The sequence below is a fragment of the Triturus cristatus genome, chromosome 1_2, assembly GCF_964204655.1.
Source record: "Triturus cristatus chromosome 1_2, aTriCri1.1, whole genome shotgun sequence".
Taxonomy (NCBI): domain Eukaryota; kingdom Metazoa; phylum Chordata; class Amphibia; order Caudata; family Salamandridae; genus Triturus; species Triturus cristatus.
Genome location: NC_140580.1, coordinates 463,881,479 through 463,953,567, shown reverse-complemented (window position 1 = coordinate 463,953,567; position 72,089 = coordinate 463,881,479).

Genomic DNA, 72,089 nt, shown 5'->3' with positions numbered 1-72,089 from the left:
GGCACAGATTGTGGTGCAAAGAGCAGGGATCAAGGAGAGAACAGGGACTGAAGAAAAAACTGTTTCAGAAAATGCAAAGTGATTAGAATATATCAAGATCAAAGGAGGAGGAAGAGGAGACTTCATCTCTTAGAGTCTTCCAGGATATGGATAGCAGACTGTGCCTGCCATGGACCATATTTTAAACAGCTGTGCTCCAGAGGACGAGAGAGAGCTCAGGACATCCACCTGGGCAAGTACGTTTCCCTGAGAGACTTACCTGCCTGCATTACTCCATCCCTGAGCTTAAGTGTGCTCCTGATGACTGGAAATACAGTCTCATAGCCATTTCAAATCTACCATGTGTGGCACTCAATTTAGTAAGCAGAATACAATGAGTTCAATCCATCTCTGTAAACCGCAGAGCTGAAAGTGCAGAAGGTCATTGATCGGGTTATCAGTAGTATAACATCGGAGGGTAAAAACTGAGGGGCGGATTTATGAGCCCCTTGCGCCACTTTTGCGTCACTTTTAACATGGGAAAAGTGACGCAAAAGTGGAGCAAGGGGCTCATAAATCTGCCCCTGAATGTTTACCTTTGTAGGAAGACCTGATCTAGGCGGCATGACTGTCTGCACTGATATCACAGTGAGAGACGGGCATATCTGCTGCCCAGTGTATCTGCATCTGGGAGTCTGTTTTTGAGGTTGTGCAGGTGTTTAATAATAAGTGCAGGTGACATCCACAACAGTGTATTTAGAGTTGTGAGCTAAAGTTACTTTAAGGCACGAGTATTTTCTACATTTTTAAGTTTTCTTTTAATGTAAAATGTACACATTATTACCCAGTGGCAGCTGGTGAAAATTGGAAGTGGTGAGGCACTGAACTTGTTAACAAAGTTTGGCAAAACAGGGAGTTAGGGTGCAAGGGGATTTCTTCCTCCCAGGCATTACAAAAATTGGTGGAAAACGGTGCCTTATGCCCTACAATTTCTATTATAAATTGGCCTATTTACCTATTAACAGTTCGACATTGGTGCTAAATATGATGAAAGGTCCCATGACACTTTTCATAAATATTTAAAGGCCCCAGTCATCCCAGCACAAATCAGAGGTATGCCCATTGTGCCTAAGCTTGACTCACATTTAGGACCGCTCTGGGGTACACTGTTACTATTACTCAGGTTTAGTGATACTTGATTTCACAACTTCGGAAGGATGGAAGGCTGAGTTGCCCAGGAATTTATGAGGAGAAGGCGCCAACAGATATTAGCAGCCAGCGTTAACTCCATGAGCCCCTTCTCCAGCATTACAATAAGTTTTAGCTCACTTGGCCATGCTTAGACATTTCTATGGGGTCAAATAGCACCCCTGGGCCCCACCGCAGAGCACCTTCTTTTAACTGTACTTCCTTATTCAGATCCCCTTGCTGACTGACATTGTTTCACCTCTAACTCACCTTAGTACAGTAGCCAGAAAGATTTTTGAGGTCCGCCCAGTGCCTGTGTCCGCCTGCAGCATGTTCCCAAAGAAGGGCAGCGTGGTGGGTCTGGGTGAGTAACAGCTCCAACCAATACGGAACTCCTCGACACAAAAAGTAGCGCAAGGATGGCCAACAAAATGCCAGTGCCACCAGAAAGGTGCTTGAGGACAGGAGGCAATATTACGGTGCCAAGAACAGCCCAATGAAATGATTGGGGAGAAAATGTGGTGTAACAACTGACTTTGGAGTTCGAGTCTCAGTGTCCGCTCAATTCTGATTGTGGGCAAATCACTTAATCTAACAGTGCATACAAAAATAAATGTGTACATGTGTAATGTAACTCAAGGTCATGTAAAGTGGATCGAGTTCACGCTATTTAAAAACTGCAATAAAATGATTACTGATTCCTTCTGACTCGCTACCAAACATGTACAGGCTTCTCTCTCTGGTCCTCTTGTTTAGTGTGTTACCTACTCACAGAAGAGAAAGGCATCTCTAACGCTGCCCCTACAAGATCGTACAGACTTCAAAAACAATAGCTCTCCCTTGCAACAGGGCAGAAGGGCAAAGTGAAAGGTGCACACGGTGACAGAATGGTACCAAATAAAAAATGAAAGTTATTACAATAGAAACAGAAGTTCTTTAAAGCAGCCCTAACACCACACTGCACAGAAAAAGGCATAACCTAACCTGTATCAAGAGTGGTGAACCCCATTAAAATGTGTGCTTTCCACAGATAACGACTCCAGGAATCGTAATGCTTTGAGCCAAAATGTGCTGAATAGGTGACGTCAGGCCACACACCCACTTCTGCTTGTCCATAAACAGCCTCCTGCTTCTTTTTAACCAAACCCTTTCCCCACTGGTCACAGAAGGGGTAGGGTCCAAGATGCCTTGTGACCCCACCCCTCCCTAGGAAGACTTGAAAATGGGTGGTAGTGAGGCAGTGATACTTGGCACAGAGCTGGTTATCATGCTGCCCAGGCTGCTTCAAAATGTGACGCTTTTTGAACGTCATGTGGAAGTGAACCCCAATGATGCCATGAGGGAAGGCCAGGCTTGGAGTGAACTAAACCCATAGGCCTTCACGATCGGATGTCTGGTACATGCGCACTAGCGCCTGTGCCAGAATAAAGGGCCTGCCTGGCTGCCTGATCCTCGTGTGTGACACTGCATTTGCAAAATGTGTTAGCTCTGCATGTAAGATTCCCTGCTTTATGCACCATCTGCATTGATAATTAAATAATAATACACAGCATGTAATATGATTATTGAACTACCAATGTGGTGAATGGTACATATAGCAGGAAAATTTGAGGGGCGTGGCCCGACGCCCAAACACAAAACCGCCGCTGTTATTACCATGCCTAGCTATGAAGTCACCTTAACATTGATTTTTTAAGTGAATTGCTATGTTTTTTAAATGTAAAGCAAGATGCCCATCACTGTGCGCAGCATGGGGTTTGGTGCATGGGGGGGTTGGGAGCTGTTCTTGGCCAAAGACCACAACCCCAATCGATGGCCAAACCTTCACCGCTAATGACCTTCAGCCAGGGCTTATCCCCAACTCATGTGGGTGCTCAACCCTAACTTTTTTGTTTTGTTATGCCACAGAGTAGCTGATCCACCAAGGTTCGAGGTGGATCCAAAGAAATTCTCCCTGGACCCAGCACTAGGTCTCACATGGAACAGGGAATCAGGGTAACCTCACTTTGACCCTTTATATCTTATTTTATTTCATTTTTTAGGACTCTGGAACTGAATCTCCGAGTCCTAAGATGGTGACCACAGCTTTTGCGTTAGGTTGCAACCAGCCCATCACAATGCAAGCGAGAGCTTGCGGAACAGGGATCCACCAGGGTGGATCCACCCTGGAATCGCATTGTGAAATATACATATATTTTGAGCCTTAATTTACAGTATAAAACACTAGCACTGCACTTTTCTACCACACCATGCTCACATAGGGTTTTAGAATACCCGCCTTACCATTACTAAAAATATCCCTGAGCTCCTCCCTCGTAGAGAAGGGGGTTGTAGCCCGCTTAGAGACTAGGGGCCATATGTAGATAGCTAAATACCGGTCGGTAACGGCCGAAAATCGGTAATTTTCCCGTTACCGACCGGTATTTAGCCCTTTCCAATGTAGGAGGCAGGTTTTAAGGATTCGGTAATTTACCGAATCGGTATTTTAAGAAATCGGTAAAATACCGATTCGGTAAATTACCGAATCCTCAAATCCTATGTAGGGAGCACTCAAGTGAGTGCTTTTTTGTTTCAAGGATTCGTTATTTACCACCAACTACAGGTTGGTGGTAAATACTGAATACCTGTTAAAAAGCACTTTTGTGCTTTTCTAGATATGCCATGTGGCAGACATACATGCCCTTAGGACATGTATGTGCGCCACATGTGCATACATGCACGATTCAGGGGTGCAACAGGGTGTCAATGTGACACCCTGCCACCCTTGAATCTGCTCCCCCTATTACCGAATCGGTATTTACCGAATCGGTAATAGTCAATGGCTTCCCATTCATTCCTATGGGCCTCCAGGCCCATAGGAATGAATAGGAAGGTATTCCTTATTACCGATTCGGTTAATACCGAATCAGTAATACCGAATATTACCGAATCGGTAAAATTTACCGATTTTTTACCTACATTATATTTACCGATTCATAAATACCGAATCGGTAAAATTCGGTATTTAAGAATCAGTAAATATAAATTACCTACATATGGCCCTCGGTCTCTTATGCAAGAAGACACCCCTATGATGAATCATGACACCATTGGTGTGTGAGGGGAACCGTCCTAAAAAGGGTCTCCCCCATTTGTTGGGTTGAGTGGACGCTGCTAGAATTCTGACCTCCCTTTAGTTTCTCGGACCCGTGACTTTTTTGTGATATGCATGAAAATCTTATCTCAGTTTCCTTGAAACTCTTCCTTGAAAATCTTTCTCAACAATAACTGAAGACGCTGCTGCGCCAGCACATTGTGCATCCACAGTGAGGGAGGAGGAAGAAAGTGACATTAACATTTCAGAAAATGTCAGAAATGCCCTTACTCAAAAGCTAACTGACTACGGAGTCACAGCTTAGGGGTGGGACAGTAACTTTCGTGATTTAGGCTCACGAATCATACAGAACAGAAGTATTCCATTCATGGGTTAAATTCCCGAAGCAGATGCACAATCAAATACATTTCATTCCTACAGTGAAGATGAACCACCAAATGAATACAGTTTGTATGAGGACATTGAAATTCGGTCCACCTACTAGGATCATATACACTGGTTTACCAGCATCCTCCCCTCCCAAGAAATAAAGTAACACTAGGTCAGCTCGGAAAAGACGGGCCAATTGGCCTATTCTTGTGGCTTACGCACCGCATCCAGACATTGACACAATGCCTGTAGCAGACTTACGTACACTTAACAAATAAATAATAAAACTTCACAGAAACCTGACACAGTTCATGATGAGAACACACACACTTCAGCCAACAAGAGCTACACAAACAAATGAAGTTCAGAGTTCTACAAATAAAGTTACACCACAAACGCTATACGCAGTTATGAGTAGAATGCCCACTAAACGTGAACAAATGCCATACTGGCTCAAAAAATATCACAGCTAGAGGCAGTATTTCCATACACAAGCCCTCAAGAAAAAACACAGAATGCTAACAATCTGCTTGCCAATGGGGATAGCTCCCGAGATAGAGGGTTGTAGCACTTGAGGTACAGTTTTTGCTGCCATATATACCAGAACACATGGTATCCCGTCATTAGCAGTAATACCAGACGTATTAAGACAAATCCAAACTGAGTATGGAGCAGAACCTGCTCTGAACTTAGGGATGAAATTCTTAGGTAATTTTCCCTGGGTATAAGCTATAATATTAGCAAATATAAAATGGGAGGCAGCAGCAGTGCCAATACACCAAGGTCTGAGGGATTTCACTCCTTTACAACAGGAATGTGAATTACCTAAAATGATCACAGACACCTATGCTGAAATAGTTAGAGATAGTTTGTGAGCTAGAGCAACAAAACCTCAACTCGTGGGTGGTCCTGAAAAGGATAACACCAAGCAGGCACCTGATTCTTCAAAGAAGAAATGGGATAATAACGCTACAAACCAAAAGATTAGAGAAAAAAGATCACTATCTAGGAGTGGGTCTCCTCAGCAGGATAACTCCGAAAGGAGATCCAATCTCAGGAATAGAGATAACATTAAAAAACCTGACAGGTATCAGGATACTGATACACGTTCCTCTCATTCCTTTCAGGGTTCACAAAGAAACTCAGAGACAGAAGGACCGTTAGAACACAGACAAGATGAGCGTACAAAGTCCAGAGACATGCCACGCGCTTCAAGCTACCCTTCTAAAAAAGAAGACAAGCCACAATCTAAACCTCAATTTTAAAAGAAGAAAGTAGCAGGTCTCAAAGTTAGACATGCCTAGAATTCTGAGGACTCAACTACTGAACGGGGAATGGGCTCTGATGATGCTAGACAGCGCAGCAGAAGTAACAATAATTTGCCAGAACCTGATGGAATTTCTAGTGACAGTGGAGTTGAATGAGCACATCACGGTGGAAACTCCTGATACAAGGGTAAGTGTCCCACATACGTTACATGAGATAACACTCCAAATGGAGGGGTACCAACCTGGAAAAGTTAAAGGTCTCTTTTGGGAGAAATTGACTTATGGCTATTAACATACCTTTAGCTGAACGAGAGTGGCCGCCTGAAATTGTTATGGATTGCCCAAAGGGAGAAACAGTAATTTTACCATCCTTTTCCGACCACGTTCCAATTTACTTAAAACACACAAACGCACGGGAGTGGGTGGTAGCCCTCGCTCCAGCACTTTATCACAACCATGTTGGGTGTGATGCTGAGTCACCACACCGTATAATCCCAGTAAAAACTACTCCAACTTCACAGAGACAGTACCCAATAAAACAGGAAGCAAAACAACAGGGCAGGGAGATCTTAGATCTACTTGAATACCAGGGAGTAATAAAAACATGCACCTCTCCAATGAATTATCCTTTGTTTCCCGTAATGAAACCTGATAATTCATACCGTCTAGATTTAGACTACAGTAGTCTGAACATATGCACAAAATAATTTGCAGTACAGAGTGCACACAGTGCCGCATGAAAAATACAAAACAACTCTGGATATCTCAAATGGATTTTTCTGCCAAAATATAGTGCCTGAAAGTAGGTATTTAACAGCATTTTTAGTGCTAGGTACTCATTGTCAATTTTGCCGACTACCCCAAGGGTATCAGAATAGCCCCAGGTTGTTCAGCATTAGGGTAACAGAATTACTTCAGAATTTGGATGAAGATGCATTGTCCTATGTAGATGATATTTATCTGACTGATGATGATTTACAGGGTGAGCACCATTATTTTTGGGATTTGCTTCTGAGGGCTACACGCTCAACTTTGAAAAATCGAAAATAGCCAACCTCAATGTCTTTTTTTGGGGATACGAGCTATCAAGTGAAGGGAAAAGCCTGGCAGCTAACTTTTTAGAAAAGTGTGCGCTGCTCCAACCTCCTAAATCTTTTAAGAACTTACAATCCATATTGGAATTGTTAAATTTTGGCAGAATATACATTTTGGATTACGCAGAAACAGTAAAACCTTTCTACAACTTAATAAGACCTGACTTCTCAGTAAGGCATTGGACACAGGAACACACAGATACTGTTCGTTTACTTCAAGCTGACATGATATCTTCAAAACACTTGCAGACACGCGTACACGTACGCAGTCTAGTGATCCGCATTGTAATGGGTCAATCTGGATATACTTACTTAACCTTCAATGAAGGCAAAATGGTACCGATAGCATAAAAATCACATTTGTACACAAACACTGAAATGCGCTTTGCATCTACAGAAAAAATACTGACAGCAGTACAGACCGCTGTAGTACGAGAAAGAGCACTGGCTCAGGGGAAACAAATATTTTTTGTAACTCCAGTTCCAGCATTAGAGACTGCTACAAAGGCTAGCGTTCCTAATGCTAAAGCCTTACATCTAAGATGGATACAATGGGCTAATCCTCTCACTGCAACGGATGTAGATTACAGATATTACCCAGGGTTGCAAACACAAGCATTCCTGCATTATGAACAAGAATATCCTCTCCTTAATGAAATAACACTTCTAAATCAGTATGAATACATTATTTACACTGACGGACCTGCTCAGCCGGCCATAGGAAGTAAACAACAATACAGTGCCACTTGTGCAATTGTAAAAGGTCGTATGCAGGGTGGCAAGTTCCATCCCAGCAATACGAAGACACAGTCTCTAGAAGTTTGCACGGCTCAGCTAACAGAACTAAAAGCCCTATTGCTGGCACTAATAAACAGGGATCGAGAATTCCCCACACTTATGGCGTGCAATTCTTTTCACTGTGTCCAGTCATACAAAGAATATCTTCACTACTGGGGTCAGAATGGGTTCAGAGACTCTAAAGGCTGCACAATTAAGCATAAGTTGCTATTGGAACAGGTAGCTGAGTTGAAAAATGAAGTATTAAGAGCTCACTTGATACACGCTGAGTCATCAACATGATGGAGTTCACATTGAAGGATATTCATTGGCTGATGAAGCCACGAAGGGGGCAGTATGTACTGCTTCCATAGCTGCAATCACTCTTTCAAAAACGAGAATAGACTGACAGATAATAGTAACTGTCATTGCTTCATGCAAAAACAGCAAAGCCATACCGAAAGGTTTTCCACTCAAGTACTCCTACAAGTTAGATGCAAACAATATTCCGTACGCTCAGATTCCAGGAGTGGGGCATAGGGTAATATCAAACATGGATCGTAGATTGGGTTTAATATTAGCTGCACATGAGGGTCTAGGTTCTGCAATCGCAGGGATAACCGTGACGGTTTCATTATTAAAACAATGCTATTGCTGGCCTGGTTGAACAAAACAGACTAAGAATTTTGTCTTCAAATGTGACACCTGTCAACAGATGAAGAGTTCCACGGTAGCACGTTCAGCTCAGACACCTTTACTAATATCCGATAGACCATTGGCTTGCATCTGTCTGGTCCACTGTGGGCCCCTACACTCGGATGGGGCTTACAAGTGTATATTGGTGGCAGTGGATTAATGCTCATGATTCCTATGGGTATGGCCTTAATTTTTGGCTGATGCTCGAACTGTTATAAAAGATGTGCAAGTTTTCATAGGGACATACGCAGTTGGCACATTACATTCTGACCTTGGCCCCATGTTTAGTACTAGCACTTACAAGAAAGCCATGGAAGGCTTGGGTGTAGCATTGCGGTACTCCTCTCCGAACCATCCAGAGGGAAATTGTTGTGGAAAGGAAAAACCGGGACTTAAAGCAGTCTTTAGCAGCAAGAGTATTAGGTTTGGGTGGTGTTGTACTTGGCCCTTTTTGCAAGGTCATCCCTAAACGTTTTGCCTTCCTCCTGTATTTTTTCTGAACTGTTGTTGGCTGTTTTATGACTCTGGGCACTTTACCACTGCTGATCAGTGCTGAAGTGCATATGATCTCCCTATTGTTAAATTGATGTTTTGATTAGTGACTTCATGATTGGGTTATTTGATTTACTTGTTAGACCCTAGTACAGTGCACCATGTGTGCCCAGGGCTTATAAATCAAATGCTGCTAGTGGGCTTGCAGCACTGATTGTGCCACCCACAGAAGCAGCCTGTAATGTGTGTCTCAGGCATGCCATTGCAGAGCCTGTGTACAGTCTGTGACTGCCAAATCGACTTGGCAAGTGCACCCACTTGTAGGTCCCTAAACCTTCCCTTTTCTTCATATCAGACACCCCTATGGTAGACCCAAGGACAGGGTGCATTGTAAGTATAAGGTAGGACATGCCCTGGTGTGTGTGGCATGTCCTAATAGTGAATTACAACCATTTTCATTTTTCACTATTGCAGGGCTACCTGTTCCCCATAGGCCATAAAAGGCAGTTTGATTATTACATCTTATAATCCTAACTGACTCAGGGAACATGGTAGACATTCGAGTTTAGTATGCCTGAACTCAGAATGATAAAATACATCTTTTAGTGAAGTTGGTTTCTGTGTTTTAAAATACCACTTTTAGAAAGTAGGTATTTTCTTGCTTAACTGTCCAAGCCTGCCTCTGCTAGGTTGTGTATAGTGTGTCTGGTTTTGTGAGTGACAGGGGCTGGGGGATTCCAGGAGAGAGGGTGAGTCAGCACAGGGCTGAATAGGAAGATCTGCATGTAGATGGGTGGGAGGAGTTGCACCTGGGACCTGAATAGGGCTATGCCTTTCCTCCACAATGCTGGTTCCACCTCCTGTCGTGTGTCTGATGTCTCTGCCCTGCACTGTGATAGGAAAGAAGGAGTTTTTTCACCAAGTGCTCCAGGACTGACCAGAACTGGTTTGGACTAGGCAAATGCCTCTCTGCCTTCAGAGAACAAAGAGAAAAGTAGTATAAATATGGGGACCCAGTCCCCAAGACTTGAGATCACTTCTGGAACAACAAGATGAACCTCTGCCAAGGAGAAGAACCAAAGGAAGCTGTAGGAGTTGTACTGCCCCCCTGCCAGTGTGCTGTGTTGGCTTACAGTGGTGTCTTCAGTGCAAAGGAGAGGAGAAGGAACTTTGTATGTACTTCATCATCTTGCAGAATATGTCTCCAAGGTCTTGAACTTGTGCTTGCCTCCTGCTGAAGTCTCAGGGACAAAAGACATCACCACCAGCTCTCCTCTGAATTTCCTTGCTGGGAATTCTGTCTGCAGAAGCCTGCGTGTTGCTGGGAGCTGGAAGCGTGACACAACAAGAAGAAGCGTGTTGCCGCCGCAGCTGTAGTCGTTGCATCGCCGGAGAAGCGTGCCGCTACCGCATCTCCCCAGAAGCGTGTCGTTGTCACAGTTGTCTGCTGTCACATCCCGGAGAAGCGTGTCGCAGGGCCTGTCGTGGCTCCAAAGTACAAAGTCAACGCAAGGCTGCCAGGGCGTGTATGCATCGTCTTCACATCGTCGCATCAAGGGCGCCATCTTATCGCATTGCACCGGATTGTCGCATCGCATTGAGACACCATCTTGCCGCATCGCAACCGGGCTGCAGCACGAGAATCTACGCATCACCTCCTCTCCAGTAAGGATCAAGACGCATCCCCTACTCTGCGCAAGCATTGAGGCGCGACGCATCGTCTCCCCCGAAGCAAGGAACCGACACATCTCCAATGCGGCGAGCCTTTTGTTTATTTTGCGTTACGCATCCAGGTACTTTTGTGAGAACTGTGTCGCATTTACCATCAACTTGAACAAAGTTAATTCTACCATCTTTAAGTCAATTTTGAGTACAGTATTGTGGATTTTTGTCGTTTGTGGTCTTGTGTTAAGTCTATATAAAGAATACTTATTTTTATAAAACCTGTGTGGTGTCCATCTGTAGTGTTTTCACTGTATTACTGTATGTGTTCACAAATGCTTAACACACTCCCTCTAAGATAAGCCTGTATGCTCATGCCAAGCTGCCAAGGGGGTGAGCAGGGGTTATCCAGTAGTGTAATCCCCTTTCCCTGACTTAAAAGCAAGGGTCCCTATTTGGTCAAAGGTACCTACCTATGCCAACTAGAGACCCCCAGTTCTAACAGGTGGTAGTTGGGTCAATCACCTATATGGGATACAGCGTGCCCTCAATAACATACCAATAAGTTCTCTAGGGGGTGTCACTCCATATGGACAAGAATGTGGGTACCTGATTTCAATAATGAAAGCACAGTGACGTATGACAATTTGACATCAATAAACGCTTGGCTGTTTTACAGGATCTGAACAAATTCAGAGCACTACTAAGCAACATGCAAGTCAAGCGCACCACCACTTGGGAGGTCAAATCAGTCACAGCAAGACCTATCTGGATCCCAAAGGTCGGGGATCTGATCAGAGAAAAGATCAAGGACAAAAAATAATTTGGGCCATTATACACAAAGCCTGGTCCTGGCTGTCGGAGGAACAAGAACAGTACTTCTGCAGCCTCTTGCTTGCAAAAAAGAAAAGAGCTTTGTCTCCATTGATCTGATCAAACCACACTATGTGGCTGATACTGCCGGCTCCTGGGTAGCTGACGCTCTCCTCTCACTATTATAAAGAAAGTACAGACAGAAAGACTCATAACATTCGGGGAGTCACCAACTCTTAATGATGGAATTTCCAACAATGAAATGGAACTCATTTCTCTGGAAACAGAACTTCAAGAAAGAGATAAAAGACAAATATCAATTCGGCAAAACACTGACGTCTCCATCAATATGCCTTGACAAGAGACACCTGCCGGTTCAACACAACCTATGGAGCTACCAAAGATTGATCGAACTGCATCTGGCTGCTTCATCAATTTTCATACCTTCGTCTCTTGATCCCAGCAAACCTGAGACAATGCCAGCTCCAGTTTCCCGTAAGCAACGAATGCGCAAATTTCATATTTTTCTGAAAAAGACTTACTCATTCTCACCTTGGCTCCAGCTCTGGATAATATCTGCAATATTATTGTTTCTGTTCTGTATTGGCCTGGTAACTGTCTTTTGCTTACTTGCGAATGGAAAATATCTCCCAGAACGCTGTGTAGTATCTAATGTGAACTTGGTCCTGAAACTTCATACATCATATCATCGTGAACAAAGAGACTTGTTTTCTGTGAACATTACAGCAGTTCCAATTCCTTATGGTATAGTTTAGGACAAAGTTGATTATGATGTATATGGCCCTACTGAACTTTTGAAGATTCCACATTTATTTAAAATTTCTCCAAATTATATTATTACCTCCAGTACATTTTCTGACGATTGAGATTTTGAAACTGTAAATAATATGTTATTTGATTTAAAAAAATCTGCTGCATTTTCAAGCAGTGAGATATTAGAAGACACATGTCACTTTGATAGTATGTACCATCATTACGATCAACCCTTCTTTATTGTGCCCAACCTATAACCTTTGATGTACACTCAAGCCCACTTATTCTTCCTTAATTCTAACTCCAGCATTCATCAGTGTCTGAGAAGTTTCACTTTGAAAGGGTAATAACATGTTGGCATCCCTATTCACTAGTGTGTGATTGTTTTTGTTTTATATCTGAGGGTTTCTACAATGCAGAGTTTATAACATCTCAAATGGTAACACAAGTTATGACTATTCAGTTCTTAAACAATAAAAAAGAGCTACAAAGTTGATATCAATTCTGAAGGAATAGAAATGTTATGACTTTCACAAAGTTTTTTTAGCATCTTTTTTAGCATCTTACTCTGGTTTTTCACCCCGCTTCTGCTTCTTTCCAGCATATTTCTTTGGTTTTTCACCCTGCTACTGCCTCTTTGTTTGCATCTTTCTCCGTTTTCTCCCTGTTTCAGGTCTAAGAGTAAGGTAGGGGGTATAGTTCCTTTCTCGACCCTGTAATGTATTTGGTCTGCAGTAAGAGATTCTTTGAATGGTACAATCAAAACCCACACTAGGAATACAGAAAAACATTAGTGCTGATAAAACAATGTTGGTGAAAATGGTACTATGACAACTACATACAAATTAAATGACAGGGACATGAGTGGCATTGATGATTTCTTAGCCCATGATAGTAACAAAGCAGAGGAGCTTATAACGGAGTAAGTGGGAAATGAGAAAAGCAAGGCTGTGTTCTTGATTTTTCAAATGATCAACAAACAAGTTTCTACCACAAGTTTATAGGAAAGAAAAATTAACACTTATGCAACTAGTGTAGCGGGTCCAGACTTCAATCCAAATTCCAATTCTCCAGCAGACTCATCCATTCTGGGCAAAAGTAGTAATGATGAAAACACCCCAAGTGAAATAGCCTCCCCCGAAGTTCACTAGAGTAAAAGAGTCACAAACGTAGACAACACTGCTGTAGAGGTAGAGTAAAACAACAGGCACTATAGCAAAGAAATGCAACGAAAAATACTTGTCCTGAAGCAAGAGAGACACATACTATCTGTGGATTAACCCCAGATGCCATCCTCCATAGTCAAGAATGTCCCTTATGCCTGGAAATTAGATACCCAGATCAAGCTATCTGTGCAAACAAATCCCTGTCCTTACAACTTGTGGATATACTTGCGGATTACGAACCTAACCCTTTCCTAAACTGCTCTAAAATCCTTATGAGTTTAAACACCATTCCTGTACTAGCGAAAATCACTTCAAGTGATGTTACATTGGTGTCTCTCCTGTATGAACAAGAACAGACACCAAGCTGTCTAAGTATGAAGGTTCACTTCCACTGAAGGATAGTGGTTGACCAAGTGTTAAAGTTAACCCAATTGTTAAGACACACAAGTATGACCTATACAAGATGCAACAAAAAAAGAATAGGCAACAAAATCATGGAGTCGATTCTAATCCTCCAAGGAGTCAAGGGAATATCAAGGATGGAGATTCAATTGGCCGAAGTGCTCATTTATGTGTATCAAACATGCGAAGTGGGGAGAATGAGAACAAATTACAATAACAAAAGAAAATTCTGAGAGACAGATATTGACTGTGGCTTCAAGTAAGGAACACAAAGGCATAAAAGAATATAATTGGAACTGGTTTGCAATTAATATTAACACTGAGGGCCCAGTATTTAAAAAATATAAGGCAGAATGCACAAACATTAGGAATACTGCTTTCCTAAATTAGATTCTCTCTGAATTGCAATTAGGAAATCAGTATTCCTAATGTATGGAACTCATTGAGTTTCATTTAGGTATTCCTTGTGGGTAGAAAATGGACCTACCTCACAAATATTAATGAGGTAGTTCGCAGTTTGTGACCTATTAGGAATCATAGGCATCACAGGGATGGTGGTCTGCTGACCTCAGCAGACCACCATGTCTGTGACAGTTTTTTAGTAATCAATCATTTTTTTTAAATGCAGCCCGTTTCCTTAAAGGAAAATGGGATACGTTTAGATAAAAAAAAGCAAACCTTGATTTACTTAAGGCCACTGTCTGCTCTTAATAATATAATTTTTGTAACTTTTAAAGGGAAAGGGGTCCCTTGGAGACCCCTTCACCTTTGCAAATGGGTTACCACTAGTTTTAAAATGGTGGTAAAGTATTATTGATTTGCAAACAGAATTCAGTCGCAAAACAGTAATACATACCTATTCGATATTTGGAAGGGACACCCTAAAACGCCCATTCCAAATATCGAATCAGGAATGCAAAATGTGATTCCAGTTACCAAATGGCAATTTGCATTTTGTTCATTTGAAAAAGCATCTGGCCATTTACGACCAGAAAAATTAAAATTCTGGCCCCTAATTTTTTATCCAACCAACCAATCAGGATCCCACCTTTTTGTAGGCATTCATTTGGAAAATGTCACTATTCAAGCTAGCCTGGCTGATGAGGGGTGGTACCCCGAAACCAGTCCCAGGATGCTTGTCTCCAATCCAGGGAAGACCTGGCTTGGCAGTTCGGACTGGACTGTTCCCATGAGACACAGGGTCAAGACTGATTTGCATATGGCTGGGTCCAAACTGGAGTGGCGAAGTGAGCTAAAGAATGATGACAGATCCAACCCAGATCTGTGACTGGAGGTGAGTGTCTGAAAAGTTTCAGCACACCGTCCATCATCTCCTTGTGTTTGAAATGTCACTATTCACCTTCAATGCATCATTTTGAAACGCCTGTAATGTGATACAATATGTTGAAAAGTGTCTTTTTATACATCAATGAACTTTACACACTGAATATAGTTAACTGTAAAATCACAATCTTTTGTTTTACTATCACAATACTTTGTCAAGGAGGTTTAGGCTTAAAATTTCTCCGAAGGGAACCATTGATTTTTCTTCTCCATTCATCCGCCCAGGTTCCAAATGTTTTATGGTTGCCCCTTAATAGTTTGTTCAAGGTACACCTATGGCACATAAAGTTAAATGTCAATTATGGACTACAGCCCCTAGCATGAGTATGAACAGGCAAACATGACACTGGGCTTGTCACAGAATCCTGGCAGCTGCAGTATCAAAACTGCAACCCAGCCTGTAAAAAAAATCCCTCTTTGACAGGGGAAAACCTTCCTTCTACATATTAGTAAGTCATTCCTGTATTGGCTTTATTAGTATGGTATTTAAAAGTAGGATATCTAGAAATTTAAACGTAATACTTCCATACAGTGACCATGATCAAAATGCTAATTTCACTGTATTAAGTCTGGGTGTTCCATAGACTAACACAGGGATGCACAGTTACAATTAATAAGGCAATCTGTATTAAGAAAGCTCCTAGAAATGTCATTCTTGGACTCTTTGTAATATTTATTAAATGCCCAATTCACTTAAGTAAGGTTTTTAAAAGAAATTAAGGAACATCTACTTTTAGAAATGTATATTTTCTTTGCCTAAAGCATCTAGAGGCTATTTTGCATTAGCCTCTAGCTGCTGCCTTCTAAGTGTTCAAGCCCTGAATGAGGCGTGAAAATTACTCCTGGAGCAGAGACAAAGGCATATGTGTGGGGAACAGTTTCTGTTCCTCTAGCAGTATGACTATTTGGGCAGTGCCCAGGAACTTAATTAAATTTAAAGAGGCTTCTCTTGTCTCAGGTCGAAATCAGGTGACATAGGATCTGCATATGGGGAGGGACGGGTTTCACCATATTGGGCAGAGAGGGGCACTGAGAGATTGAATGCATTGGAGCAAATCTGTGGGAGGGATTACCACTGTAATTTTCTCTATTGATTAGGGAGGGGCCAGAAGTCAACCCCACCCACAAGCTAGTACCAAACATAAACGTGGCATCTCCTGACACTCTACTTAGAACACTTTGGAATAACAGAAGAAGGACTGCATCTGGTGTTTAATAACTATGAGAAGACCTAAAGGGATGTATTTGCTTCCCATTTTTGCTGCCACCATGAAGATCATCCACTCAGGGTCCCAATTGGAACCCTGCCCCCACCATGCCTACTTCCGAGGACTGAAAGCCATTAGTGTCATGCTCACATCCCATTTTGAATACCTCCATCTCTTCTGCGACCTTCTCTGATGCTTGGAAACACACAACTGTCTTCCCATTGCTGAAAAAATCATCTGTGGACCATTGAATGCTCACCAAATGCAGACCGATCTCCCTGCTACCATCCCTAGCCAAGGACTATCAGAAAATCAATGCCTCAATGACCACCAACTCCTTGACACCGCTTAGTCGGGTTTCGGACCACACCACAATATGGAAACTTCCCTAATCACTGCCATGGATGACAAATGCATGACTCTGGACAGAGAAGATATTGTAGCCCTCATCTTCCTGTGCCTTTCTGCAGCATTTGACAGTCTCCCACCACATCCTCATCCTATGTATATATGACATCAGAATCGAAGGACACGCACTCTGAAAGATATGCTCCTTCCTGACTGGAAGAACACAGTCAATCTGTCTGACACTGTACACTTTGGGTTCATGCAACTTCAACTGCAGAGTTCCGCAGGTTTTTGGCAAGCCTGACACACTTCAATGCACAAATGATCTCTCATCATCAGATCTTATAACATTAATGCCCTCTCTTACGCTATGAGCCACAACTCATTGTCTCCCTCACAAACAAGACGCCCAGTACCTGGATCAAGTTCAATGACTGCATGACTGAAATCACCCACTAGATGAAGACCAATTGTTTAAAGCTGAACACTGACAAGACCAAAATCACAAGTTTCGCACCGTTTCGAACTGACACATTTGCCTTGGACGCCAACAGATTCGGAGGCTCCACAGTGTTGACAGCGGCTGAACAACGAAGTAGCACCTTCACTGTAAGGGGTCCGATGGCTACGCTGGACCCAACTGCGAAGCTTGTTGACAACGCAATGTCTTCATCGAAGAGGTTCTATGACAACTCTGGATCTGAATGAGAGGCTCATTAATAATGCAGTGCTTTCATCGTACATGGGACTAGACGACGACGCTGGACCTGACTTCATGACTCTGAACAAATGCAGATGCTCCTCGACGTAGACACACCATCCAGAAAGGTACTGTTTTCAGCGGGTACTGTGTGGCTTCTGTTTCCAATCTGTGCTCCATCGTGGTCGGATTTACTTTTCAGATTTGACCCGGTCCAATGGGACCTCAAGTAACCCCTAAGCACTTTTGGCTTTAAAGCACTTACTTCAAGATACGTTTTAAAAATTCATAACTCCGGTTCTACTTATTGGACGTTGGTTGTTTTGGTCTTGTTTTATTCATTACATTGAGCTCTATTGTTCCAAAATCGTTTGGAATATTTTTGGGTGATATTTTTACTGTGTTACTGTAATTTAAGTGTTTCAAAAATACTTTTCACATTGCTGTTTAAGTTAAGCATGACTGCTCTGTGCCAAGCTACCATAGAGTAAGCACATGTTAATTTAGGAGTGTATCTGACCTATCTGACAAGAGCAGTTGTCCCTACTTGAACAGGGCCCATACCTCTGCCAACTAAATACCCTATTTCGAACACTTACTTACCCGCACAAGCGAGTGAAGTGCTATACAACCTCAAAATTGGATGAGACGACCAGGCCCATGCAACAGGGGTGTTGCGTGGAGAGGACGTTGTTCCTGCTTAGTGAAAAGTATGCTGCCTACACAGCACGTGCTCTCAGTGGGGACAGAAATTAGCACAAAGTACGATGTGGCTATATTCCAGAAGCCACCACCTTCATTTGACACAGTGATGAAACTAAATATCGCTGCCAGGTGGACTGTATGGATTGTAAACATTCAAAAACTTTATAGATGCGCTAGAAGAAGAAGACAATAAGAAAATCATTAAATATTTTTAAAATCCTTGTGGGTGATTGAGTGAAAGAAGTGCTAAAGAGAGTCTCACAAACTGATGCCACGTCTTACAGAAAGATCAAATAAGTGTTGGAAGCTAAGTTTAATCCAATGCCGAATGTTGATTATGAAAGGTACACTTTCAACCAAGCACACCAATAGGTTGGTGAACCAATGGATGACTTTGTTGAGAAACTTGACACACTTAAGTTCTGTGACTTCAATGATGAAGAAGCCATGCACCTCAGAGTCATTGATCATTGTCTTTCAGATTACTTCAGGAAATGCATGTTAAGGGAGACACTTGGGCATATTTACAAGCCCCTTGTGCTTCCTTACTTTTTTTGACGCAACGGTGGCGCAAACTATTCGGCCCATTTACAACGTGACACATCTAGGGAGATGCGTCATGTTGTAAAGCCCTGCGTCACATTAAACCTGCTCCAGGTATAATGTATGCAGGGTGGGTGCTCTCATGTAAAAAGCCATGTAGAACTGATGCAGTGAAATTTACAACATTTCACTGCATCACTCTACGCCTTCACAGCATCAAAATCCCTACACCTGCTCAGACCAGGCGTAAGGAATGACACAGGGATTTTTGTATGGGACTCACCTATCTGTTGTGGCAAATTGCTGGAGTTGCATCACTTCCATGAGCAACTCCAGCAATGAGTCACCTTTGTGCCAACGGATGTGTCAGTATTTCTGACGCATATGTTAATCCTTGGGCCATGGAGCACTGTATTGTAAATACAGCGCATCCATGATGGAGCAAGGACATTTGGTGCTGGCGCAAGAAAACTGACGCATCTATGCAGATGCATCAGTTCCTTGTAAATCTGCCCGACTCAGTTTAGAGAAAACACTTATGGCTGCAGGGGCAGAAGAAAGAGCAGATCAACAAGCTGCTGATATGCAATACGAAATAGTGCATAATGAATCAACGTTAATCGTAAAAAGCAAGGAAAAGCACAAAACAGATGCACATAAGTCTACGTCTCCAAAGAAGAAAACGTAATGCTACCGCTGTGGGTTTTCATTTCCCCATGCAGGTAAATGTCCAGCCATAGGACATATATGAAGAGGCTGTTGGAAAGAAAACCACTTAATAACATTAGGCAAAGCAAAAGAGAATCCAAGTGTGTCACAACTAGAAGAGAAAATGGACGCCAGAAGGTTCCAGAAGAATTTTCCCACGGCCACAAGGCCAAAAGGCAACATCAGTTACAACAAGTAGAAACCAAGCAAACTTGATCATCGTTAAGTTCGGTATATTAAGGCTCTTCAACATCATTATCAAGTGCCAGTGAAGAAGAATTATGTGTGCTGATAATATATACCAAGAAACAACATGCATATGTAGGTTTAGCTGCTTGCAAAGAAGATCAAAAGTCAAAAGAGAAGCACTAAACAGATCGACAAAATTCATTTGGACACTGTTTCAAAATCAGTGGCGGTCGCTCTCTTAGGGTGTTGTCTAACTGCCTGCCTCTGAGGTGCCACGTCCCATTAAGCTTGTCCAGTGTGCTCCCAGCATGCTCTCCATTGTGCCGGGCGGGTGTCTTGAAGAAGGGAGTAGCCAATCCAGTAATAGACTACTTGGTCCTTATCAAATATACTGCACATGTCAAGTTGGACAGGTGTCTTGTTCTGGCCATTCTGACATGCACACTTACAGGCTATCGAACTCACTCCATATTAGGGAGCCTGGGGAATACAAGCACAGCCTCCCATTCACTCATGGAGTGTTAGATTGACCTGTCTGCTCCAATCCTGTTGCTGCTGTCACGCTGTTTACCTTCATAAACAGTATGAGAGTGTTGCCTGAATTGGTTCTTCAGTTCACCTCACCCCTCCTCTCTCTCGCCCTCACTTTTCTCCTCTCACCATGTCTGCCCCATCCCCCTGGTTGCTGTGACAGGCCCTCGCCACAAAACTGGCAGCACTTGCTCCTCGTTTTCTCCCCAGTCTCTGGACCTTCATGTCCCGGCCCAGGCCACAGATTCTCATACAGGCCCTGGGGGCTACACGGAGGGAAAACCCACCCATTGCCACCTCCTTCTGTGGACGACCACAATGACAGACTGCCCTAAAGGCACAGACTGGTGCACCTGAAAGCCACAGGTAGGGCTTGGGCAAGGACAGTTTTGCAGATTAAATTGGGTACTCTAATTGTTATCCAAAAGCATGGTATGGAGAGGCAACACAAATCAACTCAACATTGCCAAGCCATGCCTTCCCTGGACCGGAAACAAGCTTCCTAGGACCGGTTTATGGCATTTCAGTCGTCTTCAGCCAGGCTTGCTTGAATCCAGTGGCAAAGTGAGCAAGGGACTCACGTCTGAGCATACCCTGCCAACTTATGGCGAACAAAGCGGCACAAAAGAGGGTGGTGATGGACGGCGCATCAGAACCAATCAAACACTCACACTAAGTCAACAGATCTGGCTTTGATCCATCACCGTTCTTTAGCCCACTCTGCCACCCTAGTTCAGACATGGACATATGCAAATCAGTCTGACTGGGTGTGAGTGTTTGATTGGTTCTGATGCTCCGTCCATCACCACCCCCTTTTGTACCGCTTTGTTTGCCATAAGTTGGCAGGGTACGCTCAGACGTGAGTCCCTTGCTCACTTTGCCACTGGATTCAAGCAAGCCTGGCTGAAGATGGCTGAAATGCCAGAAACCGGTCCTAGGAAGCTTGTTTCTGGTCCAGGGAAGGCATGGCTTGGCAGTTCGGGCTGGACTGTTCCCATGAGGCACAGGGTCAGACTGATTTGCATATGGCCATGTCTGAACTGGGGTGGCAGAGTGGGCTAAAGAACGGTGATGGATCAAACCCAGATCTGTTGACTGGGTGTGAGTGTTTGATTGGTTCTGATGCTCCGTACATCACCACCCCCTTTTGTACCGCTTTATTCGCCATAAGTTGGCAGGGTATGCTCAGACGTGAGTCCCTTGCTCACTTTGCCACTGGATTCAAGCAAGCCTGGCTGAAGACGGCTGAAATGCCAGAAACAGGTCCTAGGAAGCTTGTTTCCGGTGCAGGAAAGGCATGGCTTGGCAGTTCGGGCTGGACTGTTCCCATGAGGCACAGGGTCAGACTGATTTGCTTATGGCCATGTCTGAACTGGGGTGGCAGAATGGGCTAAAGAACGGTGATGGATCAAACCCAGATCTGTTGACTGGGTGTGAATGTTTGATTGGTTCTGATGCTCCGTCCATCACCACCCCCTTTTGTACCGCTATGTTTAATAAAGATCGGGACATTGTTATGTTTCAGGAGACCTGGGCCACTGAAGAGTTACACATTAATGGGTTCCACTGCTATAATATTGTAGCCCACAGTTCCAAATTTGTCCGCCCCTTGGGGGGGGTCTATTCATCGGGATTAATATCGCCGCCGGGAGCACCATCAAGGTTCTATCCACTAATAGGCGTAAATTCCAAGTTTTATTGTACAAAAGGAGAGTCTCATTTTTATTTGATTCATTTTTATAACAATGATTTTAACTCTATTCCCAATGGGAATTTAATTAAGCTCTTTGACTTCATCTCCCACCTTGATTTCCAGCAAGAATCAGCAAAAATTACTGGAATCCTTCTGGGGGGTGATTTCAATGCGAAATTAACAGATAGACCATATAGCTCAGGGTCTCATAATTCCAGCTCTTCCTGCCGTAGGGGCGTTGAGCTGACTACATTTTTGAGCGTGCACATTCTCACCAATGCGGGCGCAATACACGTAAATAATCACCCTGTGCCAACTTTTTGAGGAAGGGGTATTCTTCTACCATAGACTTCTTCTTTATATCCCCCTACTTGCTGATCAATTAATGGAAGTTGAAGTTATTGCCAAGAGTGAATGGGACCACAACCCCATTAGATTAGGGCTGAGCTTAGCCCCACGGCCCATGTTCACTTCTGAATGTGGGGCCAGGAATCTAACAACCTCCACTGACAACTTGAGATTAGTATGGAGGGGCATAGATAATAACGATCTGTTTCAGACAGTGGTAAAGGATAACATGCATCTTATAAATTCATGTTTATCAGACCATGACCCACTCCCTGAAGCTGTCCACGACTTTAGTAAACTTTGATCAGCTATAAAAACTCTCTTGTCAAAACCCACTTCCTGTTTGAAACATGACCCCAGATGGTTCGATCACGAGTGCTTTGAGGCAAATAAACATCTGCGCAGAGCCCTATCATCTGACCCAAGATGTAATCTTGAAGTGAGATTGGGCAGGCTGAGGTATGAAACTGCAATCTCCAAGCGGAAAGGGGAAATCTTAAAAAAACTATGGGAGGCTCTAGTGATAGTGGCTAACATCAAAAGGGGTGATTAATTTTGGTCAGCTGTGAGGGATTTGCACTCTATGGGGCTGCTTCTCGCCCCTATTAGCTGCACTATTGCGACTGAGTCATGGGAAAACCCCTTCAGAGAAATTTATGCTGCACCCTCACAAAAGGCAGATCACTTTCAGGCAATTAACCAGAATACAGATGACCCTATGCGAGGTGGAAGAAGCAATCCAGCAGAGTGTGGGAAGTAAAGCCCCTGGACCACATGGTCTATCCATTGACCTTATTAAATATAAGCCAGGATTTTGGGCGCCTCTACTTTTAAATGTTTTTAACAATCTAATGTACGCTCCGTTATCCAGCTCCTGGTCCACAAGCATTATTGTTCCTATTTTTAAAAAGGGGGATCATTCTCAACCTAACTGTTATAGGCCTATCTCCCTAATTGACAACACTTTAAAAAATGTAGGTAGAGTCTTATACAACAAGATTTTAGAGTGGTCTGAGGAAAATGGAATTTTAGACCCATGTCAACTGGGCTTTTGAAGCAGGGCGGGGACCAACGAACAATGCCTCAATCTTAATCTAATTATGGGCAAATACACCATTGCACGGGACTCTCCAATCTACCTGGCCTTTATGAATCTGACCTCTGTTTTTGACCTTGTTAACAGGTCAAAGCTTTGGTCTATCCTCCTGACCTATGGATTGGATGAGCCCCTGGTGTATTTTTTGGCACACCTTCATAAAGACCTTAAAGCACGGGTGAGGATTGGAAGCGGGGGTGAGGTCACCGAAGCCATTGATTTAGGTAGGGGGGTCAGACAGGGATGCGTTCTGGCCCCCCTCCTTTTTATTATCTACATTAATGGACTGAATAAAACATTAAAACATTAACTCAAAACGTCCCAATAATCAATGGAAAACCACTCCCCGTACTACTCTATGCGGATGATGTGGTCCTTATGGGCCACACTCCGAATTCCTAACGCACCCTAGTGCAGGGTTTTGCCAACCATATGGATAGTCTGGACCTACGCACTAATTTTAAAAAGTCTTTCATAATGTCGTGTGACCCAAAGAAACGTCAACTTAGTTCCATATCTGTGGGTACCCAGAAGCTGATGAGCACTTGCACTTTTCCTTATCTTGGGGTGGTCTTTGCTGCGAACGGCTCCTGGGCTGAGCACATGGCTCACTCCAGGAGCAAGTTCTCAAAGGCCTCCAACTCGATCCTTAGTCTGCCATGCCCAAAGAGAACAGGAGCCATTTTAGTCATTTTAAAAATCTTTCAGTCCCAATGCGTGCCAACAGCCACATATGGGGCCGAGGTTTGGGCTTTGCCAAGAGTACCTGCTTCCAACAGGAAAAGAACAGATTTTGCAGGAAGTTGTTAGGCTCCCCAATCTCTACACCCCAATATACCTGCCATAGGGAACTTAACTTAAATTTTATTGAAAATGTTATTTGGTCCCCCCTGCCCTTTTCTGGTTATCTATCGATTTGGAAAAACCCGGCCGCATCCCCAACGAGAGAGATTATCAGTGATTGTATAAGATGTGCAAAAGGGAAGGATATACCATGGTTTTCAGGGGTGCATCAGAGCCTATGCAGCGTCAACAAGGGAAGAATTTTTTCAGATCCTAGCACAGCAATGACTACAAATAAAAATGAGCTTAGGAGCGCGCTCTATTCGCTATACAGAGCAGAAAGGATTGAAGAGGAATCCAAAAAATTCCTTGTCCATACCTACATGGCCATTGAACACTCTGTAAACCTGCTGGCTAATTACATTATCCTGCCTATGAGCCATTGGGAGAGGGGCCTCTTGTTTCGCCTAAAGGCAGGCACGATCAAATGTGTATTATGTTTTCCTCTTGGCCACCACTCCGACCTTGATCGCTTACCTTGTCCGTGTGATAGTCAGAGCGGGCAATCTATTTTACATTTTTTGCTTTTTTGAAAATATTATTTTAAGCAGATTAAGTGGCACTAAACTCTGTATTTTTAAAATCATATGCCGACAGTTTGGAAAACGCCTATTTGAGACTACGTACCCTGGATGATGAAGAGCTGGTCTTCCACACAGGCACTTTTTTGAGAATTGCAGTTCGTTCACGCCAAATGATGTCTAATTCCTAAGCTCCTACATTATTTATTAATGAACTTTTACGAATTTAAAGATTATTGTATATTGTATGCTGCTAATAATTTTCTTATGATTCTCTATTTGTATATTTTTAACCTGCTTGCTGTTGTGTCTTTGTGCTTTTATGGATAAGATGTTATCCGAATAAAGTGTTTTCGAACCTTGAACCTTGAATAAATCAAGGTTACGTTTTGTAGGAAATAGGTTCAAAAATATGATCACACAATTTTATTTCTTATGTTAAAAACGAACTCATTTTTAGGCAAATTCTTTACACTAAAGAGAGTGGCTGAATACTGCATTACAACAGCTTAGGATGAGCTGATTTGACTGTATTTGTTCCTCGGTCATAGCCCTAGAAAATTATCTCAGACTTGCCACTGTAGTGTCTGCGCACTCAGTTTTAAACTGCCATGTCAACCTGGCAAGTGCACCCACTTGCCGGGCTCCAACCTTCCCTTTTCATACATGTAAGGCACCCCTCAGGTAGGCCAAAGGTACCCCCATGGGCAGGGTGCAGTCTATGTGAAAGGTAGGTAATGTACTGGTGTGTGTGTGACATGTCCTGATAGTGCTTTTTTCACTTTGGAAATGCAACCTGTCCCATAGGCTAACATGAGAGTTGTTTTTGTTCTTAAAGGTATAACTTTCCATTGGGACAAGATAGAGAAATTAAGTTTGGGCTCTCTGATCTCAGAAGTTAATAACACATCTTTCAGTGAAGATGGTTTTTAAATTGTGTGTTTGAACATTCCACTTTTAGAAAGTAGGCATTTTCTTGTTTAACCATTCTGTGTGCCTCTGCTGTTTTGAGTATTGACTGTCTGGTTTTAGAGTGAAATGAGCTTGAGATCTGCATTCAGTATAGACAGTCACACTAGGGGTTGAGGTGTGTCCTGCCTTTCCTGGGTGACACATAGCTGGGCTAAATAGACCTTGGTTGCATTTAGAGTGGTGGGAGGAGTTTCAATTGCACCTGAATAGGCTGTGTCTCATTTACACAATGCTGTCTCCAGCCCCTGTGGTCATGCAGCACAAGAGAGGACAGAAGGGGTTTGGACTGGGCTCAGAGACTGCTTTCCACAAAGAGAACAAAGAGAAAATGGGGTATAAGTATTGGACCTTAAACCCCAAAGAAGTAAATCACTTCTGCAATCAAAAGGAACCTCTGTCAAGGGGAAGAGCTGGAGAACTGTAAGGAGGAGTGCTGCCCGTTTGCTTTGGATGATTTGCTGGGTTGGCCTGCAGTTGCTGTTCTGCCAAAGAGAGGACAAAGACTAAAACTTTGCTGTGACCCTGCCTGAGGAAGAATTTCCAAGGGTCTGTGTGTGCTGGCCTCCTGTTCTGAACTCTCAGGGACACAAAGACTTCACCTGTAACCCACTGACCAGTACCTGAACTTCTCAGTGGACTCCTGCATTAAAAAAAAAAGTGCCAATTCCAGTATCTGTGCCCTAGGAATTGTGTGGCTGGTGTTGCAAAGCAAGAAAAACAACTCAGATGCCGTCAGTGATGCCGTGGCCTGCACCGAGGTCAGGGGGCACCGCTTGTGAAGTGCACGATGCACAGCCCTGCCTGCACCACAATTCCAATGCTTGCCGACACCTGCAGTTATCGGCCTTCCAGACACACGCGCTTGCACCAACACTGTCACCACCAGCGCCTGCATCCCATTATCGCAGAGCCGATAACCGACAAAGGTGACTTCACAAAATCTTCGTTGCATCGACTCACCAAAACCGATGCCTCATCCCTGACACCGACTAACTTCCTGTCATAGATACAATGCCTCGACTCCTCACAAACTCGATGCCTCATCTGACCCGTGGCAGAAAGGAACTTTGTATCCAAGGTACTGTTGAATGGGGATCCGTGTGACTGTTTTTAAAGTGAAATCTTGATACATGTATGTTGGATTTTTGCCGTTTTGGTCTTGTTTGGTTTAGATAAAGATACTTTATTTTTCTAAATTGGTTACAGTGGGTTTGTGTACAAATACTTTACACACCACTTTTGGGATAAGCCTGTATGCTCATGCCAAGCTACCAAGGGGGTGAGCAGGGGTTATCTAAAGTGTGTAATCACCTCATCCTGACTAGAAGCAAGGGTCCCCACTTGGACAAAGATGCATAATTCTGCTAGCTAGAGAGCCCCCCTTTTAGCAGCTCAAGATCTAAAAATGTAATATGATGCCTATCAAATTACAATGACAGTCCCACATTTTGTGCATAACTATTCGGGAAGCTATGGTGATCCTTGAGTTCATCAACAGAACCATTCCATATAAGAAAGATATTGTCCATATATCGATACAAAATGAGAACCTTCTGATATCCTGGGTGAAGATAAAGACATGCTTGTCCTCAAATACATTATTACGATACAATCTTGGAAAAAAGATGTTGACCCTTCGCTGATGATGTTGAATTCCAAAAATTCAAAAATTTACAGGTTGAGCTATCTGTCACTGTTAGAAGTGGGATTTCTGGTTGGGTAAGGTTTGCGCCAAAGCCAGGGAGAAACCACAATTCAAGACAGGCCAATGGAGTTACACGCTGAAGATAACCCCTGCTCACCCCCTTGGTAGCTTGGCATGAGCAGTCAGGCTTATTCCAGAGGCAATATGTAAAGCGTTTGCTCAACACACACATACACATCAGCAACAAACTGGGCACACCACAAAAGAAACTCCACACAAGGATATAAAAAAAATAGCCTTTGTATTATCATAAACACATTAGAAACCTAATCACACATTTACACGGTGCCAACTGGCACGGGCAATATTCACAGGGGATTATATACAGGACCAGGCCAATCGGGCCACGGTCAGAACCATCAGAACAGGTAAGTAAATGCAAAACACAACCAGTAACTACTGGTACCATAATGACCTAAGCATTATCACATTAGCATTAGACACTATCCTAAAATATCATAGCATGACATCAGGCATAACCACATTAGCGTTAGACACCCTCCTAAGCATAAACACATTGGGCATTAGGCCTCACCAGCATGAACACATTATACAATAACCTCATGAGCATAAACATCATTAGAGGCATAAATCAGGGTGCATAAATCACATCACGTAAATCACATTATGCCATAGGCATCACCTTAGGGCCTTGCGCCCTACCACATAAAACTGACCCCCAGGCCAACTGACCTTCTCTAGGGCTCCAATGCCCTATGTCCAGAAATGTCAGGGATTGGCTGTAAATGCAGCAACATCCAAGGGCGCACAATGCACAGGGGCAGGGCAGGAGTGTACCTCACTCCTTTCTCAGCAACTGAATCAAAATGCCCCCGCAAAGAAAAGAATGGCACTGGCACTCACTGTGCTTCCGGGGTCCCCACTGGGACTCTACACAAATGTGCCCAAACATTCCAGCTGCCTGCGCGTTCACAGGGCAGCTGTGGGAATGCACAAGCTGGCCTGGCACCACTGGGCCATTCCAGCCCCCACTGGGCTCTCTGAACAAACCTGCCCCCATCGTTGCAGTTGCCCGCTACAGCAGCGCAACTGAGTAAATACAGATGAAATGGAGGCACATACCCCACTGGCCCGCGGGACCCCCACTGGGGCCCTGAAACTATTGTGCCCATCGTTGGTGCAGCCCACAACGGCGGGACCACTCAGGCACAAACACTGTGCACATATTGAGTCCCCACTCACTGGGACTCACTGGTGCCGCTCTTCTCCTTGGCTCATCTGTGGATCTTCTCCAGCCTCCTGGGGCAGGGGAGAGGCACCGACAATGCGCCTTGGCAGTCCCCCCTGTCCCGGGGCTTCGCCTGGTTATCGAAGTGCACATCGGACCCACGCCGAATTCTAGCTGGGAGCCTTCGAGGCTCCGGTCTTCATCCAGCACACGCGGGGCTCTCCTCATCATAGCCCCGCCTACCGCCTGGCAGCAACTCTTCCTGTGTTCTGGTGGTCTCTCCACCGGATTGGCCGCATGCCATCCTCCACCAGCAGGCCCCGCCCTCAGTCAGGCAGCTTGCCTGGCTTCCGGGCCTCGGTGGTGAATCACTTTCCGATCTTGGCGACAATACTGGGTAGGCTCCCATTTGGAATAAGGACCATTGCGGGGCGGGCACCCGCTTATACCATTACAGCGCGGGGTGGGCACCCGCTGTTTAGATGCGCCACGAGCGGGGTGGGCACCTGTCAATAAAGCATAAATGCAGGGTGGGCACCCACCATGCTTTAGCACCAAAATGCGGGGTGGGCACCCGCTTGAAAGCACAAAACGCGGGTAGGCTCTTGCTAACTTCTAAAAGTGGCATTTCTAAAATAGTTATAATAAATCGGCGCACACCATTGCATAGCATTTATTATCACTATTCCAAACATACCAAACTTGACCACGCTGCGCCTCTCATATTAGGAATTACCACTGAAACACTTATCAGGGAATCCCCATTGCATTCCTATGAGAGGGCCGCCCCACATTCGTGTGAAACCAAAATGGCTGTTTGTCACTACCAGGACATGTCACACACTTAAGGTACATGTCCTATTTTTACCTACAATGCACCCTGCCCATAGGGCTAGCTAGGGCACACCTTAGGGGTGTCTGACATGTAGTAAAAGGGGGGTCACAGACATGGCACACACTTTAAGTGCCAAGTCACAGCGGCAGTAACACTGCGCACACAGGCCCTGAAATGGCAGAAGCCTAAGACATGTTTGAAAGGCTACTTTGGTGGGTGGCGCAATCAGCGCTGCAAGCCCACCAGTAGCATTTCATTTACCAGCCCTGGGTATATGAGATACCACTTTACAAGGGGCTGACAGTAAATTAAATAGGCCAAACAGGTGTAGACAAATCTTACCATATTTAACACAGAGAGCGCACGCACTTTACACTGGACAGCAGTGCTAAAGTTCCCAGAGTTCTAAAACCACCAGCACCATGTCAGAAAAAAGGGTAGAAGAAAGGCAAAATGTTTAGGGATGACCCTGCAAAAAGGGCCAAGTCCAACAGTCACCCAAGAAGATATAATATTGAGAGGCTTGAGAATCATCATACCTGTGAGCTTGAGACAGAATGTTATTGAGCTAGCTCATGAAAGATATTGTATCCACGAGGACCCTAAGACACCGAGTGTGGTTCCCTCATCTAGCTGAACCAGTTGAAAAAGAGCTAAAACCGTGTCAACTTTGTAACTGTTTATCCCCCAAAGTGACGAAGTATCCTTTGACAATGTCTGACCTTCCTGCACAGGCTTGGGAAAGAAAAGCAAGACTCTAGGGAATAGACATCACCTTATGGTAGCCATTGATGAATATCAGTGTTTTCCTTTGGTGGAAAACTTATCACCGACAACCCATGACAAAGTCATTGAGTGACTTGATGATATAGTTGCCTCGTGGAGCATCCCCTCTAATCTCAAATCTAATAATGGCCCGCCTTTCAATAGCAAAGAATTCAAGGAGTTTCTTGTCTGATTCAATTTCATGCATCAAAAGAGTACACCTCTCTTACCCCAAGCCCATGGTGTTGTGAAACAATTTATGTGCACCCTCAAGAGGGAAATTCAACTAGCATAGATGGAAAGAATCGGTCTAAACCAAGCCCTGTGTCAGTTCCTTCATGCCCATTAATCGACTCCTCACTCCACTACTGGTGTGAGTCCTGCCATCTTGCTCTTTGGGATAGCCATCAGAACCAAACTACCCCAATGGATGAATGCCGATAATGTTCTTCTCACAGACACTTCGCAAAAGGGCAGGATGAAAACATATGCTGATCAGTGCCAACGCGCCCAGAAAACAGTCTCCGACAAAGGGGACTGGTCAAACAGAAAAGGAAGCGGAAAATGGGCACTCCGTTTGTTGTGGACACTTTGAGAGTTATAATGTGCAAAGGACAAATGGTGACAGCCCATCATCCTGGAAAGTCCATCACACACAACATGTCACACTTTAAACACCTACCTCATTGTTCCTCAGTTCCTGATGTCATGAGTAAGGCAACCTAGCCTTAATGTCCAGATCAAGCACCTCAGCCTATGTCATTGGTGCACAATCAAGGTGCACATCAACTACCTCATACCACCCAATCTGGCAGACAGTGCAAGAGTCTTGATGACTCCTTGAGGAACTATGATGCCAATACTGTCTGTACTTTTTATTTAACAAAGAGCGAGATGTAGTGTTGTGATTTTATGTGCACTAGAACCCTTATGTTTCTGACCGGACTCTAAGCGGGAATTATGTAATTTGCTGGGAGGTGTTAAGGTGTGATTATAAAACGTTATGATGCAATGTGTGCAGTGTGGTTGTATGTCTCTTACAGAGCTCCATTGTGGTGTGTTCACTTGCATGCTCCCTTGCTGGGGGAAATGCTACAGGGAGGAAACCAAAGAGCAAAGGTTTTTCAGAAAGTGAGAAAATGTAAGTGACTCTCATCAGCAGCCAAAAGTGGTCTGGCTATTAATATATATCTTTGAAAAATAATTACATTGATGTAAATTTGCCTGATAGGACTGCATAAAGCTACACTTTATTACTTTTCATTTTGTGTTGCTTCGATGACCCCAGTCATTAGCCAGAAGCTGCTTGCATTATTTCAAATTAGATTTATTCTGAAAAAATGCAATCCTTTCGTAAATAGGTATGCTTGAATTAATTTAAATTAGGTTTTTTCTCAAGCAAATCCTGCCTACCCATAAACATAGACAACAACATCACAACACTAGTGTAAAATACCATAATTTACAATATATAAAACAACAATTATATCACAAGCATGGAAATTATTTACAAAGATTGAAGTCAAAAATCTGTTTGAGTAGATTTTCAAGTATGTACATGCCTATTTATGAGAGGCTTGCACTGCCGGACCCTCAATTTTTGGGACGCCCCTGTTGGTGCAAGCCTCTCAATCATATCTATGAGGCGCCCTGAAGCCACTCTGCGTGGCTTGCATGTCCTATACATATGAGTAAGAGGAAGCAGCGGAAGTCGCGGCCGTGCATCAAGAAGGTGTTCCATGGGCATTGTTTAGGGTTTTCCCACACAACACGCATGGATTTTGACGCAGCCCCAGATTTACTTAATCACGTAACCCTGGAGCAGTGGCAAAACCTTAGAGCAGGTGTAACAAGGAGAAATATTTGTATTTTTACTTGTTTTTTCCCTCTTTCCATGTGTGCTGCACCCTGCAGCACATATAGAAAGTGGAAAACATCACTCTGGATTGTTTTTGTGCAGGAAGGTGTTCCTTCCTGCACAAGAACAATCCTGCCTGCAACAGAGGCGCCCTTGCACCATGGTGCAAGTATGCTGCAAGGGTTCCTACGTTGGCGCTAGGCAGCAATTTGTGAGCCAGCACAGGGGGAAAGGACAGGAATGCACCATTTTTCATACATTTGGTGCATTCCTATCCTTTCACATTGGCGTAAGGCAGCGCAGCACAGCAAGAAGACTTGTGACGCTGCCCTATGCCAGTTCCTCATAAATGAGGCCCATAATTTATTTTGCTCTTTGTTTTGTAAATATCTATAAAGCAGTTAATCTTTGTTCTTCTCTAAGCGCATCTCTACCTTTTTGTTGTAAACATCACATACCACTTGTATGTCCTTATAAATCCTCAGGAACTCAAGTATCCTGGTGCACCATCTAGTACTCAGTTGTTTAAACGGTGAGAGCAGTTATTGTCTTCCGAAGACCTTTGTCTCAAGGATATACTGGCAAACAACTTCCAGGTTTCTTCTTACTTGCCGGTATAGACATCTGCATCTCATACCATACCAAAAAGAGTGAAAGTTGTGTCAGATTCAAATATTCCTTATACATTAGTTCCACTAAGATTCGTGTTCGGTATAGAGGCGGGAAGAGGGACATTATGTGGGCCTGGAAAAAAGTCATGGACTCGTAGATATGTAGTATTCTCATAGGGTTTGTAGTCCGTTATCTACCATGTTAAAAGCAGCAGAAGCAAATAATGTTTTGGGGTGGAAAACGGAATAAATCATCTCCATGTTTAATGAGGGTGCACTGGAAGGGACGTCTCACAGACAAAATATTTTTCCTTTTAAGAAAACAGCAAATTGTTCAAATACATGTTTCTGCATAACTATTCGTGCAGATTTTATACTCAGTGGAATTTTTCATAAGACCATTTGAACACTGGAAATGTACAACCATCACAAATTTCCAAGAATACTGCTGGGACTCTTTGTCAACCTCCAAGGAGCCACACTAAAGGCCTAATTTACAATGAATTGATGTAGGGAAACACTGGAAGTCTCTTTGCTGCTCTGCCCAATGTCAATTTGAAAGGACAGGAATGCCCCTTATTTACAAGCTACGGTGCAATTCTGTCCTTTCAGCCAGTGCCAGTGAACTATTTGGTGCGTAGCGCCCATGCAGGCACCCTTGCAGCATGGTGCAAGGTCATCTGTGTTGCTGGCATATTTGTTTTTGTGTAGGAAGGGACACATTCCTGGACAAAAACTATCTATGGAGGCTTTTTCCTATCTGTGTGTGTTGAAGGATACAGCGCACATAGAAAGAGGAAAAAATTCGAAATTATAACATTTCGCCTCGTTACGCCTGCTCTGGGGAGGATAAGGTTTTGACAATGCCCTAGGTTTACATGATTTTGTAAATCTGGGGCAGCATCATAATCCATGGGAGTTGCGTGGCAACACCCCAAAACGCCCATGGAACACCTCCCTGATGCAGAGTAAGGAAACACAGGGCTTTGCGCTGCCTTGCCTTACTCCATATCTATGGGGCCATGCACAGAAAAGAAGGGTGCTATTGCATCACCTCAGGGAGAAGTTGAGAGGCCTTTGCCACAAGAGCAAAAAGAAAAGTGACGCTCTGGTGGGGCAGGCCTCTTGTAAATAGCCCCTAATATTCCCAACATTGGAGACAATATTAAGGAACAGATTTCTGACAGTAGCCAGCACAGCTTTATAATCAACCCACATTTTAGTTAAACAACTTTTAAGCATGTCATAAATACAATTTCTCTTTTATTTTTTAATATAATGGCACACAAGCACCACTATACAACATTTTTGTGTCTGTCTTGAAATGGCAACTTCACAGGAAGTAGCTGGATGCTTCACAAAACCTTACTTCAGAAAGAAGGTGAACATTGTTGGCTATTGCCACATGCTGGAAAGACCCAATATATAAATCAAGCCTTAGTTGGAAGCAACAAGTAGGCAACGTTAATAAAGAAGCCAACATCACCAATCCCAACGTAAAGAAGATCGACTTCACTTTTGGGTCAGAAAAAAGAAAACAGCGGGCTTATTAACAAGCCCCTTGCACTGCCGGTGCGTCACTTTTAATATGGGAAAAAGTGATGCACTGGTGGCGCTAGGGGCTTGTAAATAAGCCCCAGTATGTGGAAGTACAGTAACAGGTGCAGTGAAAGGGAGGGCAGAGTCATCAAGCAAATCATCCTGTTGTCTAGTGCAACTGATGACTAGAGGCAATGAGGGGGTAGGTGGAGAATGAGCATCTTGGGGAGCCACATAGGGAGGAATGTCAGATGGTCATACCGTAGGTTTATAATTGAATGACTGGGATATGCCTGGTGAGAAGATTTGAGTACAGAAGCCAGCCAAGGGGTTCCTGGATTTCTCTTTCCTCATCCGCGACCTAGAAACATCAGATATATTTTAGCCCTTAAAGGGTGAAGAGTTATTTCACTGGAAATAGGCTTATGCCCATGCGTGATAACGGATGTGTGAGCACCATGGTACGAAGGTGTGGTTGAGGGACTGTGGCCGCCTGGTTTTGGTCCATGAAGGCAGATAATAACCTACCTTCCTAACATACTTCTCACCTTCTCCTTCTCTGCTGGTTGTCTGGCATGTCCACAATTTCCCTTGCAATAACAGAGTCACAGCAGATGTGCAAGCCCAGGCTATGACTTTGAAAGCTGCCACTAAAGTACAATAATTTGAAGTGTCTGCAAACAGCTGGTGAGATTGATGCTAAGGTTTAGGGTCATGTTGAGAGATAAAGGAGCGGACGACTTTGTAAAAGCACTGCTTCCACACCTAGCCTGCACCACCCTAGGTTTCAGCATTGTTCACTCACCAGGAACAGTGTACATTCTTTTGACAATGATTTTCCGAGTTCCCTGAATTGTTTAGTATCAGTTCCCATGCTTGCATTACAACGCACATGCCCTCAAATGTTCTTTAAATTTCTTATAAAGTAGCTTTGTAAAAGTACTACACATTTTTTACAACATACCCTATAATATCTCATTCCAAAGCCAACAACTGGCATCTCAGAGACTTTTTAATATGTCTTCTTCTTAAACTGTCCATATTCTATTTTGACGTTGTGCCATTCAAAATTAAAGTAAAGGTTATTTGAAATCCTGTTGACTCCCAAATCAGCTTTCCTTTGACATTCATTGGACTAAATATATTTTTAGTGGTGTCATACAGCAAGCTGTTTTTCTGCTTTTTGTAAGTAACTAACAAAGATGGTAAAATGATGATGCAAACTTTCAAATTAGAAAATGGACAGCAGAACACAAGGCCAAAGCATACACAGAAGTGAGAGCTGGTGGTTTTGCAGTAAATGTTCATGTATCAGAAACATTTTTTGGTCAAAAGTGTTACTGTGCTCATAATGTTTCTCTTGTAACACATTTGTGACTTTTTCAAGTTTATGTGTAAGTATAACTGTTCCTCCAAGCCTTATGGTCATAAATCAAACATCTTGCTGGAGCAGCAACCAGGAATTAGGGGTGTAGATTTGGTACGAGTAGTGGCAATATGCTAGTGGTTGCAGAGATACCTCTTTCTACGTGCACACCTACTGTTGCAGTTTACACAGATATCAAAAATGTGACGAGACACTCATTTCATGGCACATTTTCCTGACTTGTCAGTCCCAAACGTACACTTCCGACAAACACTGACACAATTAATTATTGCTACTGGCACTTGAAGATGCCCCTCAGTGAAAATCATTGTTCCTGCTGGTCTCCAAATAACCCCTCCCTTGTCTGGTTGGCGTTGCTAATGACCACATTGAAATTATCAATTTTCCATGTAATTCAGTATTGCACCCTCACTACGGACAGAATCATTGAAAGCAATACTGTTTTAGTAGGTTGCACGACAGGCCAGAACTATTTACATTTTTTAACCTCTGGCTACCCTTGTACTCAATTGGTCCTCTGATGGATCTTGTACTGTGCTGAAAGGGACTCGAGATTTAGAGGATGAGCAATTATCAAATGAAGACCAGAAATAAGACAGTTGCTATATTCAGACGTTGCTTCTTAATTTTTGGGAAAATCAAGGCAAAGACTTTCAAATATATCAATCTAATAATTTACCCATGCATAAATAATGAGTCAATCAGCAGAGTTTATTTTAAATCTCAACATGTTAGTATTTAATTTAAGGGTAAAGAACATTTAATAAATGGCATATGATCCTAAATTAAACTAAAAATAGGTTTAATAAAGCAATATCAGACTCTGCGAGATCCAAGGGATTAGGGAAAAATCTTCCTCAGCTGAGGGAGATTTTGGATAACTATAGCATATGGATTAATGGGAAATCAGTTGAGCCTGATACAAACACTTAGGGAAGTTCAGAATGTTCCAAGTGACCAGTTCCAGTTCATTAAAGACAGGAATCTGTCTTAGTCCATCACTGCAACATCAAAGTCAAAGCAGCATGACGCAAATCTTTCAGCCGAAAAAGTTCCACTACACTAGCTTACCAGCTGGCAGCAGATCGTATTATTACATCACAGTTCACGTTAGTCCTCAGATGTCTAGGCCATCAGTCTCAGCTGATCACACCTCATGCTCTCTTTTTGCAGTTCCAGGATCTGAACAATTATACTCTAAAGATTTCCGGGGTAACACCCCTTGAAATCATCATGAATGTCTGACCAATCTGTCCCGTTGGTTGTCTTCGATAGGATGAGGATGATGTAGTAGGTAAAAAGTAACTTAAACAAGAGAGGAGGGACTGGGGCTTTATAAAGGTCTAGCACACGGGCCCCTACAGTGGTGAAAACACAGTGTGCTGTTCCTGGATGAGAAGCTAGGTCTGAGTGGTGGAGGGGTGTGCTCCTTTGGGGAGCATGGGCCCTCACACACTCCTAGAGGTGTCATGCTTCATCATCAGGCAGCTCCTCGTTGGGCCAGTGCTGCAATGCCCAACTGGCCCCTTGGGGGGGCTTTTTGATGCAGATCTTCTCTTTTTAGCCGATGTATGTTGCATTGATAGGTGGTGAAGTGTGAGTAGAATGGTTAAAAGAAAGGTGCATTAAAATAGACTAAAGGGATCCAGACAGGAAGTATAATTTTAATTCAAGGGTTCCTTTTTCAAGGATAAAAACGTGATGTGAGCGTTGAATAGATGTAATGATCTATTTAGCTACAAAGGTGATGGGTAGAGCGGTCTACATGTTTCATGCCTATTACAGTCCATAGTGGATCATGGCATTTCATCAGGACCACGAAGATCTAATTCTACTCTTCACAGGGATGAGGAAAATGGAATATATGTGAACAAAGCCCTGTGAATAATATGCAAAAAAGGGAGACAATAATTTATATGTCCTGTATACTTTACATGAACATGAAGAACGTCTTGTGGGGGCAGAGACCTGTGAAAAGTCAGGGGCAGCCACAGTCAGACCAGGTAAGCGGGACACTGCGTGGTGGAATTACACTACGCAGCAGAGCTCAGTGCGGCAAACGTCCTACCCGTGGCCCTGGACGGTGCCGATGATGAAGCATGACACCTCTCTGATGCAATGGCCCTTGCTCCTAAAAGGAGCACTCCCCTTTACCAACCAGACCTAGCTTCCCTCCTAGGAACAGAACACTCTGGTGCCGATCACGATCCGGTAAAAAAATGGCCCGTACGACTCGTATCCGGTCTTTTAACCGTACGAATCGTACAAGTGCCGTACAAACTGCCAATTACGATTCGCATGGGAAAAAGACCATACGAATTGCATTGGGAATAATTCCCCACACGTCCTTGGGTCGGAAAACGTGTCCGACACGTCCCCGGACGATTTACCGTACAAATGTGAAAAGTGAAGTCCGACCGCGGAATCACGATCCATCCCGTGCGTCCGATGTTACAACCGGATGGAAAAAACACCGTCCGCACCGAACTCCCATAGCAACCATGGAGACATGTGCCCGCATACGCGCCCAACACCCCCCCAGCCCCCGTACATTTGAGTCGTACCCCCACCCGTGTATGTACACCCGTGTACGTTCGAGTTGTACCCCCACCCATGTATGTACACCCGTGTACGTGTCGTACCCCCACCCGTGTATGTACACCCCTGTACGTGTCGAACCCCCCGTGTATGTACACCCATGTACGTGTCATACCCCCACCCGTGTATGTACACCCGTGTACGTGTCGTATCCCCGTGTATGTACACCCGTGTACGTGTCGAACTCCCCGTGTATGTACACCCGTGTACGTGTCGAACCCCCGTGTATGTACACCCGTGTACGTGTCGTACCCCCACCCGTGTATGTACACCCGTGTACGTATCGTACCCCTCGTGTATGTACACCCGTGTACGTGTCGAACCCCCGTGTATGTACACCCGTGTAGGTGTCGTACCCCCCGTGTATGTACACCCGTGTACGTTCGAGTCAAACCCCCACCCGTGTATGTACACCCCTGTACGTGTCGAACCCACCGTGTATGTACACCCCTGTACGTGTCGTACCCCCACCCGTGTATGTACACCCGTGTACGTGTCGTACCCCCGTGTATGTACACCCGTGTACGTGTCGTACCCCCGTGTATGTACACCCGTGTACGTTCGAGTCGTACCCCCACCTGTGTATGTACACCCCTGTACGTGTCGAACCCCCGTGTATGTACACCCCTGTACGTGTCGAACCCCCCCGTGTATGTACACCTGTGTACGTGTCGTACCCCCACCCGTGTATGTACACCCGTGTACGTGTCGTACCCCCCGTGTATGTACACCCGTGTACGTGTCGAACCCCCCGTGTATGTACACCCGTGTACGTGTCGTACCCCCGTGTATGTACACCCGTGTACGTTCGAGTCATATCCCCACCCGTGTATGTACACCCCTGTACGTGTCGAACCCCCCGTGTATGTACACCCCTGTACGTGTCGTACCCCCACCCGTGTATGTACACCCGTGTACGTGTCGTACCCCCCCGTGTATGTACACCCGTGTACGTGTCGAACCCCCCTGTGTATGTACACCCGTGTACATGTCGTACCCCCACCCGTGTATGTACACCCATGTACGTGTCGTACCCCCGTGTATGTACACCTGTGTACGTTCGAGTCGTACCCCCACCCGTGTATGTACACCCCTGTACATGTCGAACCCCCTGTGTATGTACACCCCTGTACGTGTCGTACCCCCACCCGTGTATGTACACCCGTGTACGTGTCGTACCCCCGTGTATGTACACCCGTGTACGTGTCGAACCCCCCGTGTATGTACACCCGTGTACGTGTCGTACCCCCACCCGTGTATGTACACCCGTGTACGTGTCGTACCCCCCGTGTATGTACTCCCGTGTACGTTTGAGTCGTACCCCCCCGTGTATGTACACCCATGTACGTTCGAGTCGTACCCCCCCGTGTATGTACACCCGTGTACGTTAGAGTCGTACCCCCACCTGTGTATGTACACCCGTGTACGTGTCGTACCCCCCGTGTATGTACACCCGTGTACGTGTCGAACCCCCGTGTATGTACACCCGTGTACGTGTCGAACCCCCCGTGTATGTACACCCGTGTACGTGTCGTACCCCCGTGTATGTACGAACCGTACCCTCACCCGCAGACGTATGGAGCGTACCCCAGGCCCCAACACCAGCACCTTCACACAACATCGCGCATGTACGAGTCGTACCAAGCCAGACACAAGGACAGCACTGTACAACAAAATGGCCGAAGTACACACCGTACACACGTTAAAAACGCACGTACACAACCAGGACAAAGCAAAACAACACAAGAATACACCATTCGAATGGCACAAAGCCACTAAACATGTCCAACAAGCTCAAAAACAAAACAATCACTGACCTGCAACTGCCAAAATCCAAAACAGAGGCCCAAAACACAACCACTCCTTATAACACACCCACCCAAACTTCAAACACTGCCACACCCACCAATGGACCATTAAAAAGGGCCCACACACACAAACCATGAGCCTTTGCAACAGACTCACTACTGCCAGACCCCACAGACAACCTACAGCACCATACTAGAAGCTTCACCACACCTTACATTTGCACACCTTCACACACACACCTTCACAAACACCCCCACATCACATTCACACACACCCCCAAACAACCACACCCACACACCCACAACCATCCACCCCCCCCCACCATCCACACCCACACCCCTCACCATGCCCACTAACAAGAATCCAAAGTTCACTAGCCGAGAGTTGGAGGTCCTTGTCGATGAAATCCTCAGAGTTGAGCCACACCTCTTTGGAACATTGGTCAGACAGACCAGCATTTCAGAAAAAACATCCATGTGGCAGACCATCGTCGATGCTGTGAATGCTGTTGCGGACACCAGAAGGACCAGGCATGAATGCCAAGCCAGGTGGTACGATCTGCAGAGGAGGGTCCGAGCCAAAATGACGGACGAACACAACCAGGCCAACGTCACTGGAGGAGGGCCGCCCCGCAGACGCGTAGAATACCATCCCTGGGAGGAGAGGGTGATGGCCATACTGCCGGTGGTGGCAGTGGACGGATTAGAAGGACTCCGAGACCCGGGTGACTACACAAACAACTCACCTCACATGGGGGAACGTCATCCACAACCAAACTCACAAACAGGCACGCAACCACCCCAAGCTATCGCATGACTCAACCACACTCCATGAACACGCACATGCCACTGGCGCCACCATGCCCCATGCACCCAGCTGGACAATGTCAAGTCACAGGCCACAGAAAACACCAACACATGACACGGTAAGCCAGATGGCGGGAGTGTGGGCCCCAAAAATCACATAGTGCAAATCAGAAGCAGACAACAATGCCCTCTGCCCATATGGCCTAGGTCACAGCCAGACAAACAGTGTGTCCCCACACAGGAAAGACTCGCCAGCAAATGGCGGACGCCTTGCATCAACACATGGGGGTGAGGGCACGTTCTTGCACATGACAGCAGCTAATGAACAGCCAACACTGTGAAAGAGTGGCAGCACACACCACCACAGCAGCAGTGCAGACACACACACTACACCCAATGGGTGCCTGGAGATCAGAAACAAACTCACATCAACAATCCAAGGGCCATTCAAAGATCTGCTAACAGTGTGTGCCCAGGAAGCTGGGCTGAGGTGACAGAGGGTGACACACAGAGGGAGTGAGAGGGGGACAGAGGGAGGGAGAAAGGGAGACAGAGGGAGACGGACAGAGGGAGGAGGTTGACAGAGGGAGGGAGAAAGGGAGACAGAGGGAGACGGACAGAGGGAGGAGGCTGACACACGGAGGGAGGGAGAGGGGGACAGAGAGGGAGGGAGACACAGGGAGACGGACAGAGGGAGGAGGCTGACACACGGAGGGAGTGAGAGGGGGACAGAGAGGGAGGGAGACACAGGGAGACGGACAGAGGGAGGAGGCTGACACACGGAGGGAGGGAGAGGGGGACAGAGAGGGAGCGAGAAAGAGACACACAGGGAGAGCAAATCAGCCTTGTGGGGTGTGGGGATGTCTGCTCCTCAGCAGGTGGACTGCGTGCATGTAGACAAGGGTGGCCAGTGCCAGAACCCCCCCTCTTCTCCATGGCAAAACACAGGGCCATGTCACAACCTGTGCACGAGCACAAAGACAGCTACCTGCATCATATAAGTGTGTTGAACCACTCCATGTGCACACGTACAGTGCTACACGGAAGGCTCCAATGCATGGCTCGCCACACCTGCCCACTCCACTGCTGACTGCTGTCACAATTGACGCAGCAAGTAAGACTGTGCCACACATAGGTAAAGTCGCAAAAGCTGTGGCCAAGGGACATACCCATGCACAAGTGCACTGTGAGTGGAATGCAAGACATATCCAAATTCCCCAAGGAAATGTGCCAACTTTGAAAACAATGAAACATGGATGTTGCATGGAACAAAATTAACATTGTCTCTCTCACACACAGGTCAATGTCGTGGATCACCCCCCAACACTGGGGGGGAAGACTCACAGGACCCGGCTCGGCGGGATGACGGAGTCACCGGCAGCGACGACTCTCACCACTCTGTGGATGACCCCGCCCCCGACCAACCTGGCCCCTCTGGTGTCCAACGACCTGCAGCACCTGTGTCAGGTACAACTGGGCCAACCACCACCCCCACTCCTGCCACATCCCAGGAGACACCCAGGATCCCTGCCCCACTACCACAATGCAGCCAGGCTGGCCAGGAGGGACACGGTGTCCCGGGCACCCAGGAGGAGGCAGGCGGCAATGCAAATGCCACCCCTCAGGGGTCCCGGAGACCCGATGTGCCCACAACGGCAGGCCAGGTGCAAGTGGGCAGGGGTGGTGGGAGTGGAGGACGGCGGAGGCGCCAGCCTGACCAGTTGGCTGGGGAACCGGTATATTCCCATGTCCGAAACATCCTGGACACATACCGGCAGGACACCACGGGCATGGCCCAGGTTGTGTCCATCCTCGAGGGGATCAAGACCCAGCAGGTCCAGCAACATGCGGAGCAACATGCCTGTCTACTGCAACACCAACGGAGGATGGAGGACAGACAGGCTGAGCTCGTGACGGTGTTCACGGGAATTCACAGTACACTCCGTCGGATGGCCGACAACATGGGCAACCCTCCCTGTGCCAGCAGGCGTAGAACATCACCACCCACAGGGAGGGATGAGGAGAAGACATCCGACGGAGCATCCCAAACATTGTCACGGCCTGCTTCTGAGGGTTCCCGCAGGAGGGCGGGTCGTCCACGGAAAAGACCGTGAGGGTCGGCGCAACAGCACCATCTCCCAGGACACCTGGCCTGGCACCTGGCCCACTGGAGCAACAGCAGCACAGCAGCAAAGGACATTCTCTGCCACATGGACTTGCTGGTCACTGTCTGACCAATGTTGACAAAGACTGTGGCATGGACTCTGAGGATTTCAAATGGCAAGGACACCAACTCCCCTAGTGAACTTTAGATTCCACACACCCGGAAAGCCCCTCATGTCATTTCCCCCCCCCCTACCCCAACCAAAATAAAAAGTCACACCATAAATAGAAGATGCCTACTGATTGCATTATTACCTTACATGTGTCTTGTAAAGTCTAACTATGCCTGAGTTCTCATTTGACTTCAACCATCCACACCCTGGGGCCTGAGTCTGGCACAGGACACACATGGGTCACATTGTATTAGGCAAGACAGACATGGAGCACCATACACACCCGTGATGGGCCCAACCAGCTGAGGGGGTGGCCGCACAACCGTGCCGACAGACATATTGAGTACACACACAGCCTTAGTCACAGCCTTAGTCTTCTCGGCTGAGAGTCAAGGCTGGATAAGCAAAAAAGAAGCCTCTTTTTTGGTCAAAAAGAATCCATGTACCCCCTACTTCTATACCCTACCTAAAACCCACAAGGGTATTTCACCCGTTGCTGGTAGGCCAATTGTATCAGGCATTGACTCTGTTCTGGAACCCTTGTCTCAATTTTGCGACTATTTCCTCCAACCACTTGTTAAAAAGACTGCATCATACATACAAGACACCTCAGATCTGTTAAGACTCCTGACTGAGCTACCCCCTTCAGACGAGATCACACTCTTGGTGACCCTAGATGTACAGGCCCTATACACCAACATACCCCAAAGGGCTACTCTTGATGTGGTAGAAAATGTCCTTAATCAAGAACTCTGGGAACATAACACCCCCATTAGCTTTGTCATGGAGTGTGCAACTTTAGTCCTTACAGAAAACTTCTTTGAATTTAAAGGCCAGATCTATCAACAAACACAAGGAACTTGTATGGGCAGTACAGTTGCGCCAAGTCTAGCGTGCCTGTACATGTCTGATTTTGAGACTCGTCATATTTTCCATGACTCTAATCCATTTAATACAGGCATATACCTCTGGAAGAGGTTTATTGATGACATCTTAATTCTATGGAAAGGAGATATGTCAACTTGCATTGAGTTTTGTAATTGGATCAACACCCATGACCCACATCTCAAGTTTTCCCATTCGGTGTCTGAAAGTAATATCCCTTTTCTAGATCTCAACATCCACCTGCACAGAGGTACACTGTCAACCACATTGTACAAAAAACCAACGGACCGCAACAGCCTGTTACTCTACACAAGCCATCATCCCCGTAGTCTGAGGGACAACTTACCTATAGGACAATTTCTCAGGGTGAGACGCAACTGCAGCAACCTATAAGATTACAGGGCAGAAGCGAGAAAATTGGCTAGCAACCTCAGGGCACGTGATTATCCAGCCCAACATATAGCTTTAGCCAATAAGAGAGCTCGCAATAACCATCGCGAAGCTTTGTTGGAACCGAAAATACTAGCTCCAACAGATACTCTTACTTGTGTTACTTCATTTACCCCAGTGTTGAATCAGATCACCAAAATAATTAAGAAACATTGGAATATCTTGAACACAGGCACGATGAATCTTGAAGTCCCGAGATTCTCATTCAAACGGACAAAAAACTTGAAGGACACCTTGATACATACTCGTCCTCGCCTACAGGGGCAACCGATCCAAAGACAACTATGGAATCTTCCACCCGTGACCGGCCATTACCCGTGTGGCTCCTGCATTGTATGCCCCCTCACTGCAATCCATAAATTTGTCATATTTAGTAACAACTTTAAATGGGAACTACGCCGTCACACCAACTGCAATACAGCCAATTGCGTGTATTTGATTACATGCCCATGCAAATTACAATACATCGGCATGACAACACGTTCAGTCAAAAAACGCATGACTGAACACCGTAGTAATTTTCGCTGCAAAAAAATCAACACAAGAATGTGTACACACTTTCTAGAAAAGGGACACCCCGCAGAATCGTTCAGCTGGTTAGTTTTGGAATCATTTTCCAACATTACCAAAGAAGCTTTGCTTGCTAAAGAACGAAGATGGGTGTACAGATTGGGCACTCTTTTAACTGGATTAAATGATGCCATTCCCTGGTCCTCTATTAAACCTCCATGAGTAAGAGCATCATCGTGTTATGCCTCCATTCGATTAAACCAACTTTCCAATGTTGTAAAATAAGCCCCATTTGAACTATGATAGGTTTATCTATTTTTGTTACTAGACATGATCTCCGGTTCCTTGTTAAACAACCTTGAGAAAGAATAAAATATACTGGCCCTTAGGCTAGACAACTCTCGAGTGATCTTCGCCCGGACTGTTATGCTTACACTCCTAAGCATATAAAACATAGATAACCTCCCTCCTTGTTGATTACATCGCTCACCACTTTTGAGCATTAAATACATCATTACTCACATGAGGCTCACTGACATAATGACGCCAAGACGGGGCTTTAGGGTGCACGATCCGACCAAACAATAAATCCCTCCAGAGTGAAAATGCATACTCTTTGGCGTGCTTTTCATTAAGCATTCAAAACATTTAGACGATTCATCGGCTAATGATCTATAAATATATACATTCACAACACTTCATCCCTTTAGACGGCTCCTCACCCAAGATGGCGACCAGACAATACCGCCAGTACAACTCATTACGTACGAGTACTTTCACCACCCCAACTTCCGGATTCGAGCTTCACAAACGCTCACTTTATGTTTCCATGCGAGACTCGGCACATCGCCACCCAGTCCTGGTAGAACGGGGTAGGTGTACGGGACACACGGACTCGGCGTGTCAGTAAGTACTCGAACAACATTCTCTATTAGCGTATTTGTTTCTTAACTGTGAGCACGCACGGCGCTGTTGGGGGGTTACCTAGATGAAGTTTGCTAATATAGTAACTCTCATGAGAAGAAGGGAACCTTAACAACACAGACTGTCGAGCTTTTTTAGCCATTTGTTTCACCATGCGATTGACATAATCGCGATGCAGAGAGCTATGCTTGTTTAAGCGGTCGAGTCTGTACCTTCCTTATGTTTCATACATAACCTTCATCTGTGGGGTGTCCCCTCAAATCACATTAGAAGGGCACAGAATCTTTTCTAAACAAGTCAAAACCCTATTTTACCGCGAACAAATATGACCATATGTCATTGTGACATAGGGTTGTTGCTTCATCGGGAATGTGATAAACAAACTACAGTACCCACATGATGGTTGACACCAATAATTTGGATTTAAATATTATGTCTGCTTAACATACAATTTGTTTTTGGAAGTAAGAGATTAGGGACTATACCATGTTTGACCTAAGTAACTCTTGATTCAATCCTTACTTTTCCATGTGCTTTCCATAACATAACATGATTGCATAATTGTTTGACTTTATAAATAAGAGAAGGGGTTGAGATAACCCTGGAGTTTTGTGGGCTTAATCATTTCCGATTCTCTAGTTCTCTTCCTATATAATTACAGAACGCGAGGAACTCCTTGCGTTATCTACCAGGAACTGCAGTGTACTATCTAGGGAATTCTTAGGGTAAGTCCACTAATAAATTTCACTTTCAATTTTATCACCTGTAGGAGTGATCACTTCACATGGCTCAGGTTCACTTTGTATATTTTCATTCTATTAAATACCACATATAGAGTGCACCATCACTATAGCTGCACTCTGTTGTTCACGAGATACACCTTGTAAATGTACAGTGACTGTTTTATGCATTCTATAACCACCGTGGCCTTCCTCTTCCTCTACAGGTAGACCGAGCTGCAGGTAAAACAACAACTGTGATTGAGAATGCTCACTGTTATCTAGGATACATAGATAGGCTCCATATGTAGATAGAAAATAACTTTTGGTCCTGAAGAATCGCCAGAGTATTCCTCTATCAGAGCGAGAAACATGTCGACCCTAATGAGGCAGTGTATATAACTTAGTCCATCACTCTAAGCTACTAACACTCAACCTCACAGTTTTAATTAGGGGAGGAGGCTTCCTAATAAATTGGTTGAGAAAGCACTCCGACCCCTATTTTTAATAACTATCGTCTTTCATCTACATTATAAAAAAGAGCCCCACACACCCATTCACCCATCGGCTGCATTGGATAAAAAGATCTCCACAAGAGTGCTCCTTAAACAAGAGCCCGTCGGGTATTGCACCAGCCGACTCGACGTAGGAGCAGCCCGATGATGACACGATACATCGTAAGGGGTACGTGAATCACGATACCCTGCAGGTTGTGTGAGGGCTTCAATATCCAAGTTTAACCTATCCGTGAATACTACATGGTCTATCTCACCCCTTTTCAGGAACAGCTGTGTTACTTTTCTTGTACATATTGAGTACAGCGACAGCCATGCGCATAGGTCAGGGATCATGTGAAGTGTCCTGGGGGGCACCCAGGTATGTGTGGACAGGTGGCAGAACCATGTCCTGCAAGCTTGAGTCAGGTGGATGCAATGAATGGTGGCCTGGCCAACGTTGGATGCATGGGGATGGCACATGTCACAATACCCACACAGTCATTGACTACATGCACAATACACAGTCTAATCCCACACAAACAGCTTGCATCTTGCTACTGTACACATAGACACATAGCCACTATCACGGAAAACCATGCCAGACATGCCGTATGCACCGTGGCAACACACCAGCATTGACTGAGAAGAGGCACCTTGGAGGCATTGGGACACCTTTATTAGTCATGTATTCGGGATTGCAGAGGCAACTCGGAGTACACATGAACGGGTCATGTGGAGTAACATGTGGGTCCAACACTGGAACCCCCCTTCTGCAGCCCAAATGTGTGATAGCCATGGAACTGGCACACAAGTGTCGGCTAACAGCTAAACACCCCCTGCTGCTCACGGAGAGACTGCCATACACCATTGATCCGCTGATGTGGAAGTCCCACAGCATGTCAAGCCAAGGCAAACCGTATGTGTCCGAGGGCAGTGTAACACACATTGATGCCATCATCACATTCCACAATCCCATCACTGATGACTGTCAACAAGTCTGACCATCTATTCAGGTGTACCCAGCTGCATGTAATGTGTTCCATGGTGATGTGACATGTCTGCAGAGGAACCAAACATCGACAGGGGCAGTGTGCATACATCGTGAATAACTGCCACACCCAATACACCCCTGATGCATCCCTTACCCTAAGGAGACGTCCAAACTTGTCCAAGCGTGTAACGCTGAGTCAGCACACGATGACGTGTCCATGAGGAATAGCAGTGCCACAACAATGCAACCAGCAGACGGCATGCGCAAGTACCTGGGGATGAGAGACACACAAGAAGTCAGCCACAAAAAGCACAGCCACTTGCATGTGCTCGACACATGTAAGGATGACAACATGCCAGGTCACAATTATGACTGGGGAAATACACATCACTGCCACCATCACTACAGTGACACATCCACACACACCTCTGACTCACGTGGCATACATGCAGATGGACACACACATCGCAACACATGCCACACGGGGACCAATGCGTGCACACACAGACACTGGTACTCACCACTAAGCAAAGAAGTCGCGTATGAGCCGAGTCCGGATGTCCTCTTGCGGAACCACGTCCTCCACATCACTAGCCCCATTGCCAAGCCCTTCGTCCTCCACGGGTGGATGGTCCTGATCATCTTGATCCAGGATGAGTGGCACAGCTTTCTCAACTGCCATGTTGTGCAGCATGTAGAAGACCATGAAGATTTTGCAGACCTTCGCCGGGGCATATGGGAGCGCGCCACCGGTCTTGTGGAGGCATCGGAATCGGCTCTTCAGGAGGCCAAACGTCCTCTCTATCACTCGCCTTGTCCGGCCATGGGCGGTGTTGTAGCGGAGCTGGGCCGGTGTGATGGGGTTGCGGAGAGGTGTGATCAGCCATGGCATGTTGGGATAGCCAGCGTCCCCTACATGGAAACCACATGGACATAAGTAGGACAGGAGAAGCGGTCGTGCTGGAAGTCTACGCAAAATACAGGACAGACAGACTGTACCCACCAACAACACATGCTCGTTCGTTGCGCAGCTGCGTCATCATTTCAGGCATCCTGCTACGCCTCATGATGTAGGCATCGTGTGCTGATCCTGGAAAATGAGCACAGACATGTGAAATCACCATGTTGGACAGACACACCACAAGGGCATTGATGGAGTGGTAGTGCTTGCGATTCCTGTACGCTACCTCCTGTGCCTGTGGTGGTACCAAAGCCACATGTGTCCCATCTATGGACCCAATGACATGGGGCATCCCTCCCAGGGCATAGAATCCACGCTTGACCCCAGTCAACATTGCAGGGGTTGGGAAATGGATGAAGTCATCCAGGTGAATCAACATGGCCTCTAAGAAATCATGCAGCACACGGCAGAACATGCTCTGGGACATGCCACCAACATGAGCTGTGGTATTTTGAAAGGTACCCGTGGCAAGAAAATGTAGGGCTGCCATTACCTTCAGCTTGGGTGTCAGTGCCCTAGGATACCTGTGCAGCGGTTGCAGGTGTGGTGCCAGTCTCGCCGTCAACTCCAGAATCAACGGTTGGGGGAAGCGGTAGCACCGGATACAGTCATTCTCCCGCATGTCAGCCAAGTCCGGAATTGGTCGGGGAAGAGGCGGCGCTCTGCAGTAATTTGGAAGTGACAAGGAAGAGTGAGTGCACCACAAAAACTATTTATTTGTACTGAGCACATGTTAAGCTGTCAATACACATATGCTACATACGGAGTCAGGTATGTGCCACATGCCCTGGACACATATGGCTGCCAGGTGACACCCCTACCAAGACCCAGCTACACATGGATATTGTGAACCTCCACATGCCATGGCATGGGATTAGCTGTGTCCCAGTGTAAGTGAACAGCCAGACGCAAGACAGGAGTGACATACATCCACACATCAGCAGACGTAAGATGTCGATTGCAGAGACTGGTAGCGGAACACTAGAGCCACAGGTCACATGACATTACACTAGGACAGCCCACACACCTTGCCATGAAGGTGTACATGTGATGACTCACCACACATTCATAGAGAGGATGCAGACATGTCCTTGTTACGCTACTCCGTGTCCCATGCATACATACCCACCTCACATCCAATACCACATGTGGCATGGTGTGCGGAACAGTGTGCCATGTCAATCTACACACAGACACATGTTGGTTGCTGCAACAGCTGCTGCTTCTGAGGGAGCTCCAACATCAACCGAATGGGAACCCCCCACACATACATGACATAGTCACATCGTGCACCGTGGGTAGTGACATGTCAGGTGTGGTAACCCCTGTACCGGGCCTCAGGGGACACTTGCGTGTGTTGTTGTCCGTGCCATGCCAGTGACGCTCATCCCAAGTGTGCAGTACGACATGCACACATGTCAAAGGAGTCAAGGGCATGCCTGGCACACATTGCACCGTCACACATTACATGTGTACACATCTCATCATACATCTGGTGCCTTCTCGACTCAGGAGTAATGTGCCACATCACAGCCTTTCACGCCTGTGCCCCACACATGTAGTACTGCCCAGACAATGCCTTGATGTCCATCCATGGACAAGTATGTCAGCCCTATTCCTTCCTGTGTGCTGCCTCTCACCACATTGTGATGTGTGAAAAGCACCGTACTTTCGCAAAAAGGGCCTGTGTACGTTCCCGTATCACTATGGGAGTGCTGCCGTATGTGTACCCCTAGGGATAGTGAGCGTACGCACGCGTGTACGCTCGTCACTATGGGTGTTCTCGCGTATGCGTACTCATAGTGATAGTGAGCGTACAGGCATGTGTACGGTCCGTACCACCATGAGTATGCATACGCGAGAACACCCATAGTGAGACGGGCCGTACACGCGTGTGTACGCTCCGTACCACTATGGGTGTTCTCGTGTATGCTTTCTCATGGTGGTACGGAGCGTACACACGCCTGTACGCTCACTATCACTATGAGTACGCATACGCGAGAACACCCATAGTGGTACGGAGCGTACACACGCCTGTACGCTCACTATCACTATGAGTACACATACGCGAGAACACCCATAGTGGTACGGAGCGTACACACGCGTGTACGGCCCGTCTCACTATGGGTGTTCTCGCGTATGCGTACTCATGGTGGTACGGAGCGTACACACGCCTGTACGCTCACTATCACTATGAGTACGCATACACGAGAACACCCATAGTGGTCCGGAGCGTACACACGCCTGTACGGGCCGTTGCTATGCATTTGGGGTGCCCTAGGGCCCCGGAACGCACCGTACCTGTGTGTGAAGCTCCAAATTACATAGGGGACACATGAGGGACAAGTATAAAGGCCTACATGCATGCTGGTTGTCATGGAGACCAAGTTTAAAGTTTTAATTTTTTCCGGAAGGTGCACAGCAGAAGTCAGTTGGAATGAATCTACTTTGTTGCAATGTGTTTGTGGAGTTGACATCATGCTCAAGAAAAAAACACAATAAGAACCCACTGACTGCTAGGTTTGAAGGGATTGGAGGAAACATAGGATGCAAATGTGAGTGACCAATCACTCTGTACTCCTGTGCATGAAACAGGCCAGCAAGGCAGATATAAGGCAGCCAGGTCCCATGAGGGAGCACTTGCCTACACATCTCTGTATTCCACGACCCAGCTGCCGCTACTGATTCCCTGGAACCATGTCAAGGGCTGTGGAGAGGTCACAGCCATTCACCCTGGAGGAGAACCTGGCTTTGCTGGATTTGATCCTCCCACAGTACCCCCTGCTGTATGGGCGAGCAGGTTATCAGGTGAGTGCAGAGTCCACTAGCACAGACTGTGTCCCTTTTTTGAGACTGTGACTTCTGCCATTGTGTCCAGGTGTGACACACATGCTATGTACTGTAGGGGGGGTCCCAGAGGGGGGAATGCCTGATGTCTCACAGCCAGAGCAGGCTGTGGTGCATGTCTGCCTTTCTCACTAGCATGGTGTTTACTGTGACAATCACTGCATGGTGCATGCCACATTCTGCCTGTCTTGTCCTCCTGGGAATGTAGCCTCTACAGTCCTCATGTGATTCTGTGGTCAGCCCAGTGTGACAGGTGACTGTACCCACAGATGTGTGTTAGTTCTGTGTACCTGTGCTGAGAGTGTCCACATGATGTGTTCGTACCCTGGACATCGGTGTGTGTGTAAGTCCCCTGTGGGTGGGTGCATATGTGGAGTGTAACACCCCAGCTGCATGAGGGATGGATATACCCTGGCCATGTGATGTGAGCAGGGAGCAGTGCTGTGTGTCTGACGTGCAGAGCCAGCCCCACACCTGTGAGCCCCCCCGTCTAGTGGCACATGTGCAGAGTGAGGTATGTCGCTGCATTTGGCAATGGCAGGTGAATGTCCTGTGCCTGTGTGTGTCTGTGTACTCTGCTGCGGTGGCGTCAGTGGGCTGTGGCATGTGACTGCTTAGAGGTGCTGCACATTATCCTGGTGTAGCTTGTGATGCACAGTGTGAGCCAGGATCATTGATTGTGTAGTTGCCCTCATTCCACCTGTGTACTTTCAATGGCACATACTGCTTTTGCCCTTCCCCAGAGGATCATGTCCCTATGACAAAGGTGCAATGCGTTGGATGCATACTATGCCTTGTTGTAAATAGCAAATGTGTTCTAATATGTGTCTCTGTGACATGTGCCAGGTGTATTGATGTAGTGTCACTTGTTCATCCTCACAGGTAGGTGCCTCTGCCAAGGAGCAGATGTGGCTGACCGCCGTCAGCGCCATGAGGAGTGCGGATGGTCGGAAGCGGCGCCTGTCCCAGGTGAGGAAACGCTGGCAGGATATCCGGTGCTGGACGCGGAGGATCGCACGGGTCCTGCTGGGGGACTCACCTGAGACCCATAAGAACCGCGGGCGCCGCCGACTGACCCACATCCACAAGCGTGTGCTGCTGGTGGTATTTCCAGACTTGGAGAGGCACTTACAGGAGAAGCAGCAGCAGGAAGGGGGTAGGTACATGTGTGTTTGTTGTGTTTCACCAGCATTTGTAAGTGCACAGTTGCATGGATACACTGCCAGGGTTTAAAGTTAAAGGTGCTGTGCAGATCCTGTTAGCCACAGTATAGCTGTGCTCTCCTGCCTCCCTTCCCCTCCTTGCAATGTGTTCCCTGGTCTGTGTGTAGTCACTCCTTCACAAGGTAATGTAGGCTGGCGCTTTCTCCACGTGAACTATGCCTGTAGCATCATGTGTGGGGGTGGTGTGTAACAGGTTTGGGGACCTTGGCTGTGCCCTGTCCAGTTCAGTACATGTGGGTTCCATGTCAGTTGGCACTGATGCAGAGTCCAGACATGGGAGTTAGTCTCACAAGTGTCATGCCTTACAGCGCGCATGTCCTATGTTGTGGCCTGTGACATGATGTGCATGAGTGTGCGATACGCATAGTGCAGGGATGTTGGGGTGTGTTGCAGTCATTCCCATTCAGGACCATGGAGTTGTGTGGCCACTACTGTCCCCTGGGGCATATTTTCCTAGGTGTCATGTGTGTCATCACAAAACGTGGACACTCTCAGTGTCTACAGCATAGGTTGTGCTCTGTGCCATTGTCCCCTGGCACCATGTATATTGACGTGAAATGTAGTACAAGTGTCCACTGTACAGCCTGACCTGATTTTCCTTGTTCATAGTCACAGTGGCCAGTGCCTGTGTGTCTTGTTACAATCATCTGATGATGGCCATTTTTACATGATTATTTGGACAGGCGCACCTTGGGTATTTGGCGTCCAATCTTGCATTTCTGCAGCCCCTGTGTATTTCACCCAGACTAAGAGATGTAAGTGCCACCTGTGTCTCAACAAATTGTCTCATGTAGGGGGTGGTTGGTGCGGGCCAAGCCTACATGTCAAAACCTGATATCTCTTTGCTAGGTTTGGCCAGTGTGTGATGTTTGTCTGGACATACACTCAAGGTGCAGTGAGCCAGTCATGGTGGGCATGTTTTCAGTATTACCTATGCAGCATGTGCCTCAAGTTCATGGATATGGTCCCTGCTCATCCCTATTTTCGGCAACGCTGTGTGGTGCAGATGCAGTGCTGGATTGTCCCCAGGGCCTGGCTCCTATGTCAAACTCCATTACATGTCAGTTGCTATTGTGTCTTGCTCTCCATGGGTTTTCATTGGCATGGTGGGTCAACCAACTGTGTGTTGCATGCCCTACATCTGTACCTTGTTTTGTAGATGTTACTGATCTTTCTTTGCAGGCTATGCACTGTAACCTATGTAGATTGGACTCATGTGACATATGTATACAGGTGTGTGATTAATTGCTGTCTCTTCACCTTGCCCACAGCATCGTCGGGGGACACAGAGGGAGACATGAGCACAGACGGTGCGGAGGGACCGAGCACCTGTGCCAGCGTTGACATCGTGGCTGGCACATTAAGTGGTACTGAGGCGGAGGAGAGTGAGGCCGAGGACCTGTCCACTGGCACCACTGAATATGAAGTGGACGGGTCCGAGGATGATCTCTCCGAGTGGGTGGAGGCTGCACCAGCAGCTGACAGCGGCACGACATCTGTCCCCGCCCCCTCCATTGCCATCAGCCGCCTCCCACTTGCTCGTGTCCCTTCCCAACGTGCCCGGTCACTACATGTCTCCTTCCTGCCAGGCACCGCACCCCCTGCCCCTGTCTCCACTGCTGCCGCCAATGCCGAGTCTGTGGACATCCAGCGGCAGTTGCAGATTGGTCAGGCTGCGATCCTTAATGTCCTCCATGGCCACAGCCAGGTCCTCAACAACATGGAGGCATACTTGGAGGGCATTCACTCATCGCAGGCTGACCAACGCAGCTTGCTGAGGTCGATAGACTCGACACTGACTGCAGCAGTGGGTCTCCTGCAGTGCTTCATCCAACCCCCTACCCCTGCCCCATCCACACTTCCCACTCCCATGCCTGTCCCACGTACACCCAGACATCAGCATGCACCCACCACGACGGACACAGGCACCACACCAGCAGGGAAGGTCACCCGCACACCTCCTGGCACGCACACACAGGGTGAAGTAGGCACACCCACTGGGTCGGGGGGCAAACGTAAGACACGCAGCCAGAGTGGGAGTCCGCATTCCACCCAATCCACTCCCTCCAAATCCCCTCCCCTCAGCTCTCCTGGCCACATATCACACAAAGACTCCTTCATGGCCGCTCTGTCCCTGAGCCCCACAGTGACACCACCCCGCAAGCGGCCAAGGGAGTCCCCGGTCAGGGTGGTTGAGTCCCCCCCCCTGTCTACACCCTCCCCCAGTGGCGCTGCGACCCATCCCTCTGACCCCCCCCCCCTCCTTGGGGCCTGTGGTTCCTTCGGGTGCAGGGGATTCCCTGGAGGACCTTGCTAAGGTGTGCAGCGAGATCCTGGCCTCCACCTTTGGCCCTGCCCCACCCCCTTTGGTGGAGTCCTCCATCCCTGCACCCACGACGCCTACCCTTCGCCCTCATGTCCCTGCGGTGCCTAGTCCTTCCCCCCCACATGATGCCCTCACCCCTGTGGAAGACGACGGAATCTAACTCTGCAGGCAAGCTAGGGGACAGGCATCCCACTGTGTCCCCCATCCAGCTGTGACTTCTGGACTGCCCTATGGGCTTTGTAAATATTGAACTTCCTACAAACAAGATTTTTTGGATCATGCTGAATAAAGCAATTTATTTTTTTCCCTTGGAACACTACTGCTTTGCTGGTATTGCTGTTGGTGGGGCTGCTACATGGTTTTGGGTGGTGTTCATGTGTTGGGTGTGTGGGAAATGTAGTAGTGTGCTGCTCATAGGGGGACCCTGGGATCTGTGTGCCATCACACGGTGTTAGCTCGGTTTCTCTGTTCATGTAAGCAGTTGCTGCATGGTGAAATTGTCCCAAGGTGTATTCCTTCCTCTGTCTTCCCTGCAGGATGTTCCCAATATTTAGCGCTGAGCTGTGTGTACATTAGCTGGGTGTGTGACGTACTCCTTCAACTTTGCACATGCATGCTGAGCGATGTCTCCACCTGCATCATTCGTAGCATCCTTGGTAGTCATTGTACTTGTGTATGTGGACTATTGACATGACTTCATGTGGACATGTTTTCTTTTCGGCGCTATGCATGCGTATACTCCCAGCCTCGCACAAATGTGATACATGTACTGCAGGGTCTTTGTGCACCTGACTGACATTTGTGGGCATGGTATCTGTGGCTACTCCACCCTTTGCGTTCCATGGGCACTGCTGGGAGTGTTAGGCACCCACCCCTCCTGTCTCTGGGCACTGCTGGGAGGACTCTGCATACACCCCTCCTGTCTCTGGGCACTGCTGGGAGGACTCTGCACACACCCCTCCTGTCTCTGGGCACTGCTGGGAGTGTTAGGCACCCACCCCTCCTGTCTCTGGGCACTGCTGGGAGTGTTAGGCACCCACCCCTCCTGTCACTGGGCACTGCTGAGAGTGTTAGGCACCCACCCTTCCTGTCTCTGGGCACTGCTGGGAGGACTCTGCACACACCCCTCCTGTCTCTGGGCACTGCTGGGAGGACTCTGCACACACCCCTCCTGTCTCTGGGCACTGCTGGGAGGACTCTGCACACACCCCTCCTGTCTCTGGGCACTGCTGGGAGTGTTAGGCACCCACCCCTCCTGTCTCTGGGCACTGCTGGGAGTGTTAGGCACCCACCCCTCCTGTCTCTGGGCACTGCTGGGAGGACTCTGCACACACACCTCCTGTCTCTGGGCACTGCTGGGAGGACTCTTCACACACCCCTCCTGTCTCTGGGCACTGCTGGGAGGACTCTGCACACACCCCTCCTGTCTCTGGGCACTGCTGGGAGTGTTAGGCACACACCCCTCCTGTCTCTGGGCACTGCTGGGAGTGTTAGGCACCCACCCCTCCTGTGTCTGAGCACTGCTGGGAGTGTTAGGCACCCACCCCTCCTGTCTCTGGGCACTGCTGGGAGGACTCTGCACACACCCCTCCTGTCTCTGGGCACTGCTGGGAGGATTCTGCACACACCCCTCCTGTCTCTGGGCACTGCTGGGAGGACTCTGCACACACCCCTCCTGTCTCTGGGCACTGCTGGGAGTGTTAGGCACACACCCCTCCTGTCTCTGGGCACTGCTCGGAGTGTTAGGCACCCACCCCTCCTGTGTCTGGGCACTGCTGGGAGGACTCTGCACACACCCCTCCTGTCTCTGGGCACTGCTGGGAGGACTCAGCACACACCCCTCCTGTCTCTGGGCACTGCTGGCAGGACTCTGCACACACCCCTCCTGTCTCTGGGCACTGCTGGGAGTGTTAGGAACACACCCCTCCTGTCTCTGGGCACTGCTGGGAGTGTTAGGCACCCACCCCTCCTGTCTCTGGGCACTGCTGGGAGTGTTAGGCACCCACCCCTCCTGTCTCTGGGCACTGCTAGCAGGACTCTGCACACACCCCTCCTATTTCACAATATGTACGCTTAGAACATACACGTGTATGGGTTCGCTCCATGCATACGAGGTGGTGGTACGTGTCGTACATACACGGTTGGGGTGGGGGTACGCTCCATGCATACGGGGTGGGTGTACGGGTCGTACTTACACTGTTGGGGTGGGGGTACGCTCCATGCATACGCGGGTGGGGTTACGGTCCGTACGTACACTGTTGGCATGGGGGGTACGCTCCATGCATACGCGGGTGAGGGTACGGGTCGTACTTACACTGTTGGGGTGGGGGGTACGCTCCATACGTACGCGGGTGGGGGTACGGGTCATACTTACACTGTTGGGGTGGGGGTACGCTCCATGCATAGGCGGGTGGGGTTACGGTCCGTACATACACTGTTGACATGGGGGTACGCTCCATGCATACGCGGGTGAGGGTACGGGTCGTACTTACACTGTTGGGGTGGGGGGTACGCTCCATACGTACGCGGGTGAGGGTACGGGTCGTACTTACACTGTTGGGGTGGGGGGTATGCTCCATGCATACGCGGGTGGGGGTACGGTCCGTACATATCCGTACCCACGCTGTGGAATGCATGTGCGGGCCGTACCCAGGCCTTTGCCACGTGGGTACGAGCCGTCCCGCCATTGTTGGGGTGACGTAGGTGTGGGCGTGGTACGACTCGTACCCACGCTCTTAAGGCGTGGGTACGGGACGTACCTGTATTGTTGTGTTGCCGGTTCGCATCGTCAAGAACTTCCGTTGTGGCGGTCGCTGGCTTAGCTGGACACGCCCCCACCCCCTCGTAGTGACCAGGCCTGAGGGTCAGGTATGTCCAGGGCATGTGTGCTGTGTGACTTTGGTGGGGGTTTTGTGGCCTGCCCCTGGTCCTGCCACCCCCCCCCATTTCCCCCCTCCCTTTGTTGTTCTGACCTTCTGCGGCGTCTGCGTCCGAACCTGTAGAGGAGGTCGACTGCTATGAGGGCCGGGATGACACGTAGGTTCGGGTCCATGTCTGTCCGTCGCGTACAGGTACTCCTTGTTCGCGTCGTCCTGTCTGTCCGTCGCGTACAGGTACTCCTTGTTCGCGTCGTCCTGATTTCCCGGCAGTTTTTGGCAGACGGAAAATATTCACCGTGCGGGATGACGTCGGTGCGAATCGTGATTCCTGTTTCGTGAATGGCAGGCTGAGTGCGTCCCGACGTCACGTCGGCGCTTTCCCGGATCTCATTTGTACGTTTCTTTTCGTCGGTCGGGGTTTTGTACGAATCGTACGGAAAAGGTGTTTCCGTGCGAATCGTAATTCCATATTTTGATGACCTGGTACGCGTAGGACGGAGAATATGCTCCGTCCCACGGTTCGTACCAGGTTTTTACAGGATCGTAATTGGCACCTCTGTAGGTAAAAAGTATACACTCCGGAAGAATTCACTAATTCAAACTACATAGTTTCCTTACATAATTGTGAGCTCAGTCATATGAACAATGAGATATTTCAGAGTGTGAGCAAAGACATGCTCTTGAATTGTCCACAGTCCTTTCTCAAGCATCTATTCTAATATGTAACATATTTTGTTGCAAATACAGTTAAGCTGTGCTGAAAATGTCAAAGGAAAGGATTGAGAGTTAGAATACAAGTGGCAACTTTGCTAAAAGTTTCCACATACTTCAGACTATTCAATTCATGACTTCATGTTTGGAAAAGGAAGCAAGATTTGAGGCCTACATGGAATTCAGCTCATTATGGATGGATTAAGCTAAAATATGAATCTTGCATTGAATAGCATAGGAGTTTTAGTCTCTCAAATAATTGTGTTAATAAACATTTCAATCAAATCATAATCGTTTCATGTAAGTATAGGGTACTCATAACATTTTTCAAAACATCACCTGTTGTACGTGCATAGGAAAGGTACATATAAATCTTCTTTGCATTTATATTATTACGACACACATAATTGTAAGTACGTTGGATGAAAGGTTCACGGAAACAACTTTAACTATCACCTGTGAAGCTTCTACTTTTTTGTCATTTTCAGTGCCCCTGTTACAAAATGAAAAACGATTTCCTTCTGAACCCCTGAAACGTTAATTTTACATGTGAAATGTTTGGTTTTTTAATATCACATTTTCAAAACATAGGCTCAATGTCATTAAAAGTGTTAATACTTCACATTTATTAAGTAAATATGATACAAGCTCATTCTAGCATTCTGCATGTTTTTAAGCTGCAGTTTCTAAATCAGAGTTGCATTTTGTCATTTTCCAGTAACGTGAAACCTAACACGCGTTTCTCATCACCTATATAGAGTATTGTCACGATCGTTTCTTTCTTATTTGTCACAATATCTGGGGGGAAAACCTCTGCTTTATCACTGTACTAAATACATTGAGTGGGCGTTGGAACCTCCCTGAGTTCATGATTGAATGGCCTTTTTGTCTGTTTCTGCTCCGTAATTCAATGGCGTTCCTCCCTGATCTTTAGATTGTCCCCACACAGAGGAGACTTTGGATGGTCACATTTTTAATTTTCTGGCATCTAGGGACAAGTGTTTCGATTGCAGGTTCGTTCAGCATTTGATGATTATCATACACAAGGACTGAATTTCTTGTTCTCTCTCAGTATCTCGTCTCCTCATTTTCTCAGCTTTTTCTTACTTTCTTTGCTATAAAGCTCCCCCTCACCTTTCAAGGAATTGTAGTGATGATTCAATGTAGTTAAAAAAACACTCAATTCCAGATCACTGCGGTTTTTAGAAGGGCAAACTGGACTGGAATGAGGATTTTCTGATGACAACCAATAAATGTATTCTGTCACCTCCACACCTTTCCACTAAAGCCATGTCAGAAAATAGTCTTTGAATTATACATATCATCGCCCTCTATGGACATGTTATGATAGTTAAACACAGGAGTACTCAGCCAACTAACACAACAGTACTGTGTTGGTCCTAGCAATTTCTGCAGGGGCATCCTCAAACTTTTTGCCATCCTCCTACTTTTGCTGAATTCCTTTTTGCTGGCCTTGGGACTCCATGCACCTTACCAGTGCTAAAGTGCTTGTGCTCTCTCCTTGAATCATGGTAAAATTTCCTTATACCCACTTGACATATTTAATTTACTTAAAGTCCCCAGTAAAGTGAAACTGCATGTGTCTGTGCTACTAGTGGGCCTGCAGCACTGACGTGTCACCTACTTCAGTAGCCCTTTAAATATGTCTCAGGCCTGACATTGCAGAGCCTTTGTATGCACTATAAACTGTTATTTCGACCTGGCAAAACAAACCTTTTGCCAGGCCCAAACCTTTCTTTTTATACATAGAAGTCACAGGCAGGGTGAACCATGGACAGTCCAAAGGGCAGGGTGCAGTGTATTTAAAAAGTTGGACATGTACTTTTAAGTTTTACATGTCCCAGTAGTGAAAACCCTTAAACTAATTTTTCACTACTGCAAGGCCTAGCGCTCCAATAGGATAACATTGGAGTTGCTGCATTACATTTTGTAAGTGCAATTTCCGAAGGGAAAAAGGTATTTGGTTCACATTTGATGTCTCTGGAATCCTAATTTAAAATCCTAACTTTTGGTGAAGTCAAATTTTCTAAGTACAACTCTGAAGAAGCCCCTTTTGGAAGGATGGAATTTTCTTGCCTTAGCCATTTTGTGCCTGTAGCATGTCTTTGGTCACATGACTGGTGTAGTTGACAGTTAGACTTTGTGAATTCCACCCAGACAGTCGCAGATTAGAGGGATTGTGTGGGCCATCTGCTGGCAGGATGGGAGGGTGGAGATGTGCCAAGACTCACTTGAGACTCACATGAATAGACTGTGCCCTGTACCCACACAAAGGGCTGCATATCCACTGGAGTTAGTCTGGGGCCAGGGCAGGGATGGTAGGGCATCTTGCACTTCAAAAGTATGCCTTCAGAAGCTTCTCCCCACTTCAAATGCACAACTGTGCATACAAGAAGGACCTCAGACACCACCACTTCAGTACACTTCTGAACCTGTGGATACTATGCCAGGAACAAAGACTGCTGTGCTGCTTAAGGAATGCCACTTTGCTAGACTATACCCTGCTGGACTCCTCCTTTGCAGTGCTGACCTGCTGCCCTCTTGTCTGGATGAGGAGGACTGGACCTTTCTTTCTTGAACCCAGTACACAAAATGACTCCAAGGGCTAGTTGACTGGCATCTTGGTCTGATGCCTCAGAGACATAACAGGCTTCCAACAACCTTGCATGTGCACCTGGACTCTGCCACCTGTGAATCTACCCTGCCAAAATTCTAATTGTGTCATTAATCAAGATGATTTTAATTATGTGGTATGAGAAATATGAACGGTGTTTTGTTTTTCTTTCAGCCCTAATGACGTCCTATGGTGGACGAAACACGTTAGATGAATTTATTAGGAACTTCTGTTGATGAACTGCTACAAACTTGTCAATTAATATTGATGAACTGTCATAATCGTTGTAGAAACACTATCCTAAAGTAACGTACAATAAATTGTGTATCTGTGGACACAAGGAAATCTGTCTTTTTGATTGAAACAGTTGTGAACGAATTTGCATTTGAAAATACTGATTACTGAACACGACGCTCCCTTCATTGTGGTATTTTTCATTGGAGGTGGTCCTGCAGCGGTGGGCTACAGAAGGTTGAGCGTGATTGATTGGATTAATAACATTGAATTGATAAAGAAATAATCCTGTCCTGTGCACACCGGTTGGAAGCCCTCACCGCTAGGTTTTATTATTGAACGTAACACACTCCCTGAGCTATAGAAGGCAATTCTGGTAGAAAGATAGTAAGGTCCAGACAGGTGGAGGGTAATAGGCATTAGAAGAGAGTATTTAAACAGAACACATTTTTCAATTGGGAGCTAATGGAGATCGTACAAATGTCTGGAGATATATTCACATCTATGGAGACTGGAGACCAGCAAGGCACCACTGCAAAACAGCCAATGACTGTGTACAGTGTGTTCTGATATATACTGCCCTAAGCAGTGCAGCCTTCCACCAGGGGAGCATCCCCATTAGCAAGCATATTGTGAGAATTGTGTGTTTTACTTGCAGTCCCATATGGGGAAACACTGATTTAAGCTGATTTTATTTGTGCAATACAGAACGGAATCTCCTGTCTGATGGGAACCTTTCCCATGACTGCACTGATGGTCGCTGGACTAATTCCAGGCATAGCCTATTGTGGTTGTGCAGCTTGAGCAGCCCTTGTGGGATTTACTGTCATTGTCCGCATCACATATTGTGCCAAACATCTGTATATTCTAACCAGACTTGTGTACAGTGTACATAGCTCTACTGCTACAAGATTTTCTATGTCTGGGAATGGTGTATAACCGGATAAGGCTGGCCATGTTACTCCCTCATTTCTGAAGTGACCTAGTCTAACATCGTTTGTTATGTGTGATAGGGTTCCTTCAAACAAATGTTAATGGAATTTCTAATGCTTCATAAGCTTTTTAGTTATTATGAGCTGCAGCTAGATTGTAAGGATGAAAATGTCTTGATTCACTGCCAGGAATGTAACCCATGAATAAACTACCTCTGTCCTGTATGCTTCATGGGCCTCACCACAGAGGTCACATCTCCTCCTGTAAGGGGGGAGCCCATGCTGTTGTAACATCTGTGTGACTATGGGCCTGATTTGATCTTGATGGATGGGTCACTCCATCATAACAGCCACCAAAATATAAATCCCATTATATCCTATTGGATTTTTATTTCGGCCAACGCAATATCCGTCACCATTGTGACAGAGTAGCCCGTCCGCCAAGATTTAAATCAGGCCTTATATGTCTGCAATTCACTGGTATAATAATTTGTGCTCCATTATTCATTTAAATGTATGTAATTTAGAGAGGGTGCCATTGTGGGATGATACTCTGAACGGTTAAAGCTTGGACAACCTACAGCCAATGCATGGGGGTTTCCTACTCAGCTGAGGAGGATTTTTCTTAACACCACGAAAGTCTCCAGTTGATAGGTGAGTAGGGGTCTTTGAGTACACAAAAGAAACTACTTAGGCAATCTATTAAATAAGAACCCAAGCTAGGTCATTGGCAACATCATGTCAGACAGCTTAAACTTTCTTAGTAAAACTGTGCATTTGTTAGACAACATAAACATCGAAACTGTGCAAGATTGATCCTACGCACACCATCAGGATATGTTGGCCTTAGTCCTGCTAGCTCACTGTGCACCACCTGTACCCCTAGCCTTACAAGGTGATAGATACACTGTGCAACCTTAGAACATGACAACACTGAGTCCCCAAGGAAATCGTGGTCACAGATCTAGAACTCTTTTGTTTTTTTAACTCATGCATAGCAGAAGAGATACACAAGAAATACACAGCACTGCGTTACAATATTTATTGAAGCATTATGATTCTTGTGTAAAATAAACGCCCTGCAATAATCAATAGGAGGAAACAGATTAGCATGAGCAGCATTACGAGACTGGTGAAAAAGATAAACAATTCAACCATTGTGCTGATACAGACAATATATGCTTGCATATCAGAACTGTTATGCTGTGCTCTGCTGCTTAGAGCTACCTATCCTAGTGTACCTAGGGTGGGTGAATCTGTCAGAATCCCTGTAAGGTGATCTAACTTTCCCCATTACCCGTGGGTAAGTGTCATCAGGGAGCCAGTCCTGGTGGAGAGCTGAGGTTCATCCCTCGCTGGAGGTAAACAGGAAACAGCTGGGCTGGAATTCCGGCATGGGGCTACCTCACAGTGCCAGTAAAATGCCCCTCTAACTATACAAAGAAGTTATGTTGTTTATATAATAAACATCACCCATGTTGCCATGCCATAGTTCCAGTCAGGCTGCCATTGTTGATTCTACTCTTACAAGGCTGTCACCAAGCAAACAATAATAAAAAACATCACTTTGTGCCGTGAATTTTAGCTGTGTTCTAGGGTCAAATAATGTGCCTATGAAGATGAGTAAATGCCAGCAAAGTTATTTAATGAAACATTATCCATACAAGCACACAAGCAAAAAGGGTGTTGTGTCAACATTCACGAAAAGATGTCAAATCTAAATGTGAGCATTTTTAAATGGTAGTGTTCTTGCTGGGGCCTAAATGTGACCACATTACACTAGTTGTGTTGCAGTGGAATTATTTTAGAAGAGAAAAACTGGTGATAAAGATCCAAAATCCAATTAGTGTCAATTTACCATCTGTGTGAATCAGATAGTGAGATTTAACTACAGTAAAGGTCCAAAAACTGATTAGTCAAAAGAAAAAAAATCCTGGTGGACTGAATGGCTTGAACCAATTTGCTTCTGTTGCCGCAAACGTAATTCTTCTCTGATGGCAAGTCAATCAGAACATGAGGGATTTGTGTATCATCAACGGGAACCAGGAGAAAGAACTCCCTACTCCAGTGGCATTTTTTAATTTTTGTAATTAGATTTGTAAAACCTTTGTGGATTCATGGATCAATGAATCAATGAAGAATCCACAAATTAACTATAAACATATCTCCAAATTTTAACTATTTCAAGCCTACCAAAAAAGAAAGAATCTCAACAACTACTGTAGGGATTCACAACAAGCAAATCAAATGAATGTTCTCCTGTCATTGTATGTTTGGTGTAATTTTGTTCAGGTTTTTATTCCTGTATCACAGAGCAAAGAGCCTATAAGAGGAAAACATGGAAAATGTTACTTTATTGACCTTTCCTTTTTTTGGACCCCCCATTACAGATCTGCCCAAACCTTGTCATGCCACATGCAAATCAAATGAACTTTTTTATTGGAATATGCCTTTTCAGTGACTTAAATATACCTGCACAGGTGCTAGACCTGCTTGTGTAACATACCACTGAGGGGCTGATTCCGATCCGGGTCGGAAGGGCACCGAACGTGATCCGGACGGAAAAACTACGAGCCGTACGTGTGTTTTCCAGCCGACTCATACAGCGGTACGAGCGAGCAAGTACGATGCGAGCTACATGAAATTCACCGACCGAGTCGTTTCCGGGTCCGAACCGCTCTGTATGTCTCAGTCTTAAGCTAACCGTGGCGTGCAATGGACGCGATTCACGACCGAGCCAGTACGATGCACGCGTCAGACAGCCTGTGCGAGCCGGAGTGTCCGGCTTGCAAATCATCCGGGTGGTTGCCTTTGGGGGTCCGTGTCAGACCCATGGGTCTCCCCAACACAGGCATGTACGGTGCAGATGGCACCGATGCGTACCCACTGTAGGGGGCCCATTCAGTCAATGGGAGCCCATGTACGCGTCATACGACTGGCTCCCATTGACTTCTATGGGAGTCCGACCGAACCGAGTCCGACAGCATACGGCCGCATCGTACTCGCTCGGTCGGACTGCAGGACTCCGGTTCGGTCGGAAAACACTCCGGATCCGGCTCGGTCGGTGTGCTTTCCGACCCGGATCGGAATCGCTCCCTGAGTAGTTATAGTTAGAACCATGTTTCCATAGGAAAAACATATTTTGCTTTGCTAATATTTTTGGCACCATTTAACGAATCTTGATGAAACTATCCTAAAAAAAAACACATCCACCTCCATTTCTTTCTGGAAAGTATCTGTGTGATCTATCAATCAATTTTTCCCCATTCATATTTCCACAGGAAAATTAGACACAGCTCCAGCTCAAACGATTGAATGGAATTACACCATATTTGCAGAAAGCTAGAGCTTGGTCCAGACAGTGTGCTTTTTGTGATTTGGTGTAGGCCCATTAAGTAGTTTCAGAAAAATTAGGGCTAAAAAATATAGATATTTCACACTACGGTAGATCAGCTGGGGCTACAGATCTCAAGAAGACATCTGATTGATTGCTATCACATCAACAAAGATGTGATGGCAGGCATTTTAGGAAAAAAATAGAGTAGGAAAACACATATAGAGGGTGGGTTAAAGATGGCCTGAATCCCTTGGGTTTGAAGAAAGGGTTCCAGAAGACCCCCCTACTTCCAGGGGCCGAAAATGACATTTTATTTAATAAAAATTTTTATAATAATCACTTTTATTAAACATTGCAATAAGTTCATTTATATAATATACATTTGATTACAATTATTTTTGACATTTTGACAAAGACAATGTCTGCTTTATGTATGTTAATCTTCTGACCCCTTGAAAAACCCAACAGTCCCACTTTTTATATTTTGATTTTCTAACACTTTAATAAAGTTGATAGGTTTGCTTTACTTAAAATGACACTCTTTAAATTATTATATCACATAGTCAGCCATGCAAGCCCCCGGTAATTAGGCACATGGTTTGGCCTCAGACCAGGCCCTGTGCCCAACGGCTGAAGGCAGTGCGATGCATGGGTGTAGGGCTCCCAGGGGGTGGGTGCAGGGCCTGGGGAAAGACTGTGCTGTGAGTGGGTAGGGTGCCCATGGCGTTGAGGTTGGCCGCAGGGTCGACCTCTGACCAGCCAATGCATCCCAACTCTCCCTGTGGGGTCAGCGGCGGCTGCCAAGGTATTCAGCAATGTGCAAATAGGTTTGGCCACAGGTCCTGACCTGCAGTCATTTGGTCATGTCCAGTGGCTGCAGGGCCTGTCCTTTGGCCTTACCCCTAACTCATAGGTGGTTAACACCCACGGTGCATGGCACAAGAGAGGTTGGCCACAGGTTCTGGTTTTGGGCCATGGCATCTGTCCATGTGCAGCTGTAGGTTGGCTGTAGGCTCATTTCTCTGGTTAGTCAATTCACCAAACTGTCTATGGTCGGCCAACCCCTGCAGTGTATGCTATTTAGCAGAGGGGGCCACCCACAGCCCCAGCTGGACACAGTCTTCAGTCTTGCAGAGCAGATGGTTGGCCACAGAACCTGATCCGAAACCATGTCCTCTGTCCACCCCTCTATGAGAACCCTAAAAAACAAGACACCCAGGCTTTGGTTGTGTTTGCTTGGGTTTGATCCAGGTCGTGGCCACCACCCAGGCCTTGCACCCAACCCACCATAGGTTGCCGACTCTTGCTGTTCACAGGCTTCGGCTGTGTAGTGTGGGGTTAGCTGCAGGGTATTGCAGCTGGCCAGCGATTGAACCTAAATCTCCATGGGTGGCCAACACCTGCACAGCCCTAACTTCAGCCATGGACAGTAGGGGGTTTTCTGGAGGGCCTGGCCTCCAGTCAGACCCTATGACCAACACTTCATTGGCAACCAAACCCTTGCAATGCACATCCATTGGGTGTGTACAGCAGATATGTTTGCAGGCCGTGCATTCTGGGCAAGCCGACAGCGGTATATCTCATGGGAGGCTAATTCCAGCTGCTCAAGGCATTCGGTCATTTACTCTGATGATTTAGCCACAGCATTTAGACTGTGGTTAGGCTCTGCAGGCACCCTGCTGTGTGCAGCCATTCCCAACATGAGGCCATTTGCCAGGCACAGAGATATGACTCTAAATTCAGATTTTTTAAATCTTTTGCAGTACTCTTAAATTAAATGATGGATTTGTGAATCCTGAGGCCCAGCAGGGTCTGCCGCTTTCGACTTGAAAAGGACCAGGAATCCAGCACCTGATTCTCGATCTCTGTGATAGAAAACATGAATTAATTTTAATACAGAGGTCCTATTGAACACCCCTCCACATGGGCCTTTGGGTCTCCCTGCCTGCTTGTGCCTTTATTCTTTTTTTTCTTCCCAATACAGTGCTGAGTGCACCGTATTGCCAATGGAGGCTGCAACAGAGATGTTTCTGTGATGGCCAGACTGTCAGTCTGATGAATTACATATCCTAAAGGCAATTTCTTAGGGAGAGACACATTTGTACACATAAAGCTGACTACATCTTGATTTCAAACCTGCATGACTGAGAATATCCATTATGGCTTCCTAAAAACAGTCTGGTACTGCAAAGGAAATTAATTGCTTGTTCCTAAGGTATGGACGGAGACTAAGAGGAATATATTGTGTGTAACCTGATTGAGAGGATTATCAAAAGGCATTCGAATTTGGTCAGGTATGATCTTTGGCCACAACTAGACTGCTCTTTGCTTTTAAGAGGGGGGTGATTGGTACTGATGACCATTTGCGATTTTAAAATCAAACCATCTTAACTAGACTCATTTCATCTTTCATATGTTGTAGGGTGCATGCTAAATGATACCTGATGAAGACACTATACTCATTATGTTCTTTGGGGTCAAAACATCGATGAAACACATGATACTGCACTACTTACAATTAACATGGGACTACACAATGAAATAGATAGTTGCATACATAACAATATCCTCGTATATGTGTGTTGGGAGCAGAGATCTCTGAGAATTTTTAATTGTTGTTCTAGTTGGCTATGTCACTTTGTCACAAGCCCATATATATATTTTTGACATTTCTACTGGCAAACAAATTACTGTGCAGGAGTTGACATGCACCTTGTAACAGACAGCGCTCTACAGAAGAAAGACTTGCCAGACTCCAGGGAACCACTGGAATGTGAAAGTACCTGGCGGCTATGCACACGAACAGCATCGTCCATGCAAAAGAAGCAAGCAGTAGAAAGAGAACCAATGGCTCTGGAAGAAGTGCTGCAACAAGAAGAGCAAGACAATTATGACAACATTCAGCATACTGCAAAAGACACTGTCAGGAAGTTATGGGTTGTGCTTAACAGAACAATATAGAGAAGGGTAATAAAACAGCATCTACAAACAGAACACAAAGACTTGAGCAAAAAATAAAAGAAGTAATTAAAAAGTTTAAAAAGATTAGAATAGTATAACAAAATTACAGAGAGGAATATTAAAAATTTAAAAATTGCAAAAACAAAAAAAACATTAAAAGGATGACAAAAAAAGTTACAAAAGCAGTAGTTGAAAACTGCAACATTTTTGACAAAATATAAAAAGTAAAATAAAACACAAAAAATTAGTGTCCACACTTATCTAAATAAGGATTTTGGGCCAGATTCACAGAACTAACTTAAGAAAAAATCCTAAACTTACTACCATTTTGGTATTCACAGAAGGCACTTACTCATTTTGGTATTCACAGAAGGCACTTACTCATTTCGGTATTCACAGAAGTTAGGAGTCCTAACTTTAGGACTCCTAAATGCCTTCCGTGAATACCGAAAGTCTTAAAGTTAGGGTTTTTCTCAGTTTAGGAGTAGTAAAGGTAGCACTCCTAACTTTACCAATCCTAAACTGAGAAAAATCCTAACTTTAAGACTTTCGGTATTCACAGAAGGCATTTAGGAGTCCTAAAGTTAGGAGTCCTAACTTTACTACTCCTAAAGTGAGAAAAATCCTAACTTTAAGACTTTCGGTATTCACAGAAGGCATTTAGGAGTCCTAAAGTTAGGAGTCCTAACTTTACTACTCCTAAACTGAGAAAAATCCTAACTGTGAGACTTTTGGTATTCACAGAAGGCATTTAGGAGTCCTAAAGTTAGGACTCCTAACTTCTGTGAATACCGAAATGAGTAAGTGCCTTCTGTGAATACCAAAATGGTAGTAAGTTTAGGATTTTGTCTTAAGTTAGTTCTGTAAATCGGGCCCCCAGATGCTTGCAGGGCATTGGAACAGGGCATGGGCACAGGCCAGGCCCTGCTGCTAAACCTCTACCATGCATGGCTGAAGGCCACACACAGTGTAAGTTGGTCACCTGCAGGGGGTTGGATGCATAGCCACTGCGGTGGTTAGGTGCAGGATCTGGCTGCAGGCCATGTCCTTTGGCCAACGTCCTGTTATGCAGGGCCAAAGACTGTACTAAGTGGGAGAGTTGGATGCACATGTTGAAGAAATGTAGTGAAACAAATAAAGGTTAAATTGACATTTATAGTGCCGTAAGGTAGCAGGAGTTTATCTCACTTTCAAAAACCCTTTAAGTTCACTGAAAAAAACAAAGGTTGGAGTGACATTACAGTCAGGAGTGGTTATGATAGAATAGCTAATGTTTCAAAACTAAAAAACACTGAAATATACCAGTTACAGTTTACTGAGCTAACTATAGCTTGCCTGCCCGCCATGCCCTGCTGAAGATCACACATATTCCATCACTCATGACATGTTAAAGGTCATCATTGATGCCATCAATGATGACATATCCGTTGACATCATTGACATAACTATAACTGCACTGGTGCTATCATAAGCAATGTAAATAATTTAACTGAAAAAACAGTATCAATTTTGTTACGAGTATTTTTGCTTCACAAATGTGAGAGTACGTTTCCCACCAAACCCTTGCTCTGCTCGCCTCATTTAGAGACCAGCAAAGCTTAGCTGTCATCATAAGAATTACATTATATTTCCTGCTCTATTTAGGACGGACACTGTAATGTCTGCTTTTATTGTCCATCATCACCAGGAAAAACCTGGTTGTGAGGGACAGGAATAAAACAACAAAGACTACAACAAACAAAACTCATGGGGCCCGATTCTCAGTCACTTGGGTGTAGTAAAGCTATGAGTACGCAGTATCTGCACTCTTGGTGGAGACTCCACACTTGTGGCGGAATCTCTGCGTGGGGCACCCATCATTTTTCTACATGAAAAAGCAAAACCATTGAAAAGGTTTGGTGGACTATCATCATAATGGACTCCAGTATTCGACATTTAAAGGACCTGCTGTGACGATATTGCATTTCAATGTACAAAAGTGACCACTTGCCCAGCAGCCAGCTAAAAATTTGGCAGCCAGAGTTCTGTCTGGATGGCGGTGGTGATGTCCTGGCCACCCCATCTGACACTACTCTGTCCATCAAAACAATGCATAGTTCAGAAAATTAATACTGTCTGTGTGTCAGTCATTATCTCCACTTTTATACACATTACACTTTCATTGTACAGCGTGGTTATATTTAAATTGCTGTGGCTTAAAAAGGTGTTTTGAATCGTTAGGTACACTGTATGGTCTGTCCATTGCACTGTTATTTACCCAGAATAACCCCATAATTTAAAGCATTCGTGGATTTGGAGAAATGTAAGCAATGAGGGCCTCAGTTATGAGAAGTGGCGCATCGCTGCGTGAAAACAGAGTTGCAACACTTCGCAGTGCGCCCTCCTTGCGACACCTAAGATGCGCCGTATTTAAAGTACGGCACATCATGTTGCAAGGAGTTACAGATGCATCAGTAATACTGACGTATCGGTAGGCTCAAAAGTGGCGCATTGCTGGGGTGTGTCTGAAAATAGGCACAACTCCAGCAATGTGTTCTTTCATATGGGGCTTACCCCATGCCAAAGGGCCTGCATCACCCTTACGCCAACCACGAGGCAGCCGTAAGGTTTTGATGCATTGGCGTCCTAAAAGCGGCGCAGTGAAATCTCATAGATTTCACTGCACCACTCCTACGACCATTTCTAGTGTGGGCACGCCCACCCTGTATACATTATACCTGAAGCAGCTATAATGTAGTGCAGGGGGTTACAAAGTGATGCATCTGCCTAGATACATCCCTTTGTAAATATGGTGCAATGTGGCACATATTTTACGCTGCCCCTGTGTCACAAAAAGTGGTGCAACGGAGGCGCAAAAATGATGCAGAGGTTCATAAATAAGCCCCCGAATTTTTACATAACTTCGTATAATATTTTTATTATTAAACACCCACTTTACCTCTCACATGGTTTAAATCCACCTATAGATACCACATCCATTATGCTGTGACAAAAGCATACCGCTGTTATTATATTGCTAACTTCACTACTCCACCAATGCCATTACTATTGCGACCTCTGCGTTCCTTGGTGTTGTAATTTTGTTGATAATAAACTGTTTGCAACGTGAGTTTTTTGTGTGCCTGAATTTCTGTTTTATTGAGGAATTAAAGCATCTTTATTGTTT